This window comes from Thalassophryne amazonica, chromosome 1 (assembly GCF_902500255.1).
Source record: "Thalassophryne amazonica chromosome 1, fThaAma1.1, whole genome shotgun sequence".
Lineage (NCBI taxonomy): Eukaryota > Metazoa > Chordata > Actinopteri > Batrachoidiformes > Batrachoididae > Thalassophryne > Thalassophryne amazonica.
The window spans coordinates 159,701,459-159,773,547 of record NC_047103.1 but is presented as its reverse complement, the minus strand read 5'-3'; the positions used below and the strand labels follow the sequence as shown (position 1 = coordinate 159,773,547).

Sequence of the window (72,089 nt, the reverse complement as noted above, 5' to 3'; positions counted from 1 at the left end):
ACACAAATAGACAAACCCATGCACACTCACACTTATGGATAATTTGGAGCCACCAGTTCACCTAAGATGAATGTTCTGGGATGTGGGAGGACGTTCAGAGCACCTGCAGGGAACCAACACAAACACTGGGAGAACATGTAAACTTCGCACAGACAAGACCAGGTCGGAAACAAACCCGGGAACGTCTCACTGTGAAGTAACAGTGCTAACCACTAAGACACCATGCTGCCACAAGGAAGATAATTCTGAAAAATAACTACCAGAAAAACGAATAAATTAAAAGTGGAGCAACTGAAGTCAAATATGACTGGAGTAAGAATTCTGAGTGAGAGCATGCAAAGATTCACAACCTACAGTGTCGATGATACCAAGAGTAAAATGTAATCGTAGGTGAACCGGCTCTTTCACATTTCCCCTGCTTTTCATTTTAGCAGAGAAATAACTCAGCATCTTGGTAAAACAGCAGCCGGTTACTGTTGGGTGGGGTGGGGGGTGAACGGCAGATTGGTAGCATCACCATGTGTTTGACAAATATATTATTAAGAAATTCCAAAATCATTTCTGGTCTCAAGTGTAAAATTTTGTGAGAAATTTCCAATTAAGTTATCCATTTCCATGTGCTTTTCTAAATTCGATACATGAGCATTTGCATGAAAATGGAAAGCCTGTTCGTGCGGCCGTCTGTCTCGCCTGCTTTCTCTCTCTACTGTATGAAGGAGAGATGATCGCTCACTGTCACATCTGTTGGCACGTTGCCATCAAGCCCTGACAGGAAAATAACACTCTTCAGGGGGAAAATAATACACTGGTTCTGCCGCCGGCGCTCCCAGACACATCCCTCGGTGTGCGTATGTGCATCTAAAAGCCCTCGTCGCCGCTGTCAACCCGAGTACAAAGGATCACTTTATATGATTAGTATGCATCTCTGAAAAACATATTGAACAAAAAGGCCTGCCCCAAATGCTGCTCCATACCAATTAATGGATTAAGAAATTATTTTGAGGCAAGGCTTGTTGTGAGACAGCTATGATACGTGGCTGGAGAGGTATCTCTGTTATGGCTACTGGAGGACACATATATCCTGATCACACAATAGCAGTACATTTTACATTATACACACACACACACACATTACTCCCCCAAGATTGTTGATCTTGACACATACGTCTCTCTTCTGCAGGGTGTTACTGATCTGGCAAAATGTCCCGAAAAGATTCATCTTTACCAGAGAATGACTTCTGTCATCCTGCACACTTGTCCAATTTGGGACAATGTTGAGTCAAGTCAATGTTCAGGCATGTTTAGGTGCACACAATGGGACAGCATTGGGTCTTGGATGGCAACCACCCAGGCACACAACCACTCCATCCCACCTCTTAGTGGAACAGCTTAATTACAATTTCCAAAACAACTGCGCATTTTGTGATAAAAGCATCAAATTTGGCACATATTCTACATTAACTAATGTTTATTTTCAGATATAGAACCATCCTGGAGCTGACCTCTAATGAGCTACAGGGGTCAATAAAGAATTACACAGGGATCAAAATTTGAAAATGCTCCAATCATGTTGAACTATACCACATTATTTGTCTGATCATAACAATTCCAAAAAGGTATAGTCTGGACTATCTATGACTGAATGTTCTGGAGTTATGAGGTAAAAACAGCAAAAATGGTGACAATTTTCTTGCAATACTGTAATGCAAATAACAGCTCATTTTATTTTTGATGTATGTTAAGGACAGGCTAACATGCAGTACAATTAATCATTTGTCATTGATCGAAACAAGTAAATATCTGCCTACTTTGAAAGGAGATTAAACTGTGGTTAATTGCAGCAGTGACATCCAACCCTGATGCAGATATAAGATTCCCCCAGCGTCACATGTGCATAGCCCAACTTTAGAGGCTCATGGATTCATGTAAGTTTTATTCTACAATGCGACAATTTTGTTCCTTTTTTTTTTTTCAAAGCCCATTTTAAAGTGTGGTATATCAAGGTTAGAATGATTTAAAAATGCTTTGAAATTCAATCACAGCCTGTAAAATAAATAATTTAAAAAATCTATAGATAAAAAAGAAACAAACAAACCCTACACCAATATTAAAATACCTTAATTTGACTTTAATATATGGATAATATAGTTTCCCTTCTTTAATTTAAAAACCACAAGTAAAATTAATTCTCAACTGAAAGGACGCCAAAATAAATAAATAAATAATGCAATACTAAAATACCCTCGGCCGTATGAGCACGTAATCAATGAAAGAGTGTGTAGAAAGAATGTGAGACTTTAACCCCCTTAGAATAGGTCAAGGTTAGCCATCTTTGAACTTGTCCAAGGTTTTTGGACAAGTTTTGAAGACCCTGGCAGTAATAGGAATGGACTTATGCTGCGCACAGACAGACAGACGGACACAAAGTTCTGCTGACCATATTTTGGTCTCGGGTAAAAAAAATAAAAAAAAACCCCTGAAGAACTCATTTGGATATTGGTGGTACAAGTTTGGAGAGATTACTAGCTCATTTAAAAAAAATAATAATTTGACAGATTACAAAGTAATTAACTGTAAAATCTACAAATTAAAATCAATTTTAAAAACAACAGTTTGTCGATTTCAAAAGCAACAAGTGACCTTTTTCAGCTTTTGTATTGCGGCCAACTGCGAGGACTCTGCTGCCCTCACAAACAATCCTTCAAACACAGAGGTTCGAGCCCTTCATGCTTTGCAAACGCCACAAACTGGGTTGAGGAATGCGCGAGTGCTGATTTGCTTGTGTTCTACATAAAACGTTCTTGAACCCGGGCTATATTTGTCAGTGCATTAGAGAGCGCCTGAGCAGCTGCTCAGTGCTGGAGGCCGTCTCACCAGGACGTGTTTGTCGCGTGGATAAAATGAATGCAGAATGCAGGATATCCATCACATTAACGCCGTTTGATGGTAGCCTGGCACTTTGAAGCAATTCAGTCCACAGGAAGGCTCTTGTATCCCACTGCTTCCTGCCTTTTCTGAAAATTGCTCCAAATGCTGCACAGCACTTACGTTTGCAGCTTTATTTAAATAAATAAATAAAGCATATATATTTAATAATTTGAATGTGTCAGGGGGACATTTTGCCATTTTACTGAACTGTACAATAGAGCTGTTTGTTTTGGATTTGCTACCACTGTGCTTCTTTTGCTGAACTATAAACTTGGAGCTTTTAACCTTCACCAGGGTGCTCATTAAAACATCTTTACTCAGCAAAAAATGCTCTGAAGACACATAAAATGAATGATATGCTACCAAAAGGTGAGGTCGCTCTTACAATCAAAAACTGCAGGTTGGGTATGTTAATTACTGCTTCCTCCAGCGTGCTTTATGCATTCGTGGCTGTGAAATGGCTCAAAATTCCCTTAATTACCTCCAGCAAGGTGGCTCATTACACAAAAACTAATCAGCTGTGTTTTAAAGACATTTGGTAAAAATGTCCAGACTAGACTGAAATGGAAAAAGTATTAAATATTAAGGTGGACTCCAAAGAAACAAAAATTAAAAATTAAAAAGGGTGACATCAAACTGCTTTTATTGTAAGAAAAAACAAAAAAAACAAAACTGGGCTTATCTATAAGCTTGACAAGTTAGAGCCCTTGTCAAGTGTGTGTGTGTTTTTTTACTCAAATATCATAAAGGTTGGAAAAAATTTATTGTGTCATTCTTGATAGAAAAAAGGGCCATAATGCTCACAAGCATTTTTAAAACATCCCCATATTCAACCATATTCAATTTTGTTGCACTGTAATGATTTTGCATAATCCACTTTGTGCTCCTCCCTTTTTGCAATCTGGGCACAAATCGAGACTAAACGCAGTTACTGTGTGTGTTTTTTAATTTCTTTATATCCAGGACAGCACGGTGAACTGGTGATTAGCACTGTTGCCTCATAGTGAGAAGGTCATGGGTTTGATTCCCGCCTGTGGCCTGTGTGGAGTTGCATGTTCTCCCCGTGTTTGCATGGGTTCTCTCCGGATGCTCCAGCTTCCTCCCACATCCAAAAGACATGCAGGTTAGGTGGATTGGAAACTTTAAATTGTCCGTCCATTTGTCTGTCTATGTGGCCCTGCGACAGACTGGCGTCCTGTCCAGGGTGTACCCCGCCTTGTGCTCTATGACTGCTGGGATAGGCTCCAGCCCCCCACGACCCTTAACTGGACTAAACATTTGAAGATGAGTGAGTGAGTGAGTGGTAACATACATTTGGAAAGACATACTAAAAAACATTTCAAATGCCTACAGTATGAATGTGCCTTCAATGGCCAATAAAGGCCACAGCACTTGTGCCTTGTACACTATCAGGTGTACCATGTTTGGTGCAACCAGGTCAATTTCATAATACCATTTTAGAGCACTAATGTTGTGATGAAATGATAGTCTGCTATCTTGGGAATGAGACTGCAAAATTTCAGCGCACAAGGTGCAACAAATTTTTTTTCTGTCATCACAAATTTAGTGGTAAAGCAGGTGCTTTTTTCATTGTCTACGGACACTACATATGAAAGTAAATGCACTAAAATGCAATATTTGTCAAAACATGTTCAGCTATTTTCCGATCAAGTAATTTACAAAGTATCAATTGAGCATTCATGACTGCTTTGTTTCCTTAGCTATGAACTTAAATCACTTTGCACTGGCATATAAAATGTACCCATATAAAATTCACAGAACTTTAACCAACCATCAAATTCAGAAATACCTCAATGTTTAAGTATTTTCTACTTTGTAGATTGTAGCACAGGACATACCATGCAATTTGGAAGACTGTAATTGTGGTAATAAACTCACTAAAATATGATAACTTTGATGCTATATTTATTATTTCACATTGATAAATACAACCCCAATGCCAATGAAGTTGGGATGTTGTGTGAAATGTAAACAAAAACAGAATGCAATGATTTGCAAATCCTCTTTTCCACAAAGATATTTAATGTGCAAACTGATAGACTTTTTTGTTTTTGTGCAAATATTTGCTCACTTTGAAATGGATGCCTGCAACACATTTCAAAAAAGCTGGGACAGGGGCAAGAAAAGACTGGGAAAGTTGATGAATGCTCAAAGAACACCTGTTTGGAACATTTCACAGGAAACAGGCGAGTGTCATGATTGGGTATAAAAGGAGCATCCCCAAAATGCTCAACTGTTCACAAGCAAAGATAGGGCGAGGATCACCACTTTGTGAACAACTGCTTTGAGGGAAAAAAAAAAAATAGTCCAACAGTTTAAGAACAGTGTTTCTCAATGTTTAATTGCAAGGAATTTAGGGATTCCATCATCTACAGTCCATAATATAATCAGAAGATTCAGAAAATCTGGAGAACTTTCTACACGTTTAAGCGGCAAGTTACCAGTGCAAAGTTCAAAAGCCAGCCTCTGTGATGGTATGGGGGTGTGTTAGTGCCCATGGCATGGGCAACTTTCACATCTGTTATGGCACCATCAATGCTGAAAGGTACATACAGGTTTTGGGGCAACACATGCTGCCATCCAAGCAACGTCTTTTTCAGGGAGGTCCCTGCTTATTTCAGCAATACAATGCCAAACCACATTCTACACGTGTTACAACAGCATGGCTTCGTAGTAAAAGAGTGCGGGTACTAGACTGGCCTGCCTGCAGTCCAGTCGCCCATTGAAAATGTGTGGCGCATTATGAAGTGCAAAATACGACAATGGAGACTGTTGAAGAACTGTAGTCGTACATCGAGCAAGAACGGGAAAGCCTACAAAGCTTCAACAATTAGTGTCCTCAGTTCCCAAACGCTTATTGAGTGTTGTTAGAAGGAAAGGTGATGTAACACAGTGGTAAACATACCACAGTCCCAGCTTTTTTGAAACGTGTTGCAGGCATCCATTTCAAAATGAGCAAATATTTGCACAAAAACAACAAAGTTTATCAGTTTGAACATTAAATTTCTTGTCTTTGTGGTATATTCAATTGAATATAGGTTGAAGAGGATTTGCAAATCATTGTATTCTGTTTTTATTTACATTTTACACAACATCCCAACTTCATTGCAATTGGGGTTGTATATATTAAATTGATGTCATTAAATACATGACATTGTAGGTATTTTAAGTAGCCACTGTGACATTGTCTACGTACACTACACCTGATGAATGGAAACTCCATATATTTGTTCTAAAATGTATTATTTATTAATATTTGCTGTGTTTCTATGCTATGACAAGTGAATGCCAACACAAAACACAGAAATAATGCTGTAGTATTGATGTATGTGGACTGTACATAGATTTATGCAATGTAATATCATTGTCTATGGACACTACAGTTATTTTTGGACAAACGGAACAAATTTTCACACTTAATAATTTGGAAAGTGTTCAAGCAATATATTCCAACTTTCTCACTGTCTAGCCCCTATTTCAGGTCTGCACAAAGTAATTAACCCCAAAATGTTTATGTGTGACATATTTAATGCAATATAAGGTGTTTTCTCACAACATAACTTTTCTGTAAATTATATAACGATGTTAGATTTCAAGTTTCAGCTGCCTGACATCTTGCAGAACAAGCTGGTCACTGTGCATATGTCTGACATATGCAAACTTGAGTATTACACATCAAAATAAACTTTGATTTTTGTGTTATTTTATTATGTTTGTAACTGTTCGAAAGCAATAGCCACACATTTTGTTGTTATGCTCCAAAAATAATGATGAAAATCACCTGAAGTTAAGAAGGATAAAGATGCATAACATCAGGAACAAGAATGGTAAATTAATCTGGTTTTCATAGACTATTGCAACAGCTTACAGGCACACATCAATCAAATATCAGTCATACTGAGCACAAAGTATTTCTCAAAGCTTGCATAACAGTACTTTTTCAACAATAGTACACCTGATAGTGTACAAGGTCTTACAATTAAGCCAACGTCAGCATAAGCAGAAAACACAGGGAACGGGTAGTTGCATAAAAAAATAAATAAATAAAAAATAAAAAATTTGCAAATTGAGAAAAAAAAAAAAAAAAAAAAAACACTTGCAAACACACAACACAGCAAATATAACCTAAGTGACAATTTAATAACATGTCTGCTGCACGTTCACACAAAAAACACAGACGTGCCACAAAGCTCCACAACACAAGTACTAGCAACACAAAAAAAAGGTTTCTGCCTGGATGGATGACTGTGCAGGACATCTCTATACTCTTAACTTTATCTCTACCTGATGAGCAGAGCTGAGTCATTTTACAGGTGCAGCTGAAATAAAAAAAAAAAAAAGACTGAATGGTAGAAATCAGTTTAAGTCCCTTTTTTGTGTGTTGCAAGTATTTCTGTTATGCTGCAAACAGCAACAGCACGTCTGTTTTTAATTGCGTTGTATGAATTATTATATTAAACTGTTGCATGTGCTGCAGGTTCTTTGTGTTTTGCATTCCCAAGCATTTTATCATTTTTGCAAGTTGTTTTTTGATGCAGCTACCTGTTGCTGAATTGATGCAGGTGCTTTTCCAGCATTTTCTTAATTTTCTAGTGTACAGAGTCAAAGGGGGTGGGTGGGGGGGGGGCAACATGCAAACTGTACCTCACAGATATCAGACATAAAACTTCATTGTATCTGCATTAGTTTTTTCAGGTTTTATGTTTGTGAACGTGAAAATTAGAGCCCAGTGATTACAGTGCTTCGACTGCCTAAGGTCAAAATTAGGACAAAATACTAAGTATTGACTTGCGAGCGTACATTCTGCAGCTTCCTGTTCAACATCACAAATTTCAGTCTTGTTTTTTTTTTTTTCCCGCTGCCGTCTTTATCCTTCAGTTAACCTCGGGCACCTCAAGGACCTGTAAACGGTCTAAGAAGCTCGTCACGTTTGGAAACTAATGGCACATCAACAGGCCAAGACTCTAATGGCGGTCTTTATTCCACTCAAGCTTGTTCGGCCATTATCAGTTAGTCAGAGGAAGAAATGGCATAATGCACACAAGCGAGAGGCACAGACAGCCCCAACCTGCTATTCATATTTAAATCCATCACCCCTCAGGAAAACAGAAGCAGTAGCAGCAGGCGCCTGCATTCTGTACATTTTCGGTGGTTTCTGCATTTGCACTTTGACCAGAATTCACTCTGTTTATTCACGTCTCAAAGACTAAACACTAGAAAAAGCACAACGGCTGCTTGATCCTGTAGTGTGCCAAAAAAAAACAAAAAACAAAAACAGCTTGGGCATTTTTTTGTTTGTTTTTAAATTCATAAATAATTGCAAATAGTTGCATCATGCTACTAAAATCAGCCAAATGCACAAGATTTAAATCGGTCTGATCATTTTATGTCTTTTCTGTAACAGACTTCAGTTTGACAAACACTGCATCATCCACATTTTCTACAGATAAAACAATGAAGTTATTTTATTGCCAGTGTCTCATTCTAAACAATAATACTTAAAAACATGATATTTTGTATCAAACTTAACTAAACAATTCTGATTCCACAGACTTCATGCTGAACAATGAGAGTTATGAATTGAGGTGAAGTGAGAACACGCAGAAGAGCGACTTGAGATGTGACATGTTGCAGTCAGACATTTACATATTTACTGGTTGTGAATGTCACGGCAATAGTCTTCCTTGAATGATGACTTTGAACAGTTTTTTCAATACATATATGGAGGAGAGTGATTGGGGAACAAATCTTCCAGGTGTGGAAGCTTGCACTGGTGTTGCACACTGCAGCATCCACCGCACTATGGAACCACCTTGAGTCCTGGATGGCAACCACCCAGGCAGACAACAGGTCTGTCCATCCTCACCTCTTGAAACCTGCTGCAGCCAGGTTTTTCAGCCACTGGGTCCTCCACACTGAGGCACCCACACACACAGAGAAACACACCACATGGCCCAAATGTCCATCAACATCCAGTCCCACCTCCTTAGATTGTTGGTTTGCAATCAAGTCTCATACCCATACAGACAGGAAGCACCAGGACCCTAAAGACTTGGGTCTTCATTCAACAGCAAAGATACCAGGGTCACCAAACACCTCGTGACTATCAGCTCTTCCCAAGTATCTACTGATCTCACAGTTGAGGTCCCAGAGATATGAATGTCTCAACAGGTTTGACACTTCAGATGACCAAATCCAGGAAGTCAGAAAGCCTGGATCTTAGTCTTGATCCAGAGCGATCACAAACCCAAACAGTCCGAATCCTCAGATGGTATTCATATCCGTGATCTGTATGTCAACTTCTGCACACAATCCGAATGTAACTTAATGGCTTCAAATTCTCCCCCACTGATCACAGAACAAAGTGTGAAAACAAAGACTGACGGTCACATGGAACAAAACAGGCTTTTCTTTTTGTCAGAATATGGATACAGTCAAAAAGTAAGAAAAATGTAAAAAGTTTCAAAAACAGGGACTCAGAGCATCATGTTTGTTTTTTAAATTAAGTGGAGATGACGCGCCCTCTAGTGGAACAATACTCTTTTCCACTGTGTGTTTCTGGATAAAAAGCAAAGCGATCATCCAAACGCACTTTTTCACAAAAGATTGAAGCCTCTGCAACACCATTTTAAGGCGTATAAAAAATAATCTTTCTGCAAATAATTTATCTTATGTAGTCAATACACACAATCCATCCACTCCTCCATTAAACAAGGGCCACGCCCACCGCACCTGCGATTTGCCCGTTCAATTTATGACATAAAAGACTTAACTCATCTTTGGTCAACTTTTCAAAATAACGCAAAAAATACATACTACTACAGTAACACAAACTGCACATACTTCACATTGAATAAACTTTATTTTGTGTAACTGACTACGTTTCCTTCAGTCATTTTTACCGCTCAACAACATACAACTTACACAACTTTTATTTTATTCATTTTTGTGCATTTAAGTTTTTTTTTTTATTTGTTTCATAAATAAAGTTAAGTGAAATTTATTTCCAGCAGACGTGAAAGAAACGTTGCAAAGAATGTGAGATTTCACAAACAGAAGCATTGAAGTTAAACTGTCCCGTGGAAATTTTTTTTGTTTGTTTGTTTAAATAATAGTACCAGATGTCAGATACAGATAAATAAAAGGCGTTTATGAAAACATAATTATATGCATGGTTTGTGAAATAAATCATCTTTAATTTCTGCAGTGGTCCAACATTACCATGTTCATATTCTGAGACTGTGCTGCCATCTACTGGCTCAAGATAAACTTACACCCTGTCTTTTTAATCAGCACTGATTGAAGTCTCACTCCTCAAGTTCTTCAAATCAGTTAAATGAGTTAATGAAACAGATTTACTCTACAATGTTGGAAATTTGCTCAGTAAGATCAGTTTGATCCATTTATGATTGACTAGATCCGTCTTTGAGTCATGGAGAACACGTCAACAAAATATAAAATGCTGGAGAGCTGTGATCAAGGACACAAAATGAAGTATTTTGTCCCAAGAACACAGATAGGTAGAGTGAGCAGGAATCAAACCCAGATCTGCCCAGCTCTTTGGCCTGCTGATCTACCTGTGCTTTGACTGAACTGTTTTATTTGCGAAAACCATTTTCTGCTTTATATCCAACATACAACTCATAACATTTAAGATCTTCACAGCCTTGAAGCAAATTATTACAGTGAAAAATTTGTAAAAATTCTGCATACGAGGGCTGTCCATAAAGTATAGGTCCTTTTTATTTTTTTCAAAAACTATATGGATTTCATTCATATGTTTTTATGTCAGACATGCTTGAACCCTCGTGCGCATGCGTGAGTTTTTCCACGCCTGTCGGTGACGTCATTCGCCTGTGAGCACTCCTTGTGGGAGGAATCGTCCAGCCCCTCGTCGGAATTCCTTTGTCTGAGAAGTTGCTGAGAGACTGGCGCTTTGTTTGATCAAAATTTTTTCTAAACCTGTGAGACACATCGAAGTGGACACGGTTCGAAAAATTAAGCTGGTTTTCAGTGAAAATTGTAACGGCTGATGAGAGATTTTGAGGTGATACTGTCGCTTTAAGGACTTCCCACGGAGCGAGACGTCGTGCAGCACTCCCAGGCGCCGTCGTCAGCCTGTTTCAAGCTGAAAACCTGCACATTTCAGGCTCTATTGATCCAGGACGTCGTGAGAGAGCAGAGAAGTTTCAGAAGAAGTCGGTTTCAGCATTTTATCCGGATATTCCACTGTTAAAGGAGATTTTTTTAATGAAAGATGTGCGGACGGGTCCGCGCGTCGGGACGCAGCTGGCGCGGTGCGGCGGCACAGGAAAAACACCTCCGTGTTGATAACCATTTGTAAAATCCAGGCGGCTTTTGATGTCTTTCAGTGGAGTGAGTATATGAGAAATTGTTTAACAGCTGGACATGTTCCAACTTGTCCTTAAGGCTTCCAACTGAGGTGTTTTTCCTGTGGCGGAGCGTCGCGGCGGCTGCGAGCCGACGCTGCAATCCGCCCGCACGTCTTTCATTAAAAAAAATCTCCTTTAACAGTGGAATATCCGGATAAAATGCTGAAACCGACTTCTTCTGAAACTTCTCTGTTCTCTCACGACGTCCTGGATCAATAGAGCCTGAAATGTGGAGGTTTTCAGCTTGAAACAGATTGACGACGGCGCCTGGGAATGCTGCGCAACGTCCCGCACCGTGGGAAGTCCTTAAAGCGACAGTATCACCTCAAAATCTCTCATCAGCCGTTACAATTTTCACTGAAAACCAGCTTAATTTTTCGAACCGTGTCCACTTTGATGTGTCTCACAGGTTTAGAAAAAATTTTGATCAAACAAAGCGCCAGTCTCTCAGCAACTTCTCAGACAAAGGAATTCCGATGAGGGGCTGGACGACTCCTCCCACAAGGAGTGCTCACAGGCGAATGACGTCACCGACAGGCGTGGAAAAACTCACGCATGCGCACGAGGGTTCAAGCATGTCTGACGTAAAAACATATGAATGAAATCCATATAGTTTTAAAAAAAATAAAAAGGACCTATACTTTATGGACAGCCCTCGTATATGACTACATGCAGAAAGAATGAAAATAGTAACTGATGATCTTATGGGTTTGTTCAGGACTTTCTCCCAGCATCAGCTAAACCATCAAGATAACTCTGTTAAATGGTAAATGGACTGCATTTATGTCGCACTTTTCCATCTGCATCAGAAGCTCAAAGCACTTTACAATGGTGCAGTGCTTTACAATGATGCCTCACATTCACACACCGATGACAGGGTGCTGCCATGCAAGGTGCTCACTACACACCGGGAGCAACTAGGGATTAAGGACCTTGCCCAAGGGCCCTTAGTGATTTTCCAGTCTGGCTTGGTTTTGAACCAGGAATCCTCTGATCTGAAACCCAATGCTTAGCCACTAGACCATCACCTCCCTGTTAAAACTCTGAATTTTTGATCACAGTCATTCTGTTTAAACGGCTGTAGTATCTGTTATAGAAGCGCTGTGTTCATGAAGAACAGCCTCATTCTGCTGGACCAATAAGCAGCTTCCAACACCTTTAACCACCAAAATCCACTTGTCTCTCTAAAGTAGGTCAACTAGTCTAGTCAGCTTGGCATATTAGGATTCAAATTTTCTGGCTAACTGAGGTGCCCAAGAGTCAGTCACGGGTCCCATCTTTTTCTCTACAGGACTATACACCAGATTACTTGATGACTGGAAGAGACTTCTCACAGTACTAAAAAAACAAAAACCACTACCTTCAACTCATCCAGCAAAAAAATAATAATTGTGTTTTTCCCGTATAACTGATGGAATGCCTACTCCGGGTAGGGAATACGGCCTTGCCCCAAGTGAAGGAGTTCAAGTACCTCGGGGTCTTGTTCATGAGTGAGGGGACGATGGAGCACAAGATTGGCCGGAGAATCGGCACAGCAGGGGCGGTGTTGCATTCACTGTACTGTACTGCTGTGACGAAAAGGAAGATGACCCAAAAGGTGAAGCTCTCGATCTACTGGTCAGCCTTCGTTCCTACTCTCACCTATGGTCATGAGTGTTGGGTCATGACTGAAAGAACTAGATCGCCGGTACAAGCGGCCGAAATGGGCTTCCTCAGGATGGTGGCTGGTGTCTCCCTTAAGCCCCGGTCACAACCCACCATGCATTTTTTTTCGCCGAACGTTTTCTGTGGATGCCACGGCCACTACGTTTTTGTGAAAACGTACAGAGGCAGTAGCAAGAGGAGGGAGGAAGTACGTTCAACGCACGTCTTTAGGAGTGTAACGATAAAGAGAGTTGACAATAAAGCAGTGTGTGTGTGTGTGTGTGGGGTCGCTTTTCTTTTTTATGAGCGGGACCGGAGAGGCAGGTGCTTTTCGGTGTCGGCAATGCATGAGCACGTCTAACCTGCAGCGGTCAGTTGTACGAGTGTTTACTTGCCTCGAATAGTTACAGCTAGTTAGACTGAAGCTGTGGAGTGTGTGTTGCTGACGTTTCGAAATAAAGTCCAAGTTCAAGTGAGAAGCTGCGTTGTGCATGCAAGTCTGTCGGCCTCCATAGTATGTGGTGAGTGCCGTAATCCGTACTGCCTCCGTACGGATTTGGTTAATTCAATAGTAATTGAATGAAAATGTGCTGCTTTGAATCCGTACTGAGGCAGTACTCACAACGTGCGTCATCTGTACTGCTGGTGAATCCGCAGCGAAAGTTCTGCATGCACTAAAACCTCTATGGCGTGTCTGCATGCGTCTGCGTGCTCCTAAATTCATACTGAGGCAGTACTTACGACGTATGGATCTCCAAATTTAGCCCACGTTTTTGCAAGTAGACTGCACGCACGTGCAAGTATGGCGGGTTGTGACCACGGCTTTAGAGATAGGCTGAGAAGTTCGGTCATCCGTGGGGAGCTCGGAGTAGAGTCACTGCTCCTTCGCGTTGAAAGGAACCAGCTGATGTGGTTCGGGCACCTGGTAAGGATGCCTCCTGGGCACCTCCCTAGGGAGGTGTTCCAAGCACGTCCATCTGGGAGGAGACCCAGGAGAAGACCCAAGACTAGGTTGAGAGATTATATCTCCACACTGGCCTGGGAATGCCTCAGGATCCCCCAGGCAGAGGTGGTCAATGTGGCACGGGAAAGGGAATTCTGGGTCCCCTACTGGAGCTGTTGCCCCCGCGACCCGAACCCAGAAAAGCGGTTGAAGATGAGCAAGTGTAAGGTTTTATATATATATTTTTTTACTAGTCTGGAAGGTCCTACAGTATAACTTGTATGCCAATAAATAAATAACCAATTTAACAGCAACAACTTTATATAGGGCTTTCCCAGGAATCAAAGCACTAAATAAATAAACTCCAATAATAAAAACAAAGGTAAGTCCCTTTGGCTTCACCCTTGTTTTACTCTGGGCTGCCAAAGCAGATCAGAGGTGGATCTGTATGCTGATTTGGCACAGGTTTTCTACCAGCTGCCCCTTCCTGACACAGCTCCACATTACATAGAGAATGTGCAGGGGTGACCTTGAACCGAGAACCTTCCATGCTGGAAACAAGTGCACCTAACCACCTGGCCAGCACCCCTACACTCCTATAAGAAAGAATAAATGCCAATAATAAAAGAACACTAAAATACTAGATAAAAATCTTCAAGTAAAGAGCCATTTTAAACAAAATAAATAAATCGAATGGACACATTTTATTGTAGTATTTCCAATGCTGTGGTTCAGCAATCCATGTCCAAACTGCATCAAGTACTATAACATCCAATACATTGTCCAAGGCACCTTTATTTGTTCAGCTTGCTCATTTTTGGAATTTAACAGCCCTTATGGTACACACTACAAGGTGTGGGCTTCCTGCATAAATCCACTGTTCACTTCTCCACTGGTGTCCATCTGATGATTTCTTTTGTTGAACTGTGTCAAATAACATCCAATATGTTGTTCAACACACTTATTTTTTTCATCTTGCTTATTTTTGAAATTTAAAAGTCCTTATGTTAAGTAGCAGCACAGGCTGTAGTGTGCACATGTGCAAGTTCCTGTTCATTTTTAAACTTTCCCCTAGAGAAACTCTGTGTTAAAAGGTGAATTACACATACCAAAAAATGTGATTTATGCTCTGGTGCAGCATACACATTTTCTCTTCAACAGGCACTTTTGACAGATGTGACTTATACTCCCAAAAATATGGTGCTTTACTTTTTAACCAATATGTGAATATTAAATCACCATCCACATCTTGCTGCCTCTCAAGACCAGGTTTGTAAGGAAACTTGAATGTCTTAAATAAACGTTAGGGGCCATTTAACTTCATGACCCGAGTGGCAGTGCTGCCACTACTTGGGTGGAGGTATGCAATGTAAATGTGGCACCTTTTGGCCCTCAGTGGCATGAATTCTCTCACAGCAAGTGATCAAAGGGATATGCTAACAATAAGCCTTTTCAGCATCACCAGTACGCATGCCCAGCGTGCGCTTCCAGTCGGCGGCTATTGGGACAAACAAAGCCATGTGCGCAGCTGTCAGTTATGGAAGCGTATTGCATTCACTGGATAACAAAAAAAAAAAAAATTGACTGCTGATCTCGTAATTACACGAAAAGATCTCATAATTACGACATCAGGATCTCGTAATTACGAGATCAGCGGTCAGCTTTTTTTTAATCCAGTGAATGCAATACGCTTCCGTAACAACACAGTCCAATCTACTGGGAAACATTTATTATGCTTACTTTTGATGAGAAATGCCATTTACCGCACCCAGTAGTGAGCGATATTACGTTGATTACGCGTCCGCCATCAAGCATGTGCATTTGTTTGTCCCGATGCCTTCCCATCAGCTCCCATGGAAAAGGTTTATTCCAATGACTGGAAAGGCAGTGCAGCCATGACCTGACCCACTGGGTCTAACCAGTAACACGTTCCACTTCCTGGTTTTTTGTATGCATAATACAGTACGTGCACAATGGTGTTGAAAGCAACGAAACCTTTAAGGAGCGTACTGAAGATTGTCCTACATTCACTTTGTCTCAAGGCTTCATCCATGCGCAAACGCAATAACAGATGTGAATGAAGATTAAATAACTGGGATGTTTGCATTTTAAAGCCACGCTGCAAAATGTTTTACATCTGCATTGAAGTTTTCTCTTTTGTGTTGTGCCGTTGAGATTTTAAAAGGCAGAACAAAGTCAAATATCAATTAAAACTAGAGCCAAACAAAAGCTGACTCCAAAAGCACAAAAAGTAAGAACATTATCCAAATTATCTACAGTTTGAAGATGATTTATCAGAGGTAAATACTCAAATAAATTAAATTTGTATCAGAAGTGAGCTAGTTAGGAGTTGCACATTCAAAAACTTACAAGATATGCCTGGTGTCCGCGTTATGTCACAACTTTGCCTTAAAATTTTACATTTACAAGCAAAACCTGTTGTTTTCCACATAAATGACATTCAACTTGAATACTGAATATCGATTTGTTCATAACATGTTCAGAGCGCCAGGATTCGGATTCTTCGCGGGCTTTCCAAACAATAGTCACGTGACCAACTTTGACTGGCTGCAGTACCCTTTCTGACAGCAGTCGGTGAAGCAATTTCAGGAACATTTGGGTAATATTTCAAAACAAAGGATGTGTCAAATGTTTTGAAACTGGTTCAGAGTTTGTTTGAAACCGGAAGAGAAGCAGCTAATCAGGTCACAGTTACACCTTTAAGATTTGTCTCTTACCTTAAAGTTTGCCTTCCGTTTGAAAAGTACCACATCATGTTGTAAAATCCAATTAAAGCTGTTCATTTACACTTTGTAAGTTAAAAAAAAAAAAAAAACTCCTCAGACTGGCGTCCACACACTGCTAATTTACTAACCCAGGTGTGCTCAGCCAATCAGAAGCCAGGAAACGCCAGACTTGACTAATGGAAAATTCTAGAAGCGCATATGTTGGAATATTATACATCTGACTGAAATCCTTTGTTCTGATTGGCTGATTCGGGTGTAATAATTGCGATACTTTTCACAATAAATCACCTAAAGTTAACAATAGCTACATTATTGACTGATTCTGCACCATTTCGGGCAACATTATGAGTGACTGCGGATCGATTTTGTCATAACGGGGGTAACAGTGTTTCGCGCATGCGCAGGGGTGATGCATCGCAGATGACGTCATATTTGTTTCTAGTAAAAATAACAGCAAATAAAAAGAATAAAAGATGACTTAGGACATTTTTCACACAATTGTAAAGATAAATGTATTAACTACACAGATGTATAATAAAACAAATGGTGACTATTGGTTTATCAGGCAGCATAATGGAATGTCACCCCGAGGGATCATTGTGTTACAACCTCACGAGTTCAAATCTGCCAGCTTTGACTTCTGTGAAAAGATTTCTGAAACTCCGTATCAGACACATTTTAAAACACTAAAGGAAAAATATATATACAGCAATTTTGGACTTTTAAGTCGTGGGCTGTTGGGTTTCTTTTTTATTTATTTATTTATTATTATTGTTATTATTATTATTTATTTCATTTTTTTTAACTTTTATAGGAAGTTCTGTAACTTCAACTCTGGTATGATTTATGTGTCATAAAATAGTCGTGTAAAGGTACACAAAGCTCATGGTTCAGTATTTTTCAGTCAGTGGAAACAAGAAACACAACATTAAAGATATTTTGTCTGCGTTCTTCAGGCTAGTGTGTGACTGTCTTTCCAGATTGTTACAAAATGATTTTTTTTTCTTGAATTCTTGTGAAATATATGCTTCAAAAATAACTGTGACTTATACGCCTGTGCAATTTATAATCTGGAACAGTCTATATAGTTATAGTCTGTTTAGATAAGATGCAACTCATTCAAGCAGATGCATAGACTGGGGGGTGGGTGTTGGGGGGGAATTGCAATGGATAAAAACAAAATGTTTGAGATGCCGAAGTAAAGTGAACCACAGAAATCCTCCTGTTGCAAATATAATTCAGCAGTGATGGTTGCCAAGCGGTTAAGTTTATCTATGTCCGGTGTGGAAGGTTCTCGGTTCAAGGCCCATTCTCCACATAATGTGGAGCTGCATCAGGAAGGACATCCAGCATAAATCTTGTGCCAAATCAACTTGCAGATCTGTGTTGGATCTGATGTGGCGACCCAGAGTGGCACAAGGGAAAAGCTGAAGGGACTTACTACAAGCAGAATTTAGGCCTGTAATTTAGAGACTCGATATCCCACAATTACCACTCGACTCCAAAATCCTAGGAAGGTGTGTGTTTGTCAAGGGAGGAACCTGATATGTAAAATGAAAATTGCAACATGCCACAAGTTTTTGGGTGTTTTGTTTTTGTTTTGGGGGTTGTTTTTTTTGGGGGGGGGGGGGGGGGGTCAAAACATTTCAAATGCATTTTTTATAAAATGTCCTTTGCAATGGACAATGGAATCTACTGCTAACTGAATTATTCTTTTGAAGTAAAGCTGTGAAACTATTGTCCCTTCCAAAGGATAGACATGCATTGCTGAATCTGATCTGAAGACGTTAAATCCAAAGAAATAAGTTCAAATACACTTTGTAGTGATTTTATTGATCAAGCTTTGGGTGCAGGTACAAATAATAAAATTGACTGCAATTATTATGCTGCTATTATTATTATTATGCTGACAGCACCGCCACCTTTATACTTTTCTAGAGTAATATCAAGCATATCTTGCGTCCAAAGATAGATAGATAGATAGATAGATAGATAGATAGATAGATAGATAGATAGATAGATAGATAGATAGATAGATAGATAGATAGATAGATAGATAGATAGATAGATAGATAGATAGATAGATAGATAGATAGATAGATAGATAGATAGATAGATAGATAGATAGATAGATTTTTGCATTGCATGGAAAATGTTGCATTAAACATTTAAATTAATCTTTGAAGCCAAATTTCAAATAAGGATATCAGATCAGTGCTATTGTCCATTTAAAATTCCAAATATATGTTAAGTCCTAAAGTATATCTCTTTTCATATTCATATAATGAAATAAAATCTCTCTTCCTCACTGTTAAAGACACATGGAACCAAAAAGCAGCACTTACTTATGTTGTCAGTCTGAATCCATTTTATTTTGCAAGTATCCAGATGTGTTCCGTTCCATCCATAAAGTGATGTATCAGTTATATCTGGTGCAGAGATCAAAAGTGTCTCATGGTCAGGTTTCTTGCAATGATGCCACAAAGCAAGCACCTTTAAATAATGGCGCCAGCTGACATCGGTGTTAGAATATTTCACTTGTTGCAGAAAGTGTACTGCAAATACTCCACTGGAAGGCAAAGGCACCCACAGTGTCCAAGTGTACGTTCCACAGTCCATCACAGCTTTGTCTGTGCAAACATCCAGATACATGACTCTCCACAGACGCTGAAGCTATGTGCAGAACATCTTCATCCGCATCCAAAATGTCTATCATTTTTACAGGAGCCTGGTTTTCCCATAGTGCAGTTTGATGCCACAGACTGAGTGGGTTGATTTTCCGCTCATCCACCCGTGCAGTCCCAAAATTAAGAAAAATCAGGTAATCCAAAGGCTGATGGAAGAGGAGATGTTCCTCCCCCACTCGGAGGATGTCAAACCTCACTCAGTGTAATGATCCAAAGCACTTGTTGGCAAAGACAAACCCGGAGAAGTTTGAGTGTGCAGGATGCATGGCAGAGACACGAGGGGCATCCTGTCTCTCCCAGGCGGGAGGACAAATGGAAAAAGCCTCTCTCTCTCTCTCTCTCCGCCTTTATATCCTCGCTTCCCCTGCTGCCTCGCTTTGGGCTTTCACCCCGTCTCCAATATGTGAGTGGAGAGCCGTCTTCAGAATAGCAGAATATATTATAATCCAAACAAAAGGACCCGGCTTATTGTTTATGAATTACCAGCCTCCCAAAGCTAACAAAGGCCCCTATTTTCATAGAAAACTCCATTTTCATTTCAGCTCCATTTGATTACCAGAGCAAAGAAAATAAAAAGGCCCTCTCCGGTCGCAACATCCAAAAAGGATTCATTCTTCTTCGCTTGTTCATTCAGAGCCGCTGAAAAGGTTTCTTTATTGCTTTCTTTCAGGACTAACGTCCAAATGGGCTTTTAGGAGTAAACCAATGACAAAAATTATTGCTGGGCTATTTTGTGCAATAACAGGACTGTGCTCCTGCATTGTCTTTTGTTACTTTCTTTGGCTTTCTTTCTGCTGTTGGACAGGAAAATTGCAGAGGCTGGAAAATAATGACATAATATGACAATATAAGTCAATCTAAATGATTGGCGTTGATCAGTACAGACAAGGTGTTTTACAGTCTGAGGGAACTTTGTGCACATGTCCACTAAGACACCTTTTGACTCCATAGTTTCCAAAAATAGTCCGTGCCACATCTGGGTCTGACCTTTACATAGAGAAACTAGACAAGGACATTTCAAAAGTGTTCCTAGATCAAGTCCAAATAATCAGCTGTACAGTTCTTATCAAGATCAAGATTAACACCAAACATTATGATCAGTATCAGATCAGTTTTTTTTCAATGATCACTGTCGGCTCAGTAGACATAATCAGTACTGATTTAATCACATATCTTAGCAGTGACATTCATGTCTCTGGGACCTTCGCTTTTGAAACTGAGAGTCATCTGGGCAGAATTAAATAGCAGAAGAATGAAGGTCCAAGTCTTTGGGATCCTGGAGCTTTCTGTCTTACTGTATGGTTGTGAGATTTGGACGCTAAGGTGAAAACTACTTATCTTTGGTGCCAGGTACCATTGGAATGACTTTGTGTAAAACAACGAGCACTTGTTTAGGGAGATTCAGATGAGGAGTATGACTCGCATGGCAAGATAGTGTCAACCACATTTTGGAGATGTGGTGCATTTGTCTGTGCATGCTCCAGCACGCAGGTACTTCAGACTTGAGGACCCCAGTGAAGGCTGGAGAAGGCCAAGCACAAACCCACGTTTCACCTCGTTTCAGCAGATAGATAGCTACTTTTGAGAGGTGGGGATTAACCCGTTGTCTGCCTGGTCTGTGGTGCAGTGGATGCAGTGCATGGCACCAATGTATTCTCCGAGATCTGACCTGACCGTGTATTTCCTTGGATAAACACAAGTCTCACCCTGGGAGAGAGGCCTGTTTTGTAATCAGCGAGTTGACGAAGCTGATGACCATCACTCTATTATCTGCTAGCTCACCAGCAACATCGCAGAGCATTTCAGAAACATTTCAAAAACACATATGCCGACACATTTCCATTCTGTCAATGTTCACATCACATGTGATACACAAATGCGCATCAGGCTGGAGGCTGGGATGGTGCACAATGGGTGGTTGCTTGCTGTGTAATTAGTGTATTTGTGTAGTTGTACCAAACAAAACCCAGCATGGGCACATTTGGGCATGTGTTGTGTGGGCCGCTGAAGAGGAGGTACTGCTGGCCCACCACCACCAGAGGGCGCCCTGCCTGGAGTGCGGGCTCCAGGCACCAGAGGGCGCCGCCGCCTCACGTGAGCAGCTACGGTGACAGCTGTCACCCATCACCTGAGACAGCTGACGGCAATCATCTGTGGGGTATATCAGCAGGACGGCACCTCCACCTCATTGCCGAGATATCGTTTCTACCTACGAGGTAACGTATCAAAGCTGACGGAGTGTATCCTTTTGGATTAGTGTATAGCTTGTGGATTACTGTTCCAACGAGAGGTGGAGGTAACTTCACTGCTGTTCGGAGTCTTGGGTGCAAACGCGCCCCCATCTAACTGTTCTTTGTTCCTCGCCAGCAGTACCAGGTCCGACACGCGGAGGCAGTGGCCACCTGGGAGTTCGGGACTTGGCGGCTGCAGTATTTCTGGGGTCCTGTGGCGGAGGAAGCCGTGTGGTTCGGGTCTTACCTTGGAGAGGCGTCTCCTATCTTCGAGCCTGCCCACACGACACTTTTGTGAATTGACTGTTGTCCATTTCGTGATTGGTTGTATTCGTTGTGCACGTTCACAACAGTAAAGCCTTGTTATTTGACTTTCTCCATTGTCCGTTCATTTGCGCCCCCTGTTGTGGGTCCGTGTACTGACACTTTCCCAACAGCATGTGCACATTCAAATATGTTTTTTGTTTTTATTATCAATGTGTGTTATTTTTCTTTATGGTGAGACTGGAGCTGCAGCGCATCTTGACAGGCCCCCAATTGTCTCCCTGTGTTCAGTATTTGTTAATAAACACGTGTATAAAGTTGTGAATATCACTGTCAGCCGTGGTGCACCTCACTTTTTTTTAACTTCAGTGTGTTTGTGTGTGCGCTGTTCTGAGCCCACAGCATTTATGACCTCACATGTTGTGTGGGCCGCTGAAGAGGAGGTACTGCTGGCCCACCACCACCAGAGGGCGCCCTGTCTGGAGTGCGGGCTCCAGACATCGGAGGGCGCTGCCGCCTCACAGGAGCAGCCAGGGTGACAGCTGTCACCCATCACCTGAGACAGCTGATATCAATCACCAGGGAAGTATATCAGCAGGACGGCATCTCCACCTCATTGCCGAGATATCGCTCTACTACGGAGGTAACGAACTCAGCCAGTTGTATTATTCTGAGAATTAATACTGTGTTGCTTGTGCTTAGGTCAGCTGAAGACCGTATTGGACGAAGTAGGATAAGTACTCACATTCCAATCCTACAGTACTATTTTGAGTAGAGGTGGAGGTGGTGTTTCCACCCCGTGTGTTGCTGGGTGCGGCCGCACCCACACCTGACTGTTTCTGTTCCTTGCCAGCAGTACCGGATCCGACGAGCGGAGGCAGTGGCCACCTGGGAGTTCGGGACTTGGCAGCTCCAGTATTCCCGGGGTTCGGTGGCAGAGGAAATCGGGTGGTTCTGGTTCGACTCGGACAGACGTCTCCTATCGTCGAGCCTGCCCACACGACACCAGTGGAATTCGGCTTACCGCTATAATTGTAATCTGTTGTGTTTGTTGTGCGTGTTCACAACAGTAAAGCTTTGTGATTTGACTTCCTTCATTGTCCGTTCATTAGCGCCCCCTGTTGTGGGTCCGTGTACCTACACTTTCACAACAGGATATCTCGGCCAGCGTCATGGATCCCGAGGGGCGTCAACCGGCTGTTGAACGGCCAATGGAAGAACAGGACGCGCAGGCGTCCGCAGGAGGGGTAATCGGTGAGTTGCAGCGGATCCTCACCGCTTTCACGACTCGGTTAGATTTGATGACCGAGCAGAACGTCCTCCTGAACCGCAGGGTGGAGGCTCTCGCCGCACAGGTGGAAGCGCGCCCTCCGGGCGCCGCTGCGGCTCTCCCTCCTGTAGATCCTGTGCGTAACATTGACATTCCACTGGTCGTTCAACGACCCCTCCCTCCTTCCCCGGAAGCATACATAAGCCCCCCCCGAGCCGTACGGAGGCTGTGTGGAGACGTGCGCGGATTTCCTTATGCAGTGTTCGCTCGTCTTCGCACAGCGTCCTGTTATGTACGCGACCGATGCTAGCAGGGTAGCTTATGTCATAAATCTGCTTCGCGGTGAGGCACGCGCTTGGGCTACAGCGCTCTGGGAGCAGAACTCACGGCTCCTTCAGACATATGATGGGTTTGTGAGGGAGTTCAGAACTGTGTTCGATCACCCTAATAGAGGAGAAACCGCTTCAACAGTGCTACTGTCAATGAGACAGGGGCGTCGGAGCGCAGCTGCCTATGCAGTCGACTTCCGCATCGCGGCTGCGAGGTCCGGCTGGAATAGCACTGCCCTCCGCGCCGCCTTTGTAAACGGACTGTCTTTGGTTCTTAAGGAGCACCTGGTGGCTAAGGACGAACCGCGGGATTTAGATGGGCTTATCGATCTGGTCATACGGTTAGACAATCGGTTAGAAGAATGTCGTCGGGAACGAGACAAAGGGCGTGGCCGGGCACGCGCCGTCCCTCTCCCTTCCGGTTCCGACCGCGTCCTGCCTTCCCCACGCTCCACGGTTCCGGCGCTCTGTGTGGCTACAGCTCCCCCTGCTGACGAAGCTATGGACACGAGCAGGGCAACATTTAGGGCACCAGATACACAGAGGAGGCAGGTCCACGGAGTATGTTTTAATTGTGGCTCGACAGAGCACCAAGTGAGAGACTGCCCCGAGCGGTTAAACACCAACGCCCGCCCCTAGAGACTGGGCTAAGGGTGGGCCGAGACATTCACGTGGGACACACCCACATTGCCACACGACTCCCAGTTACGATCCTCTATGAGGAATCAACCCTGAAAGCCCCAGCACTGGTGGAAACGGGCTCTGAAGGGAATCTGTTGGACAGCAGATGGGCCAGGGAGATAGGGCTCCCTCTGGTGGCGCGTACCTTGCCTGTACAGGTGCGAGCACTAGATGGCTCCCTACTCCCTCCAATCACTCATAAGACACCACCTGTAACTCTGGTGGTGTCCGGAAATCACCGGGAGGAGATCGAGTTTTTTGTGACTCCTGCTACCTCCCGTGTGATTTTAGGGTTTCCCTGGATGTTGAAACACAATCCCCGGATCGATTGGCCGTCCGGGGTAGTGGTTCAGTGGAGCGAGACCTGCCATCGGGTATGTTTAGGTTCCTCGGTTCCTCCCGGCTCCCAGGCTAAGGAGGAGGTCAGAGTCCCGCCCAATCTGGGGATGGTGCCGGTGGAGTACCATGACCTTGTCGACGTGTTCAGCAAGGATCTGGCGCTCACTCTTCCCCCCCACCATCCTTATGATTGTGCCATTGATTTGGTTCCGGGCAGTGAGTTCCCGTCCAGCAGGCTGTACAACCTCTCACGGCCTGAGCGTGAATCAATGGAGACCTACATCCGGGACTCGTTAGCCGCCGGGTTGATCCGGAATTCCACCTCCCCGATGGGTGCGGGTTTCTTTTTTGTGGGTAAAAAAGACGGCGGACTTCGTCCATGCATTGATTATAGGGGACTGAACGACATTACGTTTCGCAACCGATACCCGTTGCCCCTATTAGATTCGGTGTTCACGCCCCTGCATGGAGCTAAGATGTTCACCAAGCTTGATCTTAGGAATGCGTATCACCTGGTTCGGATCCGGAAGGGAGACGAGTGGAAGACGGCATTTACACCCCCTTGGGTCACTTTGAGTACCTGTCATGCCGTTCGGTCTCACAAACGCTCCCGCGACTTTCCAAGCGTTGGTTAATGATGTCTTGCGGGATTTCCTGCACCGGTTCGTCTTCGTATACCTAGACGATATACTCATCTTTTCTCCGGACCCTGAGACCCATGTGAAGCATGTCCGTCAGGTCCTGCAGCGGTTGTTGGAGAACCGACTGTTTGTGAAGGGCGAGAAGTGTGAGTTCCACCGCACTTCTTTGTCCTTCCTGGGGTTCATTATCTCCTCCAACTCCGTCGCTCCTGATCCGGCCAAGGTTGCGGCGGTGAGAGACTGGCCCCAACCCACAAGCCGTAGGAAACTGCAACAGTTCCTCGGCTTTGCTAATTTCTACAGGAGGTTCATTAAGGGCTACAGTCAGGTAGTTAGCCCCCTGACAGCCCTAACCTCGCCAAAAGTTCCCTTCACCTGGTTGGATCGTTGCGATGCCGCGTTCAAGGAGTTGAAACGGCGCTTCTCGTCTGCACGCGTTCTGGTGCAGCCTGATCCTAGTCGCCAGTTAGTGGTTGAAGTGGACGCCTCGGACTCAGGGATAGGAGCCGTGCTATCCCAGAGCGGGAAGACCGATAAGGTCCTTCACCCGTGTGCCTATTTTTCCCGCAGGTTGACCCCGGCCGAACGGAACTATGACGTCGGCAATCGAGAACTCCTTGCGGTGAAAGAGGCCCTTGAGGAGTGGAGACATCTGTTGGAGGGAACGTCTGTGCCATTCATGGTTTTCACTGACCACCGGAACCTGGAGTATATCAGGACCGCCAAGCGGCTGAATCCCAGGCAAGCCCGCTGGTCACTGTTCTTCGGCCGTTTTGACTTCCGGATCACCTACCGTCCCGGGACCAAAAGCCAAAGATCGGATGCTTTGTCCCGGGTACATGAAGACGAAGTCAGAACAGAGTCGTCGGATCCCCCGGATCCCATCATCCCGGAGTCCACTATCGTGGCCACCCTCACCTGGGACGTGGAGAAGACCGTCCGGGAGGCCCTGGCACGAAACCCGGACCCCGGAACCAGGCCGAAGAACAGACTTTACGTCCCACCAGAGGCAAGGGCTGCGGTCCTGGACTTCTGTCACAGTTCCAAGCTCTCCTGTCATCCTGGGGTGCGAAGAACCGTGGCAGTCGTCCGGCAGCGTTTCTGGTGGGCGTCCCTGGAGACCGACGTCCGGGATTATATCCAGGCCTGTACCACCTGCGCCAGGGGCAAAGCCGACCACCGCAAGGCCTCGGGTTTGCTACAGCCGCTGCCTGTACCTCATCGCCCCTGGTCCCACATCGGCCTGGATTTTGTCACGGGCCTCCCGCCGTCCCAGGGAAACACCGTCATCCTCACGATAGTGGACCGATTCTCCAAGGCGGCCCACTTCGTGGCCCTCCCGAAGCTCCCAACGGCCCAGGAGACAGCGGACCTCCTGGTCCACCACGTCGTCCGGCTGCATGGGATACCATCAGACATTGTCTCCGATCGCGGTCCCCAGTTCTCCTCGCACGTCTGGAGGAGCTTCTGCCGGGAACTGGGGGCCACGGTCAGTCTCTCGTCCGGGTATCACCCCCAGACCAACGGGCAAGCAGAACGGGCCAATCAGGAGATGGAGTAGACGCTACGTTGTGTGACAGCCGCGCACCCGGCGGCCTGGAGTACTCATCTGGCCTGGATCGAGTACGCCCACAACAGTCAAGTGTCATCAGCCACCGGCCTCTCCCCTTTTGAGGTGTGTTTGGGGTATCAACCCCCATTGTTTCCGGTGGTTGAGGAAGAGGTCGGTGTGCCCTCGGTCCAGGCCCACCTGCGGAAGTGCCGTCGGGTGTGGCGTGCCGCCCGTTCTGCTTTGTTGAAGGCCCGGATGAGGGCGAAGACCCATGCAGACTGGCGGCGGACCCCGGCTCCTACGTATCGTCCTGGGCAGGAGGTGTGGTTGTCCACCAAAGACATTCCACTGCAAGTGGCCTCCCCTAAACTACAGGACCGGTACATAGGACCGTTTAAGATCCTCCAGATCATCAATCCCGCCGCAGTGAGGCTTAAGCTCCCGGCCTCACTGCGAATTCATCCAGTATTCCATGTCTCAAGAATCAAACCACGTCACACCTCACCCCTCTGCGCTCCGGGTCCGGCACCACCTCCTGCCCGGATCATCGACGGCGAGCCGGCTTGGACTGTGCGCCGGCTACTGGACGTCCGACGGATGGGCCGGGGTTTTCAATATCTGGTGGACTGGGAGGGGTACAGTCCCGAAGAACGCTCCTGGGTGAAGAGGAGCTTCATCCTGGACCCGGCCCTCCTGGCCGACTTCTACCACCGCCACCCGGACAAGCCTGGTCGGGCGCCAGGAGGCGCCCGTTGAGGGGGGGGTCCTGTTGTGTGGGCCGCTGAAGAGGAGGTACTGCTGGCCCACCACCACCAGAGGGCGCCCTGTCTGGAGTGCGGGCTCCAGACATCGGAGGGCGCTGCCGCCTCACAGGAGCAGCCAGGGTGACAGCTGTCACCCATCACCTGAGACAGCTGATATCAATCACCAGGGAGGTATATCAGCAGGACGGCATCTCCACCTCATTGCCGAGATATCACTCTACTACGGAGGTAACGAACTCAGCCAGTTGTATTATTCTGAGAATTAATACTGTGTTGCTTGTGCTTAGGTCATCTGAAGACCGTATTGGACGAAGTAGGATAAGTACTCACATTCCAATCCTACAGTACTATTTTGAGTAGAGGTGGAGGTGGTGTTTCCACCCCATGTGTTGCTGGGTGCGGCCGCACCCACACCTGACTGTTTCTGTTCCTTGCCAGCAGTACCGGATCCGACGAGCGGAGGCAGTGGCCACCTGGGAGTTCGGGACTTGGCGGCTCCAGTATTCCCGGGGTTCGGTGGCAGAGGAAATCGGGTGGTTCTGGTTCGACTCGGACAGACGTCTCCTATCGTCGAGCCTGCCCACACGACACCATTGGAATTCGGCTTACCGCTATAATTGTAATCTGTTGTGTTTGTTGTGCGTGTTCACAACAGTAAAGCTTTGTGATTTGACTTCCTCCATTGTCCGTTCATTAGCGCCCCCTGTTGTGGGTCCGTGTACCTACACTTTCACAACACTCACACATGGGATCCCACTAACATTTTTCCAGTTTCATGATTATTCCATTTAACAGGGTACCTAATAAACCATCCCTGTGTGGCTCAATGCAATTTCCAGTCATCTGTAGCACACACTCAGTGTAAATTCGTTTCTGTGTTCATGTTGTCTGATGTGACAGCATGGGGAATCCCACCTCCAGGACCTATTTACATGGATTTGCATATTTAAATAGATGCGTGGCCAGGACAGGGTTCAGTGCATGTGCATGTGTGCTCAATTCCATGTTCAGTAGGATGTGTAAACAGAACGTGCTTGGATCCATGCGTACGCACACTATGATACATCTGGATATTCTTGTGCTTACGCCAGTTTCTTGGTTTTGGTGTACACCATGTTTCAGTAGGAAATCCACACAGGTCTTTGTACATGAGACCCCTGGGCTTGATTCCCAGTCAGACTGCCTGTGTGTGTCCTTGGATACAACACTTCTGTTGCATTTTCCCAGTCCATTTGACCGCCCTTTGATAGGGATGCAATCTGCATCAGAGTAGCTTTTTCTCCAGTGCCAATGCCAACTGTACAAGAGTGTGTACTACTACCTCTACTACTTGTAAAACTACTGATATTTTGATCAACTAAAACTCAAATTTTGTTATGTACTTAATAGGACAAAAACTTCGCATCCCAGCTTCAGAAACTCACACTGTATTTCATAAACAAGTGTTTATGCCAAATTTATTTAATAATTGAAAAATAGGAGACAAATTTAAACTCACACATGCTCCATGTCAGAGGAGAAAAGATGACTTTTCTTTTCAAACAAATAAAAATAAGCCAAATAGTTGTAGAAGATGCACTTTCCTCTGTCTTCTGCTCCCGTTTTGTCCACCTGGGTGAATATTTGGCTGGAGACAAAAGGTGAACCAATCAATTATTCCTCTCGCAAGGCCCCGGATGCTGTTATGAAAAGCGTTGACATTTGAGCTTTTCAGACGACATCTGCAAATTTAAATGCCTTTCATTGTGCGCGGCAGCCGGTGCTGTATCAAAGGCTTTAAAAGGCCTTGTCAATTTAGTCAGGATAACTCCACAAAGACTCTTTTTTTAAACTCTGTTGTTGAAAGAATAATGCTTTTCACTGGTCTTCTGTCAAATCATCCTTTTGGCAGGCTGGCCTTGTCAGGTTACTGATAAGACCTGTCTACAGTCAAAGTATCAGACTGCAGCTCCCACTTCCTGTCATGATGAGAAACCTCATTCCAGATAAAGTCCTTGGAACAGCTTTGGATGAGGTGGAACAGTAGATTGTCTAATGACTGAAGGGTTGATGCTGAATGGGACATAAATTTAATACTTGGTGTGAATGAGCATGAGTGGTTCAAGTCAAGTTTGGAGGCATGCACTTGGTGCTGTGCATCACCACTCATCAAACCATGGACCTGACCTGAGCACTGGATGGCAACCACCCAGGCCGACAAGCAATCCTTCCCCACCTCTTGACAGTAATCATCTATTTGCCACAGCCAGGAAACGTGGGCACCTCCTTGTTTTTTTTTTTTGTTGTTGTTGTTTTTCCAGCTGTTGGGGTCCTCAACACTGAGGCACCTGCATCCTGGATCATGCTCAGAGAAATATGTGACATGGCCAAAATGTTATAGCTAGTGATCTCTCACAATGCAGGTGATACTCCTCATTTGCATCTCCCTAAATCCTCCAAAGACATGTAGTACCAAAGACATAGTCACTGGTTAGCATCCAAATCTCACAACTATACAGTAAGACAAGAAGCACCAGCACCCTCAAGACCTCAACCTTCATTATCAAGCAAAGTAAAGATACCAGCATCACCAAATACCTCTGTCCAAGTGACTTCATGACACCCTAAGCTCTTCCCAGGAGTCTCTCCATCTCAGAAGCCGAGGACTCAGAGACATGAACGTCACTGCCAACATAACATCTCTACAACTTCACCACTTTCAGCACATACAGATACACTCCTGATGACCGAGTCCAGAAAATCATTAAAACCCTGGATGTTAGTCTTGATGCAGGAAAATTGCAAACCCAGACACTCTGAATTCTCACTCAGCTTATCAAGTACTACAATCAAGGTGTCCATTTATTCCAAAGATCACAGCATCATCAGTAAAGTTGAGGTCAGTAAACCTCTCCTTGACAACAAAAGCACCAAAACGACTGGTTTCTTCAACCCTACCGACACCCAGTCATTGAGCAGAAGACCTCCCTCATGTATGCCAGTTTTCACTGTGGAAAAACTGTGTGTAAACTGCTTATGATGTCCATCAACTTCTTAATGACAATTCTCAGGATGTGCCAGAGAGCAGTCCAATCAGTGGAATCAAATTCTTTGCAAAAATTAACACTGGCTTCAAAGAAGCACTGCTGATATTCACACTTGCATTCGAAAGGTACTTGTGAGCGGGTGAGTGTGGCACATTATTTTTGAACATTTTTACTTGTCCAATCAAAAATACTTCTCCTACAATGATGGATAAATAAACAAGTATCACTAGCACAACATCCACACATACATCTTTAATTAAAATCATCAAGTTCTCAGTTAATATAAAAAAAAAACTTACTGGCCTGCAGTTGACTGAATCTCTCTCTCTGATAATTTTGCTTGTCATTACATACATGGCAATTACACAGAGACTGTGCTGTGTGGCCTCCAGCCTCCATCATTTCAAGTGTACTATACATTATTTGACCAGTAGATGGCAGTGGTTTCTAATAAGTTGTCTTGGGTAAAGACAATCTGTGAGGTTCCTTGAAGTGTCAACACTGAGGCTTCTATTCCTTGTTGCATTATGTTGATTAATATATAAAATTCCAATCTTTCCATCTTAAAAAATTCCATCTTTCAAGAGATGCTGCAAGTCCATCAGCGGATTTGTAAGTATGGGACTGTGGTGTTTTGTTTTTTTTACCCTTGAACCACTGGAGCTTTTCCCAAAGATTCTTGATAAAAATCTGAACACAAAGTTGCGCTGCTGCAAGATAATATGTATATGAACAACATGACATGAACGAGCGAAGCTCTTCAGCATCTCACCATGTCATTTAGGTCCTTCAGACATTTTTGTTGAGCAAATGCTTCAGGGGAGCATTAGCATGGCTAAATGTGTTAAAATTTATGAAATGCCAAGTGTTCCAATACTTTTGAGTACAGTTGAGAAACACTCCGTGGCATGTGTATTTTAAAGTGAAATGCATCTTCCTGGCGTCACTCAGACAGCAAAATTAAGAGGTTATTTAAACAACAGCTGCCTGCTTGTTTAAAAATCACTATTAGTCTATTATTAGTCCACAGTTCAAACAATGTGTTTGGTTCAAATCTAGGGCACACATTTTTCTTCTTCAATTAATGTGGATTAGAACTTTTTGTGGTACACAGCACCAACTACTGGACAGGAGGAACCTAGCAGTCAATGTGACTCACTGATTTCAAAATGCAGCTCTTTTCAACCAGACGTGGTGCCGTGACATGTCACTCATCAGTGTCCAATCAGATTTCAGGTGAGTCCAGTGCAAACCTGGCCTCCACTCTAGCTCCACCCATGCCAGGAAGTGTTCAACATTTGACATTTCCTGTTTCACTGTGGACTCAAAATTTAGCAGTTCCCGTTTCAATGTGAACTTGCCACTGAGTTCCCACTGAGTTCCCATGAGATTCCACGGGATCTCATCTGTCAATCCAGGAAGTGTCGATGCAGGAAATGTTTGACATTTGGCCTTTCCTATTTCACTGTGGACACAAAATTTGGCACTTCCTGTTTGGGATTCCCCGTACACAGTAAAATCACCAGTGTTAAAAAACTACTACCAGTGTACATATGGTCCTACTATGGTCAGAGTGGGACCATATGTTCACTGTCAGTGTTAATTTACCACGTGATTTTACTGTGCACCACAGAGCGGGCTTCACGGTGCTGTGTGGTGCTTTGCTCGTACGTATAAACACACACACACACACACACACATATATATATATATATGTATATATATATATATATATATATGAGGGAGGTGATGGAAGTGATGGGTCTAGTAGTTAAAGCGTTGGGCTTGAGACCAGAGGATCCTCGGTTCAAAGTCCAGCCTGACTGGAAAATCACTAAGGGCCCTTGGGCAAGGTCCTTAATCCCCTAGCCCCCCTACCTCCCAGTGTGTAGTGGGCGTCTTGCATGGCCGCAGCCTCACATTGGGGTGAATGTGAGGCACTGATGTGTAAAGCGCTTTGAGCATCTGACGCAGATGGAAAAGCCCTATATAAATGCAGTCCATTTAACATGAGAAATATAGTGGTGTCATCCTGATAGCTGAACTCCAAGGTTTCAAAATCCAACCCCTGGTCTGCAATTTGACACCTGGAGAAAAGGTCAAGTAAGGGATTATCTGCTGGGGTGAGGGGACCTTGTGTGCTCCATGGCCGCTACAGAAACCATGAGGACCCAACAGGAACCCTGAACACAAGATACTTAACAAGACTCTGGTGAAACAAGAAGTCCTCAATGGTGGATCAGGCGGAGGAGGTCATGGGTTGTAACCCAATGGCTGTGAAGGTGGATGAAGGCTACAGCAGGTCCTCAGACCCAGTTATCTTGGATTTCCCAGCCGTCGGACCAGACTAAGAGTCCGTCAAGGACTGTTTGATTGTTGGTGTGCAACTGCATTCCCACATTAAACAAACCCATGCACAGGCGTCTCTGGATCAACTCTGGTGCAGCATCTGTCAGGGGGCAGTGTGTGTCGGGACTGGCTGAGCACATCCACAGTCCCATCCGGGAGTCAACCAGGAGACAGTCTTCCTGCACAGAGGGATTGTCACGATGAGCTGAACTCAAAGATAATGATGCTGAGAAAATGAAGCATTGTAAACAACAGTTTTGTGTTTATCCAGTTCAAACAATGTAACTGTTGTCTGACCAGCTTTTCTACTTAACCCAGACAATCAGGCAAGCGTTAATTTCAAACGCTACAAAGCAGAGGTGGGCGGATCAATCTTAATATCGATACCAACGTTGGTATTGATATTGAACGATCCTCGTGTAAAAAGATCAATACTCAAGCTTTTTTTCTCTCCCGCACGCACTGACTGCTGCACACGCAGATTCATCAAAGTCTACTCTCTGTCTGAAAGAGCAGTGCCGCACTGTGTCACACAACAAGGAGCAGCACACCCTCCCCCCTCTGGTCTTTTGTTGTTGCGCTGTCATATGGCTCAGCGGCGCCAGCCAACAGCCATGCAGGTAGGCTCAGCCTGGCCCGCCCACTCAGCGCTCTCCTCAAGTCAGCCTTCTACCTCAGCAGATTTTGTTTTAAGTTGTGTTGAGTGATATTTTTTAAACAAAAATGTTGATTGAGATAATAAAGTATTTTGCTGTCACGTACAATGTTTGGTGAAATTCTATCCTAGGTCTTTTGGATCCTTTGGATCTATGAAGCTTAAATATGAAAAAGTATCGGTATCGGTATCAATATCAGCAATACTGGGCCTGTATTTACTTGGTATCGGATCAATACCAAAATTCCCGGTATTGCCTACCTCTACTACAAAGCACTCTGGGTACTGGAATTATAAGCAGTAGAACTGTTCAACATATATACACACAGTCTATGACATGGTTTTTTCAAAGGCAATGTTTCTGAAATGCATCAGATTATATCCAGTTTTAATAAGGAATGCTTAAATGCAGAAGACCAATTTTGTTCTATGCATTATGGAACAACAATAAAGGCAATAAATGTCCTTCTTCTTGTTCTTCATTCATGTGTCAGCAGAAGTCCCACATGAGCATCTCTCCATGTTCAGCAAAACAGAGCAGGTTATTTTCAGTGTTGCCAGGTCAGCCCATCAAAAGTAATTTTGTCCTTTTTACAAAAGTCACCTAGAATGTGTGGGTTGTGTACGAAATGCTGTCATTGTTTAAACTCTTTCTGAATATTCAAATAAGAATCAACAAAATTTCAAATATTTCCATCTGCATTCAATTCATTCAGTACAGTTTTTTTTTTAAAGAAGCATTGTTAATATTGTGGTTGGTTTACTTGTATTGACTTGAGCTTGTACACGATACATCAACAATTTGAAAACATTTCAAGATGTGGTGGTTGAAATTTAAAGCAACATAATGTAGTTTTCACTGCCATCTTGTGGTAAGATTTCAGTTTGCAAGCCAATCAATGTTCTGTAATTGTGTTCTCACAAAGGAGGCAGATCGGACCACGCAACAAAACCTATATGATTTAAGCTTCATGTTTTTTGTGCGCTCCTAAGAGCCTTCTTTCCAATGTGGAGGTGTTACTGTGGTGCCAATGAGGTTTGGGCTGCTAACAATGTGAACTCAGACGTTACACCTCCAGTCCACTTGTTAATTATTAACATGTGTGTTAATATTCAATAATGTCCTCTGTGCAGATACCAGCGAGCCTCTGTGAAAGCTGTTCAGTGACAGCAAAAGTCTCGTTCGGCAACCATGATGTTTTATAATGTGAAAAAGTTTACAATCGTAGCATAGCAGTGCAACAGGTTAAAGTGCATGATTGGTAAGGAGGGGCAAGGGTCATCTACTGGTTTAGATGCAATTTGAAAGATCAACACTAGATGCTGCTTTAAGTCTCTAAAGCTACAGTGTGTAGGATTTAGTGCCATCTTGTGGTAAGGCTGCAGACTGCATTATGCTTTTTCTTTCCCTTTACGTTTTTGCCTCTTTAGCAACATGGATTCATGCTCGCTTGCTTTGTCTTGTGATAAGCAATAGGTATAATCCTCCATTTCACAAAAAATAGGGTTCTTATACTTGTCAGCATGCACTATCAGCCAGGAGACAGCGCAGGGCATCTGCTGATTAATTAAAGGTGGAGTATGTATATCCATTTCAGGGTACATGCAACATGGTGGCCTCCATGAGAGTGCCCACTCATTCATGTTGGTATGAAGGGCTTATTCCAAGATCGTGAAAACATATTGGTTCCTTGTTGCAGATGGTTATGAATGCTATATTACATTTCTGCTCATAAATACCCCTAAATCCTACACACTGTAGCTTTAGGTCTATGTAAAATTCCTGGAAGATATGGACACCAATGGATGGTTATTATTATTATTATTATTATTATTATTATTATTATTATTATTATTATTATTATTATTATTGTTGTTGTTGTTAAAGCTCAGTTAGTCTGGGGTGTTTGTAGAACAATGTTTCATTTATAGCGTGGGCAGATTTGTATAAAACAGTGTTTCTCAACCTTTTTCAAACCAAGGACCACTTATCCAATAAAAAATAAACTAAATAAAAACAAAAATGTACAGACCATGTAACTCCACAAATATTTATAAACAATAATAATTTACATACAAGTTGAGATAATAATGAAAATAATACATATATGCTACTATGTATTAGACATTTGAGACATTTTATACTGTTTGAGAAACACTTTTAAGTTAGAATATATTCTCATGAACCACTAGGGGTCACTCACAGAGCACTCTTTGAAAAAGGATGGCGTAAAACCACTACAATTGTATGTTTTATGGTAAAAACACCAAATGTTGCACATTGTTTATATGTATAAATTAGATATGCCGAGGTTCTTTTTCTTCTAAAATCTGTGTAATTGTGGTTAGAATGGATCTTGCAAGAAAACAGAATACCGCACTTCATATGTCATGTAGACACAAATTGAATGTTCTATGTTTTCCAACAGATCTATTTTTTTTTTTTTTTGCTTTTTTTTCCATCTGCGAAATATAGCGAGGATTCACCCCATCTTGTCTATGGCTGACGCTGAGACTGTCCCTGATTCATGCTTTTGTTTCTTCTAGATTGGATTATTGTATTGTCCTATTTTCAGGGTTACTGCAGTCCAGCATTAGGGGTCTCCATCTGGTTCAGAATGCTGCTGCCAGACTTTTGACACGAAGCAGAATGTTTGAACATATCACACCCATTATGGCATCTTTGCACTGGCTTCCTGTCTCTGTAAGTGCAAATTTTAAGGTCTTGATGCTAACCTATAAAACTGTTCATGGACTGGGGCCTTCTTACCTGGCCGATTTGGTGAAACCCTATGTACCGGCCTGGGTTTTGCGGTCACAGGATATGGCTCTACTGTGTGTTCCTGGGGTGAAGAAGAAGTCAGCGGGTCAAAGAGCCTTCTTTTATCGTGTACCCGCTCTATGGAACAGTCTCCCTGCGACTGGCACTCAGATTCTGTGGACATTTTTAAGTCAAGACTAAAAACGTATTTTTACTCCCTTTTTTATGAATAGCTTTTATTTTTCTAATCTGTTTTATTCTTTTCCTTGTGTCTTTTAATTGTATATATTTGAATCTTTTAATTTACTCACTCATTTTAATTTGATTTGAACTTGCTTTTTGTGTGGGGGCGCCTTGAGGCAACTTTGTGATTTGGCGCCTTTATAAATTGAAAAATTGAATTGGAAGTCCATTCCACCCACAGAAAAACTAATCTTGGCACTCAGCGTGGCATTTTTTTTTTATTACATGTCAAACAATGTCTGTACAAATGTTTGCCAAAAACGCACAATCCTTTCGCACAGTGACCCTGTTGATGATTGTGCCGTACTTGTTTCTCGCCTCATATCTGGCAACACTTATCTTTTGTCAGCGTTTTCTCGTCGAGTGACGCCTCTTTCAGCGTCGTCGATCTTTGGCCGCACGCCCAGCCTCAGCACCAGCACGTCGTCCCTCCGCGGGGTTTTCGCCCCTCCTCTGCCGGGACACCAGCAGCGGGATGCGGCCTGCGCCATAAGGACAAACGCCGCTGTAGCCGGTTCTCTGTTCTTGTTCGTTATGTCTTTGAGCCTGCTGCTCCTCTCGTCATGCCCGCTGCCCAGCGATCCCCGCCGCCGCCGCTGCTCGTCCTGCTGCCGTCGCTGCTGTTGATTTTCGTGCCGGATGGGGCGGTGAGAGCGGCGGAGGAGGGCGGCGGCCTGCCCGGGGACAATGGCCTGAGCGCCGCGGCCGCCGCTGCCGCCACCTTCGCCCCCACAGCAGGTAAACACGGAACAGTCTTTGTTCCCGAGACGACAACACACCGAGTCCGCGTGTTTGTGCCGAACCGAAGCCAAGAATCAGCTCGACCGGGTCCTTAAAAATAATAACCAAAAACAGCATTTTTTATAAAAACGGAGTGTATATAAAATTATAAAAATTTTCCTTCTTCATTTCAATCACATTTATTCATCCACTTGGGGAATATTGGATTGAGAAAATAGGAATTAAAAACACAAAATAATGCTGAAAGGTTTGTGCTGTTAAAACGGGATCAGTGAGGGAACCAAACCCATTTTAACAGCACAAACCTTTGGGAATATTCTGTTTGTTCATCTATTTTTGATGGTATCAGGGTAAAATAGGTCATTTTTCCTGAACAGCATTAAAATGTCTTTGAATTTATTTATTTTTATTTTATGATGGTTTGTTTTTTTTTTTAAGAAGGCACTTATAACATTTTTCAGCAATCTAATCTAAATTACTGAGTGTCTTAAAACAAAGCCAAAAATACTGCCAAGACATTGAGGTAATACAATCAAATAAATAAATAAAAGGAAAGCCACCATAAAAAAAAATCTGGTTTATATGAAACAACTTTTTTTTTAGGCCTGTTTCTTTAAATGCAAAGGAGCTTATGGTCACTCCGCCCCCTTTCCAAAGGGAGGAGGAGCATGGGGAGGAGGAGTCATAGCTGAATGACTGAGAATGTCACACAAACCCAGACCAAGTCAGTGTAACCAGGAGTCCAGGTACAGCCTCCAGTCCAGGTACAGACCCCAGTCCAGGTGCAGACCCCAGTCCAGGTGCAGAGTCCAGTCCAGGTGCAGAGTCCAGTCCAGGTGCAGACCCCAGTCCAGGTACAGACTCCAGTCCAGGTGCAAACCCCAGTCCAGGTACAGACTCCAGTCCAGGTACAGACCCCAGTCCAGGTATAGACTCCAGTCCAGGTACAGACTCCAGTCCAGGTGCAAACCCCAGTCCAGGTACAGACTCCAGTCCAGGTGCAAACCCCAGTCCAGGTGCAAACCCCAGTCCAGGTACAGACCCCCAGTCCAGGTACAGACTCCAGCCAGGTGCTGACCCCAGTCCAGGTACAGACTCCAGTCCAGGTACAGACTCCAGTCCAGGTACAGACTCCAGTCCAGGTGCAGACCCCAGTCCAGGTGCAGACCCCAGTCCAGGTACAGACCCCAGTCCAGGTACAGACTCCAGTCCAGGTACAGACTCCAGTCCAGGTACAGACCCCAGTCCAGGTACAGACCCCAGTCCAGGTACAGCATTGACATATATCACAAAAGTCTGCAGTGAGCCACTCTGTGCCTTTACTTACCTCATAGCAGGAGATTGTCTACAACCCAAGTCATAAGATTGTGGGACTTTCAGAATTTTTAACATGAAACCCAAACTATATTTACCTGTAAAATAAATAAATAATACATTTTAGGAAGTGGACTTTACACAGTGTCTGCTTTCAACCTAGATATATGCTGATAGTTAATTTATAATTGCACATCATTGACGTTGTTCTTCAGTATATATGTGTACATATATGCAGTAGTTTGCTCTGTTTTGTCTGTGTTACAACTCTTAGTTGCGCTCTTCAGGATTCAAACTCACATTCTCTGGCACGGTAGGCAGTCTCTCAGAAGGCTAAAACCCCGGGGCCCTGACATTGTCCCCAGAGAATCCTTTTAGCTGTTGGGGAGCGAGGTTTACTGCCTACTGCTGCACAGCGACTCCTACTGGCCTCTGTCACATATTACATTCAGATCATTTCAATTATTTGAATCACAACCATTCTTGCAAATATTAATCAATACCTTTCACCAAAATATCACTTATTTTTGAATTGTTTGAATCACTTATGGAACATTTATTAGAACGTTCATGATTCTGTGATGTATTTTTGCAGTGTGCTGTAATTGCAAATGTTGGAACAATAGTGCAGAAAATAACTGCAACAAGGTGATACATGGTATTTGGTGATACAAGCACCAACTCCAGCACAAATTCTCAGACATTGCTCTTTTCAAAAAACTGACGGGCCACTTGAATTTTCAGTAGGCGGCCACGTAGGGGTTACTTGAAGAATTACACAGAGGCTAAAATATTAAAATGCTCCAGTCATATTGAAAACTATACCATATTATTTGTCTGATCATAAAGATTCCAAAAAGGTAGTTTGGACTATCTATGACTGAATGTTATGGAGTTATGGGGGAAAAACCTTAAGAATGGTGACAAAGGTCAGTTTCAGTTTGTACAGGGGTCAAAAATTAAAGTTGCTCCAATTTTAGTAAAAAATGGTGCAAATTGTTGATTGAGCTACTTGGATTAATAAATGGAATAGTTTTGACTGTGTTGAATGTTTGGTCTCTAAAGTAAAGGTCAAATAATGTTGACGTCCATTGAATTCTATGACATGTGACATATGATACCCTGTAACATGATAACTAAGCACGATACATGGTGCAAACTATTCCTTTTTGAAACCCTATTAACTCAACCAATAATTTGCATCACCTTTGAAGAAAATTGAAGCAACTCTAACTTTTGACCCCTGTACAAACTGAAACTGAACTTTGTCACCATTCTTGTTGTTTTTACCCCATAACTCCATAGAATTCAGTCATAGATAGTCCAAACTATGCCTTTTTTGATTTTTTACAATCAGTCAAATAATGTGGTATAATTTTTAATATGACTAGAGCATTTTTATATTTTGACCCCTATGTAATTCTTCAATTGACCCCTACGTGGCCGCCTATTGAAAATTCAAGTGGCCCATCTTTTTTTTTCAAAAGAGTAATATCTAAGGTGTACTTTTGCCAAATTTGGTGCTAATATCACCATTTGAAGGATTCCTCTGTAAATATTCTGCTATCTGCTGCTCCATTAAAAACCTATAGAGAATAAAATGTCAACCAAAAAAAAACAAAACAAAAAAAAAGAAATCTTGCCATAGTTTAGATGACATCAAATGTATTGGTTCATACAACCAACAGAACAAATCCAAAAGAGACAAACAATGTTGAATTTGCAATGAAGAAAGAAAAATGTAGCATATCCTGGCTTTAAAAAACATTAAGAAGCAGCCCTCCAAAGACACTAATTATCCTAAATGACAGGCTATTAGCCGGAATCACAGGTTGTTTCTATTGATAAACTGCTGGTAATAAATCAGTGTCAGTCTGGGCAGTGCTCTAATAGGATTAGGGTGTATAATGTCGAGTTTGGGGGATTATCTTTCTGGCCCGGTTGGGCAGGTGATGTATTACTAGAGAGAATGATGATCCCTATACCGCAGGAAATCCCGCGCTCTCTGCTGACTTCACTGCTGAAGCGTCTGTGTTTACGCAGATATGATGTGTTTGTGTGATCACTCGGAATTCCACCAGTCACACATCTGCCGTTACAAATGGGCAATTACAGTTGTACCGTATGATCAACGTGAAGCGATGACCTGATAGATGTGTCATCCCAACTCCCCAATCAAAGGCTGATGAAACATCACAGTAAATTTAACTACAAGAGGATCAAAAAGTGGCACCACCATGAATTCTTAGAAGGTTTATCCCGGCGTTCCGTTTTCTGAACAAAACAGTTTTTGTATCCAGAAGGAAGGTTCCAGGAGAATTAATCCTTTGTATGAGAAGAAGTCAGACCAGGACAAGGGCATCTTGTTCGAACGTTCCCTCGGGAGATTTCATAGGTTGTTGGATTTATTTCAGGGATTGATCCTGAGGGGTTTTTTTGTGTGTTTTGTCCTCTCCATCAATCGAAGCAGGAAGGTTGATAGATGTTCTCATCTGTCTTGCAACCCAGCAGTCGGTTTTGCTTCCTTTTGGGAATTACATTTCTGTTGGTACTTGAGGTTGATAATAGAACTGCAACGATTAATCAGTTACTAATTGACAACAATTTTTATAATTGTCTGTCAATCATTTTGAGTCATGGTTTGTCAAAATCTGTAAATTCTTTGATTCCAGCTTCTTAAATATGTTCTTTTTTAGTTTGTCTTTCTTCACTCCTCTCTGGCACTAAATCAAATGTCCTTGTGTTGTGTATTAAAATAAGACAGTTGAAGGCATTGTCTTGGGCTCTGGGAAACACTGATTGACATTTTTCGCCATTTTCTGACATTTTATGGCCTTAACAACTGATAGATTAATTGTTTGATTTTTTTCTCAATTAGTGGATGATGAAAATAGTTGAAACCCTGATTGATAAATAGGAAGGGTAATGTAGACTTTGACATTGCACTCAAAAAAATAAATTGCTCAGTGAACATAAAGCAATTATGTAAAGTATTTCCACCCAAGTAAAATACATTAACCTGGCCAGAAACAATTTTGCTGAGTGACCTAAGTGTAAATTTGTTGGGCCAACATGATGAATTTATGTTACTGTTACCTAATTACCATGGTTCAGGTCAACTAGATTTGAAAAGGTAAATATAGACCTAAATGTAATTTTGTTTTGTGTTACTGTTACTCAATTACCATGGTACAAGCCAACTAGATTTGTAACAAAATGTAACAAAAAACACTAAGTCTCTTCGGCTGCTCCTTTGTTTGCACTTGGGGTTGCCACATTAAATCTGAGGTGGATCTGCATGTTGAATATGCACAGGTTTTACACCAGATGCCCTTCTTGTTGTCAACTTAACTTTGCTGCGTTGAATCAGCACAATTTATGCAAATCCACCTTGAATTTGCTGTGGCAGCCCCAAGCACAAACAAGCGAGCAGCCAAAACGACTTAGTGTTTTTTTGTTACATTTACCCTTATAAATCTAGTTGGCCTGACCTATGGTAATTAAGTAACAGTAACACAAATTCATCATGTTAACCCAACAAATTTACATTTTTGTCACTCAGCAAAATTGTTTCTGGCTACATTAAATACTTTCCATAATTTTATTATGTTCACTGAGCAAGTTAAATTTAAACTTGTTGCATGTTATGTTAAAAGTACATGATTTGAATGTGTTCACCCATAAAACTTGATTCTATATCATAGAAGCTACATCTTAGACTTATACTGATGTAACATAAAAACCAACAATACCCATGTTGATTTTTTATTGAGCGTGGGCAGTTAGGACATTTTACTTGTCTTTTAGAAACAAGGGCTTATCCTATAAAAGTGAGTAAATGAACGTCCTCCAAGGGTGCACGCAAATCTTTAATTTATGTTATTATTTTATAATAATAATGTAATAACATGTAATTAGATTTCATAGAATGAATCAATTCCTACACTGGTCTCGTGATGGAGATGTCATTTAGCTTCGGTGTAATCTGACCATCTGTACTATGAGCTTCTGTATCTTTTAATTTGCTGTGATATGTGGCTTACAAAGAAAGAAAAGAAAAGGTAATGTCCACATATTTATGAACCAGATGTCTAACATTGTAATGCATCTCCTCCTTTCTGCTGTTATGAGCTTCTGATGTGTTTTCAACATGCTTGTCTCATCTTTATTTCATGGTGAGGGAAAGGTTACTGAAGGAATAAATCAGCGCTCTGCCGAAAGAACAAGACCGGGGGGTGGGGTTGTGATTATTTTATTATTAATTGAATTCATGCATGGTTAACAGTTACCTGTTCAGCTCTCACTGGACGGAGGTGTTTGGCGGTGCCAATATCTTTTCAGACAAACGAAGGTCCAAGTCTTTAGGGTTCTACTGCTGCCTGTCTTGCTGTGTGGTTGTGAGATTTGGGCGCTAACCATTGACCTTAGGCGACTACTGGATGTCTTTGGTGTTTTCGAAGGACCCTTGGGTACTGCTGGAATGACTTTGTATCGTTTGAGTGGTTACAGTGAGGTCTATCACTTGCATTGTGAGGGAGCGGCAGCATTAACGTTGTGGCCATGTGGTGCATTTCTCTCTGCGTGATCCAGCACACAGGTGCCTGAGTGTTGAGGAGCCCAGTAGCTGGAGAAGGCCAAGGAGAGGCCCACGTTTCACCTGGTTGCTGCAGATAGATGGTCATTTTAGAGATGTAGGAATGGACCAGTTGTCTGCCTAGGTGGTTGCCATCCAGGACCCAGGGTGTTTCTGTGGTGTTGCAAAGCACAGTGCCAGCACATGCTCCCGGACTTGACTTGTTCAGCTCTCCCAGCCATGTCGCTAAGTCAAAGTCAACATGTTAAGAAGGCAGAAGGCCTGTCAGATTTTAAATACTCGTATTTAACAGAAAATGGATCTGAGGGCGCAGCATGGTGGCTTAGTGGTTAGCACTGTTGCCTCACAGCAAGAAGGTTGTGGGTTCGATTCCCACCTGGGGCCTTTTGTTTGTAGTTTGCATGTTCTCCCTGTGTTTGAGTTCTTCTCTCCTGGTGCTCCAAAGACATGGAGGTTAGATGGATTGAAAACTTTAAATTGTCTGTAGGGGTTTGTCTGTATGTGGTCCTGCGACAGACTGGTGTCCTGTCCAGGGTGTACCCCGCCTCACACCCCATGACTGCTGGGATAGGCTCCATCCACCCGGTGACCCCTTACTGGAGTGAGGGGGTATAGAAAATGGATGGATGGCTCTGAAGGTGCTTTCATACCCACCTTATTTGGTCTACTCTAGACTGTCTGACTTTTCACTTTGGTGCACATTACTGTAGCAGGTGTGAAAGCTGCTTCGGACCATGGTCTCCCCAAAAGAGGTGGTCTCGGTCCGGATCAAACTGAAAACGTTTGTTGAATAGTTCAGACTTTGGGATCAGTTACTGGAATTTGAATCATATTATCATCACCCATTCAACAGTAGAAGAAGAAACGAAACATGCAATAATTCAGTAAATTTAAAGTTAATTTCAGTTAATTTTGCACAGTGTTATGTTGAAACAAGGAGCTCTGGCTCTGATCTTTGCCTCAAATCTCAACATTTTGTCAGGTTATAGCTTAATTCCTGTCTGTAATAAATCTAATTATTTATGTTTAATTGATTAAAACCGAGTGACTGTCTTTTGCAAGCCCCCCCGTCTCACTTCCTGGATTTTCTCCACAGTAAAGATAAAATAACATCCGTTTTGTCTGTGTCACTGTGGCAGGTGGTGAAAGTTGAAAATTTTAATCCCTTGAAGGCAAGTCAGCTGGTTAAAAATACCACAACACTAATAGGTGGTGGATAGTCGATGTATCATAAGGAATCTCAGTTCTTTTATCTTTGTTGAAACAGAAGTTTGTGTTGTTCACCAAATTGACAATACGCCAACATCAGACGCGCACACGTCTACAAATCAGTCACTGTCAAGTATAGAGAGACGTACGGAGCCTCGTTGATAGATGACTTCAGGATGCTGTGAAAAGGCCTTTGTGTGAACACAGCATCACAGTGTGAAACCAAAGTAACCAGATTAAACCTATACAACTATGAACCTTGGTTCCATCCTTGTTCCACACTTTCAGGTGTGAAAATATCCTCAGGAAAGCAGTGAAATAAGATATTCCCAAAATCTTCAGACCAGATAAATGAGAGTCTCCAGGGGAAATAAAATCTGTTTCAACTTCTGATTTCTTTTTTTTTTTTTGACAGCTCTGGTGGCTTTACCATATTTTTCAGCGTATAAGTCACGGTCTTTTTACTAGTTTGAGAGGCTCTGCGACTTATATACTTTTTAAAAAAAAATCACGTTTGTTATTAATAATCGTCGTTTTAACAACTTTTTATATGGGACTTTATCAGGAATCAATTCCTGTGTCTTTGTGTTTTCTGTTCAGAACCTCAGTTCGCCCTGAAGGTCCTCATGAAGGACCTGGTGACCCGTCAGCCACTGCCGGGGGCTTCAGTGGACGTTTATGTGAACCACACCCTGAGGCACTCCGCCCGAACAGGGGATACAGGTGAGGTTCTACTCTGGGTGGCGTACAGTCCAGAACTCACTCTTACCCTGCTGGGCAACATGGAAGGCTACGTGCCCGGCCCCCTCCCATGGAAGACCACTAAGAGACCAAGTGAGTCCCTCCGCCCACTTTTCTATGTTTTGTCTGTGAAAGCTAACATGATATTTCATACCAACAAAGTGACAACTGATAAAACATGATTAAACTTTAATGAGCAGGAAAATAGAGATGGCACATCTGACACCCGATATCGATTGTTTCCAGTCAGTTGAAAAACATCAGTCAGAGGCAGAATTCATTGTTAAAAGCAGCTTAAACATCTTCTGCCACCAGGCTGTGCACCAGCCTTAAAGGGGTCATATTATACCCCCATTCAGCAAGCTAATGCACGTCACCAAACTTATAGTCTAAGACAAAAAATGCACTGAGGTGATGGATCTTTTAATAAATGACAAAAGAAAAATGATTATTTCCATTTACAGATGCTGCTTTAAATGAAACATTTTAGCTGCTCACCACCTCAGTTTCTTCTCATTACTCATAATGCAGAAATATACCATGGGTCTGTTTTATTAGCTCTTTTTGGGCACTGTTGCGGTGCACTTTTGTTATTGGCATTTGTTCTTTTATTACTGGAGTTGATTTTATTACGGCCGCCAAGAATGTAATAAAATCATCAGTGTTTATTTATTTATTTGTCTGTCTGTTAGCAGGATTACGTCAAAACTACTGCAGGGATTTTGATAAAATTTGACAAAATGCAAGACTCCACTAATTTTTGGAGGTGATCTGGATCCAGATCCATATTCTGGATCAAGATTTCCCTTTATATAGGCTTTGAAGGATTACTTCAAAACTACTTCATGGATTCTCACGAAATTTGCACCACAGATGGATATTAGGGTACTGAAGACTCCACTGAATTTTGGAGGTGATCCGGATTCTGGATCAAGATTTTCCTTTATATAGGCTTTGAAGGATTACTTCAAAACTACTTCAGGGATTCTCACCAAATTTGCACCACAGATAGATATTAGCCCATGGAAGACTCCACTGAATTTTGGAGGTGATCTGGATCCAGATTCTGGATCAAGATTTTCCTTTATATAGGCTTTGAAGGATTACTTCGAAACTACTTCAGGGAGTCTCACCAAATTTGCACCACAGATAGATATTAGCCCATGGAAGACTCCACTGAATTTTGGAGGTGATCTGGATCCGGATTCTGGATCAAGATTTTCCTTTATAAAGGCTTTGAAGGATTACTTCAAAACTACATCACAGATTCTCACCAAATTTGCACCATAGATAGATATTAGCCCATGGAAGACTCCGCTGAATTTTGGAGGTGATCCAGATCCCGATTCTGGATCAAGATTTTCCTTTATATAGGCTTTGAAGGATTACTTCAAAACGACTTCACGGATTCTCACCAAATTTGCACCAGGGATAGATATTAGCCCATGGAAGACTCCACTGAATTTTGGACGTGATCCGGATCCAGATTCTGGATCAAGATTTTCCTTTATATAGGCTTTGAAGGATTACTTCGAAACTACTTCATGGATTCTCACCACATTTGCACCACAGATGGATATTAGGATAACGAAGACTCCACTGAATTTTGGAGGTGATCCAGATCCGGATTCTGGATCAAGATTTTCCTTTATATAGGCTTTGAAGGATTACTTCAAAACTTCTTCACGGATTCTCACCAAATTTGCACCACAGATAGATATTAAGGCATGGAAGACTCCACTGAATTTTGGAGGTGATCCGGATCCAGATCCGGATTCTGGATCAAGATATCCCCTTATATATATGGCAGACGTCAAAAAACTCTGATTGCTCTTGTTTATTTTGTTTTAAATTGATTCTCAGTATCTAAGTCGCACTTAAATACTGGCACTAGTTTAAGAGATGAATTGTCAGTAAAATAAAGAAAAAAAATCTTAATATATAAGCTTAACTGGCACTCCCAGCCAGGTATGTACTGTTGTCCAAAGGTAATAGAGCATCTGATAATGAAGTGCTCGCCAGTTCATGATGGCATCGCGAAAAGTGGTTTAATCTGTTAATTTTTGATACGTCATTAAATTTTTGTGACGATATCACAGAATTATTTGCGGGCATGGGGGTTATGGTTGGGGTAGGGGTATGACACATTTTGTGACAGTATCACTTACAAAAAAAAGCATGAGACTGAGCTGGCTGCCTCCTGTTGGGTTTTCCTGCGGCAGAGGTGCCGACCATTACAATTCTGCTATAATTATTGCTATTTCAACACACTGTGTTTGGCACACTTATTACAAGAGGAACATTTAATAGATATTTATTGTTTCGCAGCCGTGTGTGGACAGAACTGTGTGTGTGAGACGAGGTTTTTTTCTTCTTTTTTTTTTTTTTGGTTCTCGGAGGGAACACACGCAAAACATGCAAACTCCACACAGAAAGACCACAGGTGGGAATCGATCCTGTGACCTAAGCCGCTGTGCTGCCCATAATTACTGATAATGAATGTCATAATTGTTTTTAACAGTTAAAACTTGTTCATGAAGAATTCTTGATGACAGAGATAAGGAGGATTATTTTGCAACTATTTTTGAAAAAAAAAAATTGAGTATCTGGCTATTAAACTACATTTAATTTGGAAACACTTGAGAATTTTTTTTCTTCTCTTTTTTTTTTTTTTGTTACATAACTTTTCAGCACAAAAATGTAGTACCTACCTCTACTCAATAAAGTTGCTTTGATGCAAATGTCCTGAATTAAAACTGCTCTGACAGTGCAGTACTTATGCAAAAACTTGACACAAATCTCAATATGTATGAACAGATAACCTGTAAGAAAAATTATTTTGGAGCTTACAGCAAAGTAAGTGAAACTGAAGACAACTGTAGAGGTGAAAATGACATAATTACATTTCTGTGAAATAACTCCAATGTCTCAGAAAATACATCAAACAATATCCACTTGAGGTCCAAGCAGACATACAGGAATAATACATTATTCAGGGTCATGTTAGAATAGTGAACTGTCTGCAGCACTGCACAGCACATGTTGGCTCATCATGAAGCCACGCGGTGAAAGAGAGCCAAACGCTGCTTCCTGTAATCACAGCCGAACCCTGCCTCAGCAGACCGTCTTTGTCCTGTGCTGAATCACACGCAGAGGGGGGCGGGGCCACATCTCTTGACAGTGTAAAAATAAATAAATAAAGGGAGGCGTGGTCATGGTGGGTGCATGGCCTCTATTGTCTGTGTCACCTCAAAACCCAGACTGGACATGATTTCCTAAAAGGAGCAGGGAGGTGTCGTATTAAAGGAAGGTTAAATTTAGAAGAATGTTTTAAATAAAAGATAAAGTATCATCCTGATCGGAGGCGCCTCCGTTTTCTAATGCACTAATGAACCGTAAAATGAGATATGATGCAGTACTACAATCTGCCGCAGAAACTGGGACAATATAAACATCAGCTGGTTTAAGTCTATTTTCCATGTTGGGATGTCACTTTTTTTCCACCACACCACATGCACCAGAAACAGACCTACTTCATATTTGAAGTGAAGCAGAGCATAAATACCCTTTAAAAATGTACCATAAAACTGCTGATAGGTTTGGGTTAGAGTGGTGGCTGTTAGCACCATCAGTACACCGCTTATAAAGACCAAATTCACCCTGATCTATATTACACTCATGTTGGATAAATCGGATACTGATTAATCCAAAGACAAAAAATGCCTTGATATGGTGCAGTAGCAATCGCTGTGATCAGATTAGGACATCCCTATCTCCAAGTGTGACATCTTCAAGCACAGAGTATTTTTCAGCATGCAGCAAAAAAAGCAAATCTTTTTCTCAGAAGTTATTTACTTGTAAACACATCTTATTGGAATATTAAGATAAGACTTTATTGATCTCACAGTGGAGAAATTCACATATTACAATTTTAAATGTCCTTCTTTAAAATGTCCTTCAATATTAAAGGATTTTAAAAGTTAGCTGCTGTCACAGGTAAATCTCATTGCTATTTTTTAACCTCTGCAGTTTTTTCCGCTGTGACGTTGCTGTTGTTGCCTCACAGTCAGGGCAACATCTGGCTGTTCGAAGACTCGGTACTCATCACCGGGAAGATACCTGGTATGTTGTATTTTACATTTTATGCTGATATTCCAAAGTGAAAGGAGCTATAAGGAACACTGATTTTGTGTGTTACATTTTTTTCTTTTTCAATTACAGTGATTAAATGCAATTAATCCCCAGAGACCTTTTGTTGAACTCTGATATGAGGGATACTGTGCATCTGGAAAGTATTCACAGCGCTTCACTTTTGCCACATTTTGTTATGTTACAGCTTTATTTCAAAATGTAGTAAATTCATTTTATCTTCTCTCTATTCACAATACACCATAATGACAACATGAAAAGTTTTTTTTTTAACTTAAAAAAACTAAGAAATCACATATGCATGTACATGTATTCACACCCTTTGCTCGGTAATTTGTTGATGCACCTTTGGCAGCAATTACAGCCTCAGGTCTTCTTGAATATGATGCCACAAGCTTGGCGCACCTATCTTTGTTCAGTTTTGTCCATTTGTCTTCGCAGCACCTCTTAAGTAAATGGACTGCATTTATATAGCGCTTTTCCATCTGTATCAGTCCCAGTCTGAGGTCAAGAGCGCTCTGGAGCAGGTTTTCATCCAGGATGTCCAGGGTGTCTTCCTGCCACTGAAAAACATCCCCACAGCATGATGCTGACACCACCATGCTTCACTGTGGGGATGGTGCCTGGTTTCCTCCAAACATGACACCTGGAACTGGCACCAAAGAGTTCAGTTGTCTCATCAGACCAGAGAATTTTGTTTCTCATAATCTGAGAGTCTTTCAGGTGCCTTTTGACATACTCCAGGTGGGCTGCCATGTGCCTTTTACTAAGGAGTGACTTCTGTCTGGCTACCGTACAGACCTGATTGGTGGATTGCTGCAGAGATGGTTGTCCTTCTGAAAGCTTCTCCTCTCTTCACAGTGCAGCAGATAAGAGAATATTTAGAGCGGAATCCTGCAAATGGTGATGAAAGCATCAAATTCAGCAGAAATAGTCCTCACACAATCCTCTTTTGAAAAAAAACGATTGGCCACTTGAACTTTCAATCAATTTTATTTATATAACGCCAAATCACAGCAAACAGTTGTCCCAAGGCGCTTTATATTGTAAGGCAAGGCCATACAATAATTACGTAAAAACCCCAATGGTCAAAACGACCCCCTGTGAGCAAGCACTTGGCGACAGTGGGAAGGAAAAACTCCCTTTTAACTGGAAGAAACCTCCAGCAGAACCAGGCTCAGGGAGGGGCAGTCTTCTGCTGGTACTGGTTGGGGCTGAGGGAGAGAACCAGGAAAAAGACATGCTGTGGAGGGGAGCAGAGATCAATCACTAATGATTAAATGCAGAGTGGTGCATACAGAGCAAAAAGGGAAAGAAACACTCAGTGCATCATGGGAACCCCCCAGCAGTCTAAGTCTATAGCAGCATAACTAAGGGATGGTTCAGGGTCACCTGATCCAGCCCTAACTATAAGCTTTAGCAAAAAGGAAAGTTTTAAGCCTAATCTTAAAAGTAGAGAGGGTGTCTGTCTCCCTGATCTGAACTGGGAGCTGGTTCCACAGGAGAGGAGCCTGAAAGCTGAAGGCTCTGCCTCCCATTCTACTCTTACAAACCGTAGGAACTACAAGTAAGCCTGCAGTCTGAGAGCGAAGCGCTCTATTGGGGTGATATGGTACTATGAGGTCCCTAAGATAAGATGGGACCTGATTATTCAAAACCTTATAAGTAAGAAGAAGAATTTTAAATTCTATTCTAGAATTACCAGGAAGCCAATGAAGAGAGGCCAATATGGGTGAAATATGCTCTCTCCTTCTAGTCCCTGTTAGTACTCTAGCTGCAGCATTTTGAATTAACTGAAGACTTTTCAGGGAACTTTTAGGACAACCTGATAATAATGAATTACAATAGTCCAGCCTAGAGGAAATAAATGCATGAATTAGTTAGTAATTTTAGAGATATTGCGCAAATGCAAAAAAGCAGTCCTACGTATTTGTTTAATATGCGCATTGAATGACATATCCTGATCAAAAATCAAGATTTCTCACAGTATTACTAGAGGTCAGGGTAATGCCATCCAGAGTAAGGATCTGGTTAGACACCATGTTTCTAAGATTTGTGGGGCCAAGTACAATAACTTCAGTTTTATCTGAGTTTAAAAGCAGGAAATTAGAGGTCATCCATGTCTTTATGTCTGTAAGACAATCCTGCAGTTTAGCTAATTGGTGTGTGTCCTCTGGCTTCATGGATAGATAAAGCTGGGTATCATCTGCGTAACAATGAAAATTTAAGCAATGCCGTCTAATAATACTGCCTAAGGGAAGCATGTATAAAGTGAATAAAATTGGTCCTAGCACAGAACCTTGTGGAACTCCATAATTAACCTTAGTCTGTGAAGAAGATTCCCCATTTACATGAACAAATTGTAATCTATTAGATAAATATGATTCAAACCACCGCAGCGCAGTGCCTTTAATACCTATGTCAAAAGCATTTCCTTTCAGACATTGGCATGAACGTCAGTTGGCGTTCAGGTAGAGGTCATTGAAGAATTACACAGGAGTCAAAATTTAAAAGATGCTCCAATCATATTGAAACCTATGCCACATTATTTGCCTGATTATAAAGATTCCAAAAAGGTATGGTTTGGATGGTCTGTAAATGAATTCTATGGAGTTATGGGATAAAAACAGCAACAATGGTGACAAAGGTCGGGGTCGGTTTGTGCAGGGGTCAAAACTTAAAGTTGTTCCAATTTTGGTAAAAAGTGATGCAAATTACTAGTTGAGTTAACACAGTTTTAAAAAGGAATAGTTTGGACCATGTCCTTACTTATCACGTTACGGGGTAACACTCGTATGTCACATGTCATAGAATCCAATAGACGTAGACCTTGTTTGACCTTTACTTTGGAGACCAAGCATTCAACACTGTCAACACTATTCAATTTATTAATCCTATTAGCTCAACCAATAATTTGCATAACTTTTTACCAAAATTGGAGCAAAATTAAATTTTGACCCCTGTACGAGTACAAAATTAAACTGAGCTTTTTCATTATTCTTGCTGTTTTTATCCCGTAACTCCATAGAATTCAGTCACAGATAGTCAAAACTATACCTTTTTGGAATCTTTATGATCAGGCAAATAATGTGGAATATTTTTCAATATGATTGGAGTATCTTTTAATTTTGACCTCTGTGTAATTCTTCAATTAACCCCTACCTGTCCACCAATCGGTTTTTTTTCAAAAGAGGCATGTCTAAGGAGGATTTCTGCCAAATTTGATGCTTTTATCACCATTTGCATGATTGTTTCAGTTATCTACTGCACTAAAAGGAGCTGTGACAGAGTGACCATCGGGTTCTTGGTCACCTCCCCGACTAAAGCCCTTCTCCCCCAATCGCTTAGTTTAGATGGGCAGCCAGCTCTAGGAAGAGTCCTGGTGGATCTGAACTTCTTCCATTTACTGTGCTCATTGGGACCTTCAAAGCAGCAGAAATGTTTCTGTGCCCTTCCTCAGATTTGTGACTCTAGACAATCCTGTCTCGAAGGGCTATAGACAACTCCTTTGACTTCATGCTTGGTTTGTGCTCTGACATATACTGTCCGCTGTAGGACCTTATATGTAGACAGGTGTGTGCCTTTCCAAATCATGTCCAATTAACCTGTAGAAACATCTCAGGGATGACCGTGAAAACAGGATGCATCTGAGCTCAATTTTGAGCCTCATGGCAAAGGCTGGGAATACTTATGTACATGTGATTTCTTAGTTTGTTTGTTTGTTTGTTTATATATATATATATATATATATATTTGCAAAAATCTCAGAAAACCTTTTATCACTGTCATTATGGGGTATTGTGTGTAGAATTTTGATGAAAAAATGAATATCATCCATTTTGGAATGAGGCTGTAACATAACAAAATGTGGTAAAAGTGAAGCGCCGTGACTACTTTGCAGATACACTGTATCTCTAATTTAATCTCTAAAATAAGTATTTGTAGCTATTTTGTATATTTAAATATGCTGTATTGTAACTGGGACGGTTCTGAAGGTTTGTTGCTGTTCTTACAGACAGCATGTCCCAGCCCAGAGTTAAATTTCCGAAGAACCTCCTGACGATCTCCACTAAGACAAACATCTCCTCAGTGAAAGCTTACCTGACTCTACCACAGCACCACCTAGCGAAGGACTGTTCAAACTGCACCCCGGGCATCATCAGCAACAAATCAGGTGAGGCCAACTCAAAGACACTTAATTTTATTTTAGACTAGGGGTCACTGACTGGCACCTGTCAGTCACCTGCCCTGCATGATTTTCACGTCTACTTGCTACAATCACAGCTGATGTGTCAAGTCGGATGTTTCCTCACTCTTGTTGGCCACCTTGAGTCCTGGATAGCAGTCACTCAGGCAGATAACCGGTCCATCTCCACCTCTCAAAAGCAGCCATCAATGTGTTGTAGCCAAGTAAAATGTGGGCATGTCCTTGGGATTTTCCAGTTGGAGTCCTCAACACAGAGGCACATGTGTGCTGGATCATGTGCAGAGAAAAGCACCACATGGACAAAATGTTGTAACTGACATTATCTTACAATGCAAGAGATACTCCTCATCTGTGTCTCCCTTGTTTGGCACAAAAACACTCCATCATTATCCAAGGATTCTCCAGAGAGGCCTAGTCCCAAACACCTAGTTTTCTGTTGTGAAGGTGTAGGAACACGGACCCACAACAGGGGGCGATAAATGAACAGACAATGGATAAGCCAAACAGTAACAATTTAATGTTGTGAAGTGCACAACGGAATACAGACAAATACAGTTTTGGTACCACAGACAGTTAAATGTTGAGTGACGTGTAGGCAGGCTTGAGGATAGGAGACGTCCGTCTAGAACCAAGCCGGATCCCACACGGCCTTCACCGCCAACGGATCTGAAGAACACCGGAGCCGCCAAGTCCTGGAGCCCCAGGTGGCCACCGTCTCCAGCTGTCAGACCGGGTACTGCTGGCAGAGAACAGAAACAGTTTTGATGAGTGTGAGTTCGCACACTCAGTAATTCCACCGTCTGTGTTCTTTTGGGAGGGAGCACCTCCATCTCCAATCACACACTCGTGCAGCTCCTGTCTAACCACTTATCTGGTTGGGGTGTGAAGCGAAGCCGTCGCTGATCACACCAAACGCCAATCCCACAGATAAGGCAACACCACAGGAAAACAGCTGCAAAGAAGTTCAGACTATTACTCAATGTTTTGTTCAGCAGAGAAAATTACCTCCAAGGTAGCTGATTTCTCGGCGGGGAGGTGGAGTTGCAGTCCGGCCTTTATGGTGGTAGTGATGTGGTGGATGAGTGACAGCTGGTGCTGATGACGGGTGACAGCTGTCACTCCCGGTTGCTATGACGCCCTCTCGTGCTTGAAGCCCGCACTTCAAGCAGGGCGCCATTTGGTGGTGGTGGGCCAGCAGTACCTCCTCTTCAGCGGCCCACACAACAGGACCCCCCCCCTCAACGGGCGCCTCCTGGCGCCCGACCAGGCTTGTCCGGGTGCCGCCGGTAGAAGTCGGCCAGGAGGGCCGGGTCCAGGATGAAGCTCCTCTTCACCCAGGAGCGTTCTTCGGGTCCATACCCCTCCCAGTCAACCAAATACTGGAACCCCCGGCTCTTCCGACGGACGTCCAGGAGCCGGTGCACAGTCCAAGCCGGCTCCCCGTCAATGATCCGGGCAGGCGCCGGCACCGGTCCGGGGGGCACAGAGGGGAGAGGAGTGGCAGGGTTTGAGTCTTGACACATGAAAAACCGGATGTATCCGCATTGAAGCTGAAGCTGCCCGCTTCACTGCGGCTGGGCTGAGGACTTTTAGGATGGTGAAGGGTCCGATAAATCTGTCCTTTAGTTTCTGGGATTCCACTTGTAGGGGAATGTCTTTCATGGATAGCCAAACCGCCTGCCCGGGCTGATACGTAGGGGCGGTCTGCATGGGCCTTGGCCCTCATCTTGGCTTTGAGCAGGGCAGAGCGGGCAGTACACCACACCCGACGGCACCTTCTCAGATGGGCCTGGACCGAGGGCACCCCGACCTCTCCCTCCACCAACGGAAATAATGGGGGCTGGTACCCCAAACATATCTCGAAGGGGGAGAGGCCGGTGGCAGATGACACTTGGCTATTATGAGCGTACTTGATCCAGGCCAGATGGTCACTCCAGGCCGTCGGGTGCACGGAGGTCACGCAGCGGAGGGCCTGCTCCAACTCCTGATTCATCGGCTCTGCCTGCTTGTTCGTCTGGGGGTGGTACCCGGATGAGAGGCTTACTGTGGCCCCCAGTTCCCTGCAGAAACTCCTCCAGACCTGGGAGGAGAACTGGGGACCACGATCTGAGACAATGTCCGATGGAATTCCATGCAGACGCACAAGATGGTGGACCAGGAGGTCTGCAGTCTCCTGGGCCGTCGGGAGCTTCGGGAGGGCCACGAAGTGGGCCGCCTTGGAGAACTGGTCCACTATCGTGAGGATGGTTGTCTTGCCCTGGGACGGCGGGAGGCCCGTGACGAAGTCCAGGCCGATGTGAGACCAGGGGCGATGAGGTACGGGCAAAGGCTGGAGGAGACCCTGGGTTCTTTGGTGGTCCGCTTTGCTCCTGGCGCAGGTGGTGCAGGCCTGGACGTACTCCCGGACGTCGGCTTCCAGAGACGCCCACAAGAAGCGCTGTCGGACAACTGCCACGGTTCTTCGCACACCTGGGTGGCAGGAGAGCTTGGAACCGTGACAGAAGTCCAGGACTGCAGCTCTGGCCTCTGGTGGGACGTACAGTCTGTTCTTGGGGCCGGTCCCCGGGTCCGGGTTCCGTGTCAGGGCCTCCCGGACGATCTTCTCCACGTCCCAGGTGAGGGTGGCCACCACAGTGGACTCGGAGATGATGGTTTCGGTCGGGTCTGACAGCTCGGTCCTGACTTCCTCTTAGTGCACCCGGGACAGGGCGTCAGACCATTGGTTCTTCATCCCGGGGCGGTATGTGATCCGAAAGTCAAAACGCCCGAAGAACAGTGACCAGCGGGCTTGCCTCGGGTTCAGACGCTTGGCGGTCCGGATGTACTCCAGGTTCCGATGGTCTGTGAAAACCGTGAATGGCTCCGAAGCTCCTTCCAACAGGTGTCTCCACTCCTCCAGAGCCTCCTTCACCGCAAGAAGTTCCCGATTGCCGACGTCATAGTTCCTTTCAGCCGGGGTCAACCTGCGGGAAAAATAGGCACAAGGGTGGAGAACCTTGTCGGACTCCCTGCTCTGGGACAGCACGGCTCCTATCCCTGAGTCAGAGGCGTCCACTTCGACTATAAACTGGCGACTTGGATCGGGCTGCACCAGAACTGGCGCAGTCGAGAACCGGCGTTTCAACTCCCTAAACGCGGCTTTGCACTGATCCGACCAGGTGAAGGGGACTTTTGTGGAGGTCAGGGCTGTCAGGGGACTAACCACCTGACTATAGCCCTTGATGAACCTCTGGTAAAAATTAGCAAAACCGAGGAACTGTTGCAGTTTCCTACAGTTTGTTGGTTGGGGCCAGTCTCTCACCGCCGCTACCTTGGCCGGATCGGGTGCGACGGAGTTTGAGGAGATGATGAACCCCAGGAAGGACAAAGAAGTACGGTGGAACTCGCACTTCTCGCCCTTCACAAACAGCCGGTTCTCCAACAACCGCTGCAGGACCTGACGTACATGCGTAACATGAGTCTCAGGATCCGGGGAAAAGATGAGTATATCGTCTAGATATACGAAGACAAACCGATGCAGGAAGTCCCGCAAGACATCGTTTACCAAAGCTTGGAACGTCGCGGGGGAGTTTGTGAGGCCGAACGGCATGACCAGGTACTCACAGTGACCTAACGGGGTATTAAATGGTACGCATTCCTAAGATCCAGTTTTGTGAATATTTGGGCTCCATGCAGGGGCGTGAACACTGAATCTAACAGGGGCAGAGGGTATCGGTTGCAAACCGTGATTTCGTTCAGCCCCCTGTAATCAATGCATGGACGAAGTCCACCGTCTTTCTTGCCCACAAAAAAAGAAACCAGCACCCATCGGGGAGGTGGAGTTCCGGATCAACCCGGCAGCTAATGAGTCCCGGATGTAGGTCTCCATTGATTCGCGTTCAGGACGTGAGAGGTTGTACAACCTACTGGACGGGTACTCAACGCCCGGGATCAAATCAATGGCACAATCGTACCGACAGTGTGGCGGAAGGGTGAGCGCCAGATCCTTGCTGAAAACGTCAGCAAGATCGTGGTACTCACTTGGCACCGCCGTCAGATTGGGGGGGACTTTGACCTCCTCACTAGCTGTCACACCAGGTGGAACCGAGGATCCGAGACATTCCCGGTGGCAGGTTTCGCTCCACTGAGCAACAACCCCAGACGGCCAATCAATCCGGGGTTGTGCTTTATCATCCAAGGATAGCCCAAAATCACACGGGAGGTAGAAGGTGTGACATAAAACACAATCTCCTCCCTGTGATTACCAGACACCACCAGTGCCTCCTGCTGACACCTGTGCACCTCGCTCTTCCATTGGCTGTTCAAGCGATGGTTGACGCCCCTCGGGATCCATGACGCTGCCCGAGAAATCCTGTTGTGAAGGTGTAGAAACACGGACCCACAACAGGGGGCGCTAAATGAACGGACAATGGATAAGCCAAACAGTAACAATTTAATGTTGTGAAGTGCACAACGGAATACAGACAAATACAGTTTTGGTACCACAGACAATTAAATGTTGAGTGACATGTGGGCAGGCTTGAGGATAGGAGACGTCCGTCTAGAACCGAGCCGGATCCCACACGGCCTTCACCGCCAACGGATCTGAAGAACACCGGAGCCGCCAAGTCCTGGAGCCCCAGGTGGCCACCATCTCCAGCTGTCAGACCGGGTACTGCTGGCAGAGAACAGAAACAGTTTTGATGAGTGTGAATTCGCACACTCAGTAATTCCACTGTCTGTGTTCTTTTGGGAGGGAGCACCTCCATCTCCAATCACACACTCGTGCAGCTCCTGTCTAACCACTTATCTGGTTGGGGTGTGAAGCGAAGCCGTCGCTGATCACACCAAACGCCATTCCCACAGATAAGGCAACACCACAGGAAAACGGCTGCAAAGAAGTTCAGACTATTACTCAATGTTTTGTTCAGCAGAGAAAATTACCTCCAAGGTAGCTGATTTCTCGGCGGGGAGGTGGAGTTGCAGTCCAGCCTTTATGGTGGTGGTGATGTGGTGGATGAGTGACAGCTGGTGCTGATGACGGGTGACAGCTGTCACTCCCGGTTGCTATGACGCCCTCTGTGCTTGAAGCCCGCACTTCAAGCAGGGCGCCATCTGGTGGTGGTGGGCCAGCAGTACCTCCTCTTCAGCGGCCCACACAACAGTTTTCACCTTAGGTCACTGATTAGGATTGAAGTCTCTTGCCTAACGTAAGTGGATTAAATTCTTGAGATCTCCTCTTCTTGTTTTCAGTGTTCAGAAGCGTCGACTTGAAGGTGATCGCAGCTGTTTATGTCCTGTTGTATTCTGCTGATGAGGAACTTGATGTTCGTGGACCCATCCAAATCAGCTTGCCATTGGAACGCAGCACCCGTCTCAGGGACGCGGATACAGTGCCAGCCTGGGCCTTCAACTTTAAGACTGGTAGGAATAAGCATGGCAGAAAAACTGATTCTGGTTACAAATCCACAAGCATATTTAGCAAGTCTGCAAGTAATTCACCTGTCAGACAGGGATAAAACACAACCGGCAATCACCTTGGTGATAACAACTTCAAATATAAGGTAGTTGTTGACTGTACTGCATGATGACAACTTAATATGACATTGTTTGAAGGTGCTTGGGAGAATCAGGGTCTAGGGATTGTGAAAACAGCTGGTGATGAACTGGTTTGGACATACACAGCTTCTCATCTGGGCTACTGGATTGCCGCTCCTGTGCCGACATCCAACGGTATGGTTGTGTCCAAATTCACGTGACCAAGATTTTAGCAAAGTACCCTCCTGATTATTATTTTTTTTTTTTAACTTGCAAGTTATTTCTATTTAAGTTACTGACCATTTGAGATTTTCCAGGTTACTTGGTCCATGCGGGCTCTGTGGACTTCCTCTCGTACCACACCTACCTGCTGCTGGGAATAATGGCCGGAACGCTGGCTGTAGCCATTGGATTTCTTTCTGTCCTGCTGTGTCACTGCCGGTAAGGTATCAAGTTCAGATTACTTAACTTATTTTACTTTATCATGATATTGGTGCTCATGATATGTAATTGATTTATGTTCCATTGACATGCAGTTGCCTTAGTCATTAGTACTATTCACTTTTAACGATGAGCATGGTACAACACCGTTATTAGAAGTACTGTACAGAACAATGCACTGAAAAAAAGAGAATGTTTGAACCAACTTAAAAAAGTGTTACAATTTGCAAAAACCTGAACCAATTAAGTTGTTTGAACTTAAGTTTGAAAGTTAAATCAACTCTAACTTACAAACTTAAGTTCAAGCAACTTAATTCATTCAGATTTTTACAAATTGTAACACCTTTTATAAGTTGGTTCAAACATTCTCTTTTTTCAGTGTGCTGAATATCTAATTTTGCTGATACCAAACTAGAAGAGCACATTCCTCAGTCAAGGCCCAAAGTGTATCACATTGCAATGTCAACATTGTCAGTGTCTCCCCAAATTTAATGGGATTGATTCCACTTAAATGTCGATTGTTTCACCAACTTTAGCGTAGAAAATAAATTGCTTTTAATGTATTCCTGATAATATGCCAACACTTGAGTGCAGACAAAAGTAATTTAGTTTAATGAGGTAATGAATGCAAACACTACTACTTTTTACTGTCTGACATCCTAGTTTTAAAAAATGCGGTGCATGCCATGATGTTGCACTGAATTGGTATGGTTGGAAAACCCTGAAACTACACTTTATGCCCTTCTTCCATAAGCAGGGGTTCTTACCGAGAGCCAAGAAGGAGAAGAGCACATTTTTCCAAACTCACAGTGGTGAAAAAAGACCAAACCACCTCCACCCACATGGAAGAGGGTTTGTTATTCCATTCTGGAGACCACAGCCTCGCTTCCTGCAGTGTCCAGTGTGAGCCGATGTCCACGCCAAGGCACAAAGCCAACTATAACATCTACGTAGACGAGCCAGGGAGCCGTCCAGCGGCTCCTCTTTATGAGAATATCGCTGCAGATCGGATCAAAGGTCCTCAACCACCACCACACTACATCAACAGTGAAGAGGTGAATCGGCTTCGGGAGAAGTCTGAACAAAACCGAGTCAACATTAATTCTGACAGCTTCTTTCAAGATAAGCTGGTTCATATCTACAACCAGCCTAAGGCTGTCATTCAGGCTTCAGAGCTTTTCAGTGCTCAGGAACAGCAACTGCCAAGCTGCAAGTCTGCTACCTTTCCCCGCAATGGACTGGACTATGATTCTCACTCAGAGCCGAATAGTAAAGACAGCTACACCCAGACACTACCCAAAGTCCATCATTCCCAAAGTGGAAACAGCCCACCACAAAGCAGGCAAGATGAGCCCCAACCTCTGGAGACCCCTCCCCAAAGCCAAGGGCCAAATTCTGGTGTGTGGGGTCGTTACAATAACCTCCTTGAATCCTCCGTCTCTGTGCCCGGGACTCTGAATGAGGCTGCTGGCATGGAGGCCTTCAGCACGGGACATGGTGTTCCCGGAGAGCTACAAGGGATTTCAGAGCGCACTTTGCTGGAGCTCACTCGTGGCAAGTCTTCATCATCTCACCCCAGGGCTTGGTTTGTCTCCTTAGATGGGAAGCCGGCCGCCCAGGTACGCCACTCCATCATTGATCTCCAAAGCCGCCACCGGCCGCCCAGCAGCAATGACACCAGCCTGGATTCTGGTGTGGACATGAATGAGCCTCAGCAGAACATCCGCGAGGCAGAACGTGACAGGCCTGCAATCAGGGCCTCGTCCTTTCCGCACCACAGCCGAAGTGGGCGGTACGGTGAAGAGCAGGACCTGAGCAGCAGTGAGAGTGGTACTACAGCCACTTGTACACCAGAGGACCCTTCCCTGAGGAACATTTTGGACGGAAGCAGTGGGGCTATCCCCAACATTCCAGAGGAACGAGATGGAATGGATACTTCTAGTGCTCAAGAAGACAGCGAGTCAAGAGGTACGCCACCTCCCCGACGTCTAAGGAAGGTGAGGGAGAAAGGGAAGGCGGACAAACGAAGTGGTAAGCACGTGCGCGAGGGAAGACCTCTGGCCAAGCAAAGTTAAGAGCGTGGCTCGTTGTAGATGTCAAGAGAAATACTCTTGATCTGCCATTTTCATTTACATTGAGGATTTTGTTGGATTTTGGTTTTTGCTGTGCCACTTACCCCTGCAGATGATCCAAATTAGTTACTTGTGCTCACACAGGCATTGTTGTTGCATTATATGATTGTACAACTTTGCCAAAGAATGTTTGCAAAAATAGCAGAATCTTTCACGTTTTGTAGCTGCTGCAGATGTTTGTGCACCATGTTCTCCTCAGTCTGAAGATCACCAGCGATTCTTCACAGCAATGTGTCTGTGTGAACACGACATCCTGGAGCCCCTGGTGCCGGGGTTACTAAGGGTGCCTTCTGCCTGTGATCACCAGGTACAACCGACACCGTATTTGTCTCCACACACAATATTGCGATGGTCTTGTCGAACGGACGCAGGTCCAGGTTGATGTGTTGTGCACTTATCCTCACCATAAATGCCTGCTGTAAATTCAGACATATAAAAGCTTTCGCAGTTTGGATTTCTGAAACCCAGCTTTTGATCCTGATCAGACTTTGTTAGTACAGTATGTCATTATTGCAGTCAGCACTGTCGGTCACAAAAATATTCCAGTGTTTTAACTAATGACGTGAAACGCGTCTTGATACAGTTTTGATTGAAAATTTGGATTGACGTTTCTACTCTTGACTGGACTTCAGTTGATTTTGGAATACAGCGCTTGTGTACAGATGCCAGGTCGTTAAGACTCCATGTGTTTTAGAATGCATGAAAATGAGTGTTACCGTCTGTGCATTTGAAAAGGATTTTCATAGGTCACCAAAACTATTATGTCTGCGTAGCTTTAAGAAAACGTGCTGTTTGAATGATTTTTACTCTCTTGTGTTGGATGGAAACTGTGTGTTGTGCTGCCAACTGTAAATAAGTCTCTTTAATTTACCATAATAATGCCCCAAGACAATTTTTTTATATATCCTATGAGTATTGACAAAATTTTTAAAGTATTTTCCCACTAATACCTTTACAGTTTTAGGGGATTAAATGTCTGCTGATATAAACAACAGTAGACATACTGTAGGTTTGCTACTTGAGCTGACACACTGACACTAATACAGTGGTGGGCACAGTTCCGCTAACCGCTAATTATTGAAGATAATGTTTTCATTATCAGATTAGCTTTTCAGATAACTTTGAAAACCATCATCGGATCAATTATCTTCCGATAAGTTTTGGTCCGATAATTTTTAGACCGCTAACATATTTTTGCAGATGTGGTAAACAAAGCTTAACACTTATACAAACATTTATTAAGTCTAAAATCAGTTGAGTACCTACTTGTTAAATGTTTTGTAGTAGATGCATTCTGTTTTCTGCAGGCAAAGGAGAACTGGTCACAGAAAAGAAAAAAAATCATTTCTTTTGACCCCATACTGATACGCTGGCAATATCACCCAAGTCATTCAGAGGCATACTGTTTTAACTTATGGTTAGAATTTTAACCAAACTAATTTTGGACAAGTTATTTAAATTAACATCACATCTGAAGTTTTATAAAGTGAAAATATCAGATATATGTTTTAGTTTTAAAGTAATGCACTAATTTTGAAGGTTTTAGTGTGGACATTCTGTGTCAAGAGGTGTATTATGGGTACCCTCAGTACATTCACGACAGAAGAAATGCATTTGAGACGCTCTCATCAGGCTCCATCCACATGGACAATATCATTAAACTCTTTGTATATTGTGCCTAAAACTCTCATGAATATATTCTCTGGGTTTATAGATGTTGTTATTGTGTTTGTACCCATCTGAAACGTAGCAGACACGGATTATTTGGAATTTTGTTTTGGCAAGTTATCGGTTAGCTGTAGCTTCTGATAAATTTTTGGGTGGTTTATCGGTTTAGCTTTATAAAAGATAACTTTTCAGTTAGCTGAATATCTGTTATCAAACCTAACTTTTTGGTTAGCTGTGCCCACCACTGCACTAATACCCCTAACAGGGTATTTTGTCATTGATTGTTAATAGTACAGATTGACTAGTAGGCAAAAAATAAATACAGGACACATTTTTGACTGATCTAATAATGAAGTTTTATCTTCATGAGCTACCTGGCACATTATAGAATAAGCTCAGTCAGATTCCAGTTGATTTAACTATCACACTAGAAATGTAATAGGACAGAAAAGTGATGATATATACAGCTTATATAATCATTATAGCAATCTGAACATGACAGAAAGCTGGTTCAAGAAGGAACAAATTTAAACCTGCTTTTTAACTTCAAATTTAATGGCAAAATCTGTGCCTGACTTTATCCTTATCAACAATTAAATGTATATCCAGTTCTTTCATTGTCTATTGTTGGTAGACGTCTATCTTCATCGGTTTGTAAATATTAATGTAAGATAAAGTGAAATACCCAAACCATCTGTTGCCGCGCACCAGCATCCATGCATTTGAAAGAGCACATTTGATTACAGACTGTAGTTCCACTCACATTATCACCTACACATTTGTCTGAAAAAGTTTGTGCAAATCAAAAATCTTTTACGTTAAATTTTGAAGAAAAAAAAATGCTTTCTTAGTATTTTAAAAATGATTCTCAAAACAAAAAGCCTCCATATCATCACCTAAATTGAAGAGAAATTGAAGATCCACAGACATTTTAATATGACTAAATCGCCACTTTTACAGCCAGCTGATTTTATACTGTTAAGTCAGGGGTTGGCAGCAGGCCCACAGAGTTCAGTTGATTAATTAAGAAGTCCTTTTTATTGAATCTAAATTGTTGTAGAGATTTGGCTTCAGTTCAAAATTAACTCACACAATTTCTTTTATCTTGTCTAAATTTTGAATTGAAAACATAAAAACACATTAATTCATCTGGGGAACTCCTACTTTTGCATAAAACTGTAAATTAATATTTTAAATAACTTATTGAGTCTTCCATCATGGTGCTGTTGTCGAAGTACTTCACTAATGATTTCTCATGTACAGTTGTGAGCAGACGTTTGCATACACTCTGTGGACATGAATGCAGTATTGCAGTGAATTTTGTGAACTGTATTCTTTAGGGGCACAGTGATTGTAAAACATACATCTGGAATAGAAATTGTAATTCACTTATGCCACAGCAGCGTGGAACCTATGGAAATGCGGACCATCCGGTTGTGCGTCCATGGTCTTCAACAAGCAATTACACAGCATCAAATTATTGCAGACCCGAGATATACACACTCACACCTCTCTCATGTGTGGTTCAATGACCATGATCTACTTTTTGCAGGTTAATTCAGAGGATTCAAAGGTGTCCGTGTGACTGCTTAAACATCTGCCCCTCTACTATACAGGACCAAATTGGTGGGAGCTACTTATCCTTCATAACAAATCTTTTATTTTGGGTTTCTAAAATCAACACATGGTCAAGAAATATACATATAGATTGTTAGATTCTTAATTCTGTGATACTCAAAGTTCCAAAAAGAATCTTCTCACTTGCCAATTGATCCCACTTTACTGTAGCTGGTAGCTTCTTAGTGCCAATATAAAAATGGTTTGTTTGACACGACTCACTGGTTTGATTAAAACATTGTAATGGAAAAGTCCAAGGAGCTCAGTGCACATTTGATAAGTGGGACTGTAGATTTACACAAATCCATTCTTGAGGAGCCATTTCTAAGCAAATTCCAAAATCATTATTTTTATACAATTATACAAAATACAATTTAAGAGAATGTGTAGGCATTTTGCTAAGGTCTAGAAGGAGGCCCAAAGTTTTACCCTTCGCAAGAAGGAAACTGTTTTCGATGGTTTGAACATCCTTGGAACTACCAAGACACAGCAGACCTGTCAGGAACTGGAAGGTAGTGGAAAAGGATTTTTTGCAAGATTTATATCATGATGGAAGATCATGATAGAAGGAGAGAGCATATCTCACCCATATTGGCCTCTCTTCATTGGCTTCCTGTTAATTCTAGAATAGAATTTAAAATTCTTCTTCTTACTTATAAGGTTTTGAATAATCAGGTCCCATCTTATCTTAGGAACCTCGTAGTACCATATCACCCCAATAGAGCGCTTCGCTTTCAGACTGCAGGCTTACTTGTAGTTCCTAGGGTTTGTAAGAGTAGAATGGGAGGCAGAGCCTTCAGCTTTCAGGCTCCTCTCCTGTGGAACCAGCTCCCAATTCAGATCAGGGAGACAGACACCCTCTCTACTTTTAAGATTAGGCTTAAAACTTTCCTTTTTGCTAAAGCTTATAGTTAGGGCTGGATCAGGTGACCCTGAACCATCCCTTAGTTATGCTGCTATAGACGTAGACTGCTGGGGGGTTCCCATGATGCACTGTTTCTTTCTCTTTTTGCTCTGTATGCACCACTCTGCATTTAATCATTATTGATCGATCTCTGCTCCCCTACAGCATGTCTTTTTCCTGGTTCTCTCCCTCAGCCCCAACCAGTACCAGCAGAAGACTGCCCCTCCCTGAGCCTGGTTCTGCTGGAGGTTTCTTCCTGTTAAAAGGGAGTTTTTCCTTCCCACTGTAGCCAAGTGCTTGCTCACAGGGGGTCGTTTTGACCGTTGGGGTTTTACATAATTATTGTATGGCCTTGCCTTACAATATAAAGCGCCTTGGGGCAACTGTTTGTTGTGATTTGGCGCTATATAAAAAAAAATTGATTGATTGTTTGATTGATGGACTGAGAGGCTGCCGTCTAAGAAAAAACCTCCAGCTCCAATTTCAACACCTTCACACTTAACTGAAGTTTGAAGCTCAAGATACTGACAAAGAAAAAAGCTATTCTGTAGGAAAGTTTAATGTTCAGATGACAGGAAAATTTTGTTTTTTAACCACAATGACCAGAGGTACACAACCTTAAACAATCAGGTAGATGGCTGAAACTTGGACACAATTAGGTGCTCCAACAGGACAAAGACCACAAACAGACATAAAGCTAGTTGTACAGCGGATAAAGCAGACTAACATTAAGCTTTAACAAAATATTCAACCAAATATTTTGTGTGCTGTATGTATATTTGTGACTATGGATGTATAGTTTTGACACTGTTGATTTCAGAAAGCAGAAAAAAAAATTAAAATTGCACCCCGGATTCTGTTAGAGACTTATGTTCTATATTCTGCACCAGAAAAGCAACAGTTGAAAGAAGTCTCTTAAGAAACCCAGTCGTCGTGACAATCCTTCTGTGGTATGGAAGGCTGTGCTGGATGGGACAGTGAACCCAAAGAAAATCCACATTCAGGGTGCATGGGTTTGTTTTAACGTGGGAATGTTGTTGCTTGCCAAAAAATACATGGTTGTTAGATCCTGAGCCTGGTCTGATATCTGGGAAAACCCAGACAATTGGGGTCTGAGGACCTACTGTAGCCTTCATCCACCTTCACAGCTGTTAGGTGACAAGCCGTCACCTCCTCCACCTGATCAGTCATTGAGGACTTCTTGTTTCACCAGAGCCCCTTTAGCCATCTCGTGATCAGACTTCCTGTTAGGCCTTCACTGTTACTGTAGTGGCCATGAGGCACACAAGGTCCCCTCCATATTTCCACCAACAGGCAATCCCCTACTTGATCTGTTACCCAGGTGCCTTGCAGATGCAGGGGTTGGATTTTGACGCCCTTTTCTGTTGAAACATTCATGTTCGCAGTGTGTATGTAAACATGTGACCACGTCTGTGCCTTTGTACATGTATGTTTGGGGCCTCGATACTGCAAGTAAATGTCATTCATGTGTATATAGTCAAGCAGCTTTTAATGCATTTATGACTGTGACTTTATTTTGTGCTTTTTGTTCAACCTGAAATCAGTCTAACAGTTGCATAAATGTCTTCTTATTCCACCCTGGATTTGTCCCTGGTCTGATTTATTTGTAGGTCAATATTTTGATAAACAAGTATTCTGTTGCATGGCATCAGTTCTGTTCAAATAAAAAAAAGCCTGTATTTCAGACATGAATGGCTTTTTACCAAATGTCTTGAATGTACTTTTAATGATTTATTCCACTATAGTTGTTAAAACCATCTCAGGTCAAACGTTTAATAGCTATGGATTGGTAATGCAAACTTTATCCGTATGAATAATTGCAGGGGAAAATAAAATATATTGATTTAAAATATATATATTTTGGTAACACTACAATATGGTTATATGAATTGAATTTAGATGCATAATAATGCAGTAATAAGGATCAACTAACAAAGAGTTAACTAATGCATTTAGTCATAATTTGTTAATGTGTTCATGTTTATTAATGGGTGATTCTTAGACTACGGCACTTATTATGTCCTTTGATCATATTGTATGAAAAACAGAAAAAGGGGAAATTTCACACTTTTATAGTTATCTTTACAATGAAAGTGTTTTAAGAAATTTGTTCTAGTAGTCTATGATGACTTTTTCACCTTTTTTCAGCATCATTATATGCAAATATTGCCATTTTGTGCTTGTCCCACACCCAGACTTTTGATCTTCAATGATAAAAATGAATGGTAAAGAAACGTTTTTTCTAATGTTTTAAAATATCTCTGAATAAAATATCAGTAAAATAATCAAAACATAATTGGGGTATTCAATGTCATACAACTGTTGTGATTTTTTTAAACAAAATGTAGTTGTCCCACACTATTGCCGTAATTTCCACCACAACACTGTAATGTCCCTTTAAACAGTTTGTATGAAAGATTGTTTGGGTAGTTTCTATGGAGATAAACAGTGACATCAGAGCACATGTATATAGCGCCAAATCACAACAAACAGTTGCCCCAAGGCGCTTTATATTGTAAGGCAATGGTGTGGTGGAAATTACATTTACAAGGCCAATAGTGCCCGTAGTTAAAGAATCACCCTAATGCAGAAATAATAAGTAACTAAAGTTAAATAATGTATTTAGTAATCATTGATTAGTAGTATCCAGTATGTTTATAAATTATTAAATAATGTATAAGTCAATACCCTTCGTAACCATGAACACTTTTATTAAATGATTACTAGACAATTAAATATTAATTCACTGTTAATTATTGCTTAATACTGCATTAATTAATACACCCTCTGTAAAGTTTTGCCAATATTTTTAAGTGGCTCTTTAAAGATTCTATAAACAATATTTTAAACATAATATTGCACCAAACATTTTAAACATAATATTGCACCAAACAACTATTTTCTGCGTAAAGATTTTGTGGTGTAACAGTATCTTGTGCAGATTATGATGCAACATTCCCCTCTGTGTGTGTTGTATTTGGAGCTTTTCTGTTTCATAGCTGGACAAGCTGCACATGCATGTTTAGTGCATGAAAATTCAGTAAGGTATATCTTATATATTATATTCCAATTCTAAGGTGGAACTACGCCAGTATACTAAGGTATATCTAAAAAAGATGAGTAGAAAAGAGAGTAGAGCCACTTAGGTGCCTGGTCTTGAGAACCAGGGATGGTTCTCAAGATGCTAACTGGTGGGGAGCTTTGTGTAGTGGACATAAATTGGCACTTTGGCATTATTCACTTGCAGGCTTTCCGTTTAGCATCGCTTTTGATCTTCGCAACATCTTGCCGGAAAAAAACAAGGTGAGAAGTGGTTAAAGGGAAACCAGTGTTTTGGTGAGAGATACTGGTGTTTTAGGTTGGCATCCAATGGCACAAACTTGAAATGTTGACAAATGTGACTGTTATAAAATAATAAAACAAATACTCAATGTATTTGAATATTATGAGACTTTGTGCAGTGTGGATTATAACCGTCAAGCTGCATGTGCACATATGACGCTGTTGTACAGGTCAAACTCAGGCCAGTTTGACAAGAACATCTTACATCATAAATAAGTGGCTCAAACAATAAGTGGAACCATTACCAAACCACTTACTTTAACCAGCCAACACACCTGCAGTCAGTCCCCGGCTCGTGATTACAACACATATCCTTGGTTTGGATCATTTTCCTGATCCGGTTCTGGGCGAGGGCATACTGAATTGATGTATAGGAGGATTTTGGTGGGAGGGCATCAGTCACAGTAATAACTGCTCAGTGTGACCATTTATTCAGGTTTAGAAGCTCCAGTCCTGTTTCTGTCAACTGCAAGATCGAGCCCAGAGAGTGACACAACGCAGGTTGCATTAGTGCCTTGACTTGGATGTGAGTGAGGTTTTTGGGGGGGGGGGCAGTGGTCAGCAGGTGGTGCTGAAGTGATGAATATCTTGTTCCCTCAGTTTTAGCCCTGTGGTTAAGTGTTCCTGTTTCCCCATGATAATGACTGAGTTCCAGCTTAGTGAGAGGCATAACCAGTTATACACACAAAAGTTATATAAAACAAAACAAAACCTGGAAATAATCTTTTTATGCTTTGATGACATACAGTAACTTTTAAAGGTAATCATTCAGTGTAAAAAGTTGTCAATGAGTGGCTCAGCCATCTGCTTACAAGATGAAGGACTTCCACATTGACAATGACCTTTTATGGGACTTCGCTGAGACCAGCATTGACAAATGGGAAGAAGGCTAAGGTAAGTTACTGCCTGTATAATCAGGTGCTTTAAAAACATTTGAAATTAAGTGACGTAAACATGCACGCACTGCAAAAACTGATATCTAAGAAAGTAAAATAAGACTCGTTTAAAGAAAATTTGACTTAATTTTTGTGTAAATAGAAAAAGAATCTTGTCAAGTATTTTTTACATAAGAAAAATGTCTAATTTTGGGAAAATGTTTCTCACTTTTTCCAGCTAATACCAAGCTTTATTTAACCAGTAACAAGGAAAGCCAATGGATTTCAAATCCAAGCATAGGAATAAGATTGGTTTCCTTATTTTAAGACAGAGGCTAATGTTAAAATAAAAATTCTCCCTTATATTAAGGCACATTTTGATTATTCAGTACCTAGACATTTTGCAAGTTTTGATAATTCAAATGTTTTTGCTTAATACAACACAATTTGGCTAGATTTTGGATTATTTGTCTTATTTTGAGAGAGACAGTTTTTGCAGTGTGTACCTCTGGTTATCCAGTACTACACACTTCTATTGAACTTTTGGTTATTCAGTGATAAGCATTTTACTTTTTTTTTTTATAGTGCAGCAGATAACTGAAACAATCCTTCACTTGATGATACAAGCATCAGATTTGGCATGAATGTTCTTCATAAATCAGTGTTTGAGGAAAAAATTGCGGGCCACTTGAAAATCCAATATGGCGGCCAGGTAGGGGTCAGTGAAGAATTACACAGGGGTCAAAATTTAAAAATGCTTCAATTATATTGAAAGCTATACCACATCATGTGTCTGATCACAAAGATTCCAAAGAGGTATAGTTTGGACTATTTATGACTGAATGTTATGGGGTAAAAACAGCAAGGTCAGTTTGTACAGGAGTCAAAAGTTAAAACTTGCTCCAATTTTGGTAAAAGGTGGTGTAAATTATTGGTTGAGCTAATGGGATTAATACATGGAATAGTTTTGACTGTGTTGAATGATAGGTTTGCAAAGTACAGGTCAAACAATGTTGACGTACATTGTAGTCTATGGCATGTGACATATGCTACCCGGTAATGTGACAACTGAGCATGACACATGCAAAATATTCCTTTTTAAAACCCTTTTAACCAATCATTTGCATCACATTTTACAAAAATTGGAGCAACTTTAACTTCTGATCCCTGTACAAACTGAAATTGACCTTTGTCACCATTCTTGCTGTTTTTACCCCATAACTCCATAACATTCAGTCATAGATAGTCCAAACTATACCTTTTTGGAATCTTTGTGATCAGACACATAATGTGGTATAGCTTTCAATATGATTGGAGCATTTTTAAATTTTACCCCCTGTGTAATTTTTCTTTGACACTACCGCCATATTGGATTTTCAAGTGGCCTGCACTTTTTTTTTCTCAAACACTGATTTATGAAGAACATTCATGGGTGATTCTTTAACTACGGGCACTATTGGCCTTGTAAATGTAATTTCCACCACACCATTGCCTTACAATATAAAGCGCCTTGGGGCAACTGTTTGTTGTGATTTGGCGCTATATACATGTGCTCTGATGTCACTGTTTATCTCCATAGAAACTACCCAAACAATCTTTCATACAAACTGTTTAAAGGGACATTACAGTGTTGTGGTGGAAATTACGGCAATAGTGTGGGACAACTACATTTTGTTTAAAAAAATCACAACAGTTGTATGACATTGAATACCCCAATTATGTTTTGATTATTTTACTGATATTTTATTCAGAGATATTTTAAAACATTAGAAAAAACGTTTTTTTACCATTCATTTTTATCATTGAAGATCAAATGTCTGGGTGTGGGACAAGCACAAAACGGCAATATTTGCATATAATGATGCTGAAAAAAGGTGAAAAAAGTCATCATAGACTACTAGAACAAAGTTCTTAACACACTTTCATTGTAAAGATAACTATAAAAGTGTGAAATTTCCCCTTTTTTCTGTTTTTCATACAATATGATCAAAGGACATAATAAGTGCCCGTAGTCTAAGAATCACCCTCATGCCAAATCTGATGCTTGTATCACCAAGTGAACAATTCTGGCCAAAAATCAAATTTATCTGCTCCACTATTACTTGCCCCATTGGTTTATATACTGAACAGCTGTCCAAAATTTGGTGGT

The 72,089-nt window shown here is 42.5% G+C and overlaps 1 protein-coding gene across 2 annotated transcripts; it reads left to right on the top strand.

Moving 5' to 3' along the window:
- The first annotated feature begins 36,844 nt into the window (after positions 1-36,844).
- On the top strand, positions 36,845-62,269 carry LOC117516705 (protein FAM171B). Of its 2 annotated transcripts, none has more exons than XM_034177545.1 (8): positions 36,845-37,206; positions 44,927-45,160; positions 49,097-49,189; positions 53,232-53,390; positions 58,656-58,826; positions 59,019-59,135; positions 59,258-59,381; positions 60,136-62,269. In XM_034177545.1, exons 1-8 carry the CDS (start codon positions 37,032-37,034, stop codon positions 61,454-61,456), a joined length of 2,394 nt encoding a protein of 797 aa, XP_034033436.1. In that variant the 5' UTR covers positions 36,845-37,031; the 3' UTR covers positions 61,457-62,269. The 2 variants fall into 2 exon arrangements, with proteins under 2 accessions (XP_034033436.1, XP_034033443.1); XM_034177552.1 differs by having other exon boundaries at positions 36,848-37,206; positions 60,139-62,269.
- The last annotated feature ends 9,820 nt before the right edge of the window (positions 62,270-72,089 follow it).

What these genes read in the sequence shown, in the direction of transcription:
- LOC117516705 (XM_034177545.1), top strand. Translation starts at nt 37,032, where the DNA reads ATGCCCGCTGCCCAGCGATCCCCGCCGCCGCCGCTGCTCGTCCTGCTG. An exon ending in CATCATCAGCAACAAATCAG is followed by an intron (nt 53,391 to 58,655) that starts GTGAGGCCAACT and finishes TCTTGTTTTCAG; the next exon opens with TGTTCAGAAGCGTCGACTTG. An exon ending in GTCCTGCTGTGTCACTGCCG is followed by an intron (nt 59,382 to 60,135) that starts GTAAGGTATCAA and finishes TTCTTCCATAAG; the next exon opens with CAGGGGTTCTTACCGAGAGC.